The sequence below is a fragment of the Lissotriton helveticus genome, chromosome 6 (assembly GCF_964261635.1).
Source record: "Lissotriton helveticus chromosome 6, aLisHel1.1, whole genome shotgun sequence".
NCBI lineage: Eukaryota > Metazoa > Chordata > Amphibia > Caudata > Salamandridae > Lissotriton > Lissotriton helveticus.
Genome location: NC_136067.1, coordinates 1735236259 through 1735308347, shown reverse-complemented (window position 1 = coordinate 1735308347; position 72089 = coordinate 1735236259).

Genomic DNA, 72089 nt, shown 5'->3' with positions numbered 1-72089 from the left:
AGTGGAGCTTCAGAGTGCAGAGTGGAGCTTCAGAGTGCAGAGTGGAGCTTCAGAGTGGAGCTTCAGAGTGGAGCTTCAGAGTGGAGCTTCAGAGTGGAGCTTCAGAGTGGAGCTTCAGAGTGTCAAGAGCAATGCCAATAGCTCTAACTTTAACAAAGGCAAAACCATTGCATTGTAAATGCTTGTTATCCAAGATCCTGGGGATTCCAAAGGTATCCCGGGTTTGCGGGTTCCCCTGGAGGGGACCAAGAAAATAAGCAAAATATAGCAAAATGTAGATTTTTGGAGAAAAATTGGAAAAAAGTGCTCCTCTAAAACGTGTCCGTTTTTTCTTTAAAATGGCATCAAAGAAATATTTGCTGTGCAAAACTCATAATCTCTGGTGAACCTGAGCATTGAACAAAAATACTACAAACGGTTCTGTCGGACAGCACAATTTCTTAACATGACACAATTAATATGAAGTATACCAAACATCTGCGTTCCTATTTAGATTTTTGTTGAATATTGAAGCAGCCTTAAATAACAAGACAATCACCTTAGAATTGATATTCCAATCCGGACGATGGAATCTTCCAATCCATTAAACTGCCTTGCTGAGTCCCCAGGCACTTAGAGACTCGCCTCCAGCACAAGTTTCATTACTTCTAAGAGTTGAACCTGGATGGTGGATTCCCCAATTCATGACGATTTTCGCTGATAAATGTCCATTACTGGAATACTACAGTACCTCGCTGTCCCTCTTCACCTCACTGTACTGAAGATGACACGCTGTGACGTTCGTCCAATAATGCCCTTTCCTGGGTCAAAATGTCGATGCTCCACACCAATCCATGACCTACAGTTTCGTCATGCCAAAATCTAAATAAGACTCGTGCCAGGGTGTTTGAAAAGACATGGAAAATAATTTATTTAGGACTGTTCCCTTGTTGTACATATTTTTACGCACAATAAAACGTGTTCACTTTATTCACTTAGGGCCATATGTATCAACATATTTCCCCATAGACACAGAATGGGCAAAACCCTTTGATACATCTTATACTAAAATGTCACTCACTTATGATTGCAATTTGTTGAAATGCTCATGTGACAAGCATACATAACAAAAAAAATAGGAGTTCAACTGTTTGAATCATTCAATAACTGTTTTTGTGTGTTTCTTTCTTTATGCATATTAATTATGTCATTCTATGAAATTGGCTATCCGACAGAACAGTTTGTAGTATTTTTGTTCTAGAAGAATGGAGAGCTGAAGTTAAAAAAAATATTTTTACCACATTTTTGGCATTTTTCTTTTTTTGTGCTTTCAACCTCATTCTAGTTTGTGCTGGAAACCGGTGTGAAACACAATCATGATGTAGAAAAGCTATAGATTCTGAAAAGTTGATAAACTATTTAATTTAACAGGGGGCAATATGTGTAGATTCTTTAAGAGTTTCCAAAAGAAACTAACTGTTGAATTAAAGAAATATTGAAAATGAGTATAAAAAAACTGTCATTTGTGACAACGTTTCCATCTGTATCTTTTTGACAGAATGGTTGATTTACACAAGCAATGCACCATTACGTCTGCATAACTCTATATATCCTGGTTGCAGGATATATAGAGTTTGTAGGTTACCCTAGAACATGGGGTAACCAGAGCCAACAACTGAGTTGCACCTTACACAATTGTTTTTCATTGTGTACTGAGTATAGACCCATTCATATGTCAAAATATGTAGACTGAAAAATGGCTATCAAGGAAACCTATGTATTTCTGAAAAGGGGACGAGAACTGGAGTTTAGAAGCTGTCATTATTTGAACATCTATTAATTTGTGAGTACACATACTAGTATGTGATTCAGATGGCATTTTTCAAAATGTCTTCTTTCTTACACTCTATCTTACATTTGGACGGCACAAATATAGTGACATTTAATTGGTAATAACAAATGTTCTACTATTCTATGTTCTCATATGTCATCCACTATAAATGGTACCTCACTTGTATGGGGAGGACTAGTGGGTCTGATAGAAAGTTGGCCTCAGCGCAACATGGACACATCTCATTTTCCCACTGAAAACAATCCCTTTTTTCCGATGTCGGTAGCTTTGGATTTTGGGCCCTTGTTCAGCCGGCACCTAGAAAAACCTAAAACTGTACATTTTGGAAAGCAAGATATTTAAGGAAATCTAAGATGTGTGACCTGTATGATGATTAAAACACTTTTGGATCACAAAACAAAGGAAGATAAGACACCTACATCTTTCATAATGGATTTTGCAGCATTGGCAATGAAGAATAACTTTTTCCAATACCAGGAGTCCCTATTTTGGCAAACATCAGGGACTTCCATGGGAAGCACATTTGCTCCCAGCATGACTAATATTTACATGTACGAATTTGAATCCAAGCACATCTACCCTTCTAAGCATCCATATGCCAGAAGTGTAAGAACTTGAAAGGGGTATATAGATGACATTTTGGTCATCTGGTAAGGCAATTTGGATTTCCTTTTGAGTTTTTATAGATGGCTGAACACAAGAGACAGGTTCCTCAAATTCATCTATGATTACAGTAAGACATCACTACCTTTCCTGGACCTTTTACTGTACCCAAAAGATGGAGGGTTGTGTTCTGAACTCTATAGAAAAGCCATGGCACTGAATCCTCAAGCCTTGAGAAACAATATACCGTGGGTCAATTTCTCAGGATAAGGAGAAATTGTACAGAGCTGAAAAAATTCAAAAACCATGCCACTACACTAAGCAAATGTTTAGTACAGAGATCATACCCTACCAATTTGGTCAGAAAAGCTGTAAACAGAGCAAGGAACAATAACAATAAGTTTTGCTTGAGTCATACACTAAACCATTCCAGGAGAGACTTGTATGTTTAACTACTCACAGCAATCTCACGGACACTGTAAGGAAGGTGATTGAGAGAAACTGGGCAATTCTGAATGTAGGAAATGGGAACACACCCTAAACCGCTTCTTACATTCCAAAGGAGCAAGAACATTAAAGACATGGTTGTTCACACTAGACCATGGGTAAAGACAAATAAGTTAGGCCCCATGACCCTTTGGTCCTTACCTCCAATCGTAGGACCCTTTCCTTGTGGGTCCTGTGCAGTTTATCCTTACACAAGACCAACACATGAGGTTGATCTGAGTCTCAGGACACCGTGGTGTGAGCGGGACCATGAAGATTCTCCCGAAGTTGCTCGACAATTGGAACATTTTCCCCCTTACCTCTCTCCCTACCCCCTTTTTTATTTACAGACAGCCACAGGAGACCACTGTACCTTTAAGCCCATAAGGCTTCCAGGTCATGTGACAGGTTCATCTGACTGGCAGGGGCTTCATACGGAAGACGCCGAGGATTCTCCGTGTTCGACTGGACCCTGGGAGCTGTCAGAGACAACGTCGGAGTAGCCGCGGGTAAAGACCTTTTCAGTTCAGCCACGGAGTAGCTGCAACTATTGCGGAGAAGACGAGGAGCCTGCAAAGAGCGGCGGAGAGTCCCGGGAAGCTGAAGCAAGCGGAGAAGGAAACGGGCAGCCAGACCCTACCTGGCAACACGAGGAAGCCCGCCATGGCCCGTGAGGGTCATGGCTTTACAAGGTACGGGGCGTTTCGGGCAGGTCTGGGGACGCATGACTGACGGCCACAAGGAAGGGGGTGTGCGAGAGTGATACGCAAACCCGACCAGCGCGACTCCTGAGATAACCTCACTTTTGGATAGGACTCACTAGTGTAGGATATTTGGAGACACTCCTTGGCACTCCCCCTGCTCCTAGCGTCAAACCTAGAAGGGAAATCACCTTCCTGACGACCCCTGTCTTTCTCTGTTTTGTTTTCCCTTTCGCCTTCCGGACATCGTGAGAGGAGAGAAAACCACTCGCCCGATCCTCAAACACAGCCCTACAGAAGGAATCTGGAGGTGAGACCCCGAACTACAACTCCCAGAAATCCCTACTTTTATTAAATAGAAATAGAGATCCTACCCTGTAATTCACTTGGTCTCCTGGTCTGCTTCTCCACCGCGCCACACATGGATACTTAAAAAACATACACATTGTAACAATGAAGGTGTGATCTATCTACTGAGATGTCCCTGTAACCTGATGTATGTGGGGATGATCATTTGGAAAGTAAAAACTAGGATAACTGAGCATCGGAGTGCCATTAGATGCTTGAAAACAAAAACTAAACTATCTAGACACTTTCTAAAACATGGCCATACAGTCAACTAAATCTTTGGGCTAATATTAGACAAACCTTAGTGCACCACTAATATGTGTTCATTAGAGTCAGTACTCTTTTACGGAGAACAACGTTGGGTGTTTGAGTTGAAAAGTCATAGAGTGGGGCTCAATGACGAGATAGAGTGGACCAACTTATCTAGATAACTAGATGAGTCTATACCCCTATCCCCATGTTGTCCTCATAGCGCTGCAACACAGCAGCTCACAAGGAGCTAGATTAAATGATTCATGCTATACTTATCTCCGGGATCATGGACTTTGGTTTGATCTGTGTACATATGATAACATCAGTCCAACCCCTTTAAGTCATGCCATTCTCTTATGCTAATATTGATCAGTACTGTGACCTAGACTTCTCATTAAATTACAGCAAGATGTGAAATATGCAAACCTTAATATCTTCTTCTTAGAGTGACCAATATATCTCATGACACCAAGGAGATTACATTATTGTGACACATTCGCAGGGACACCGCCTTTTTCACAAAATTGAGACTACATGTCCCAGAAATCCTGAACGGGTCCTCTGGTCCACATGACACACGTTACATGCTTGTTGACATGTTTGACCTGGTCTAGGACACTTGCCTTCCTTTTTCACAAAACCAGGACTACAGGTTCCCAGATACCGTAGCGGGCCCACCGACCAACGTGATAAGCGTCACACCTTCGTTGACGTGTTTGACACAGGCTTGTTTTTCTTATTTAGTACGTCCAGGCGGCTGGAGCTTCACTCTCGCTGGGACATCCACATAGTTTGTGCACAACATGAATGAGGTAAGCAGACATGAGCACTACCTCTCGTTACGTCGCAGTATGAGATTTTGGACATCTCGGCTGCTATTATTTATGTGCTCTCACTTGATTCAGTCTTAAACAGACGAGTGCAGTACTTTCCGCAATGTTGCAGTACACGTCTTGCTTTTCCTTCTGATACAAAGTTGGGTGCCCTGACTTCATTTCATTTGTGTAAATGCTGTAACTGAAGCATGACAGTTTATGATAATACGATGTACTGATAGGTTTCCTCACTAACAAATTTGGCAGCTGATACAAGGTTGGGTGCCCTGACTGCAATTATTTTCAAACCGCTGTAACTGAAGCATAACTTTGTATGATAATACAGGGTACTGATAGGTTTTCACAGTAACTAATTTAGCCACTGTATCCACACAAGCAATCTCTACTGCTGTGTGAAAGATACTGTGGTGTGCTGAATACAGGTCAATTGATGTCTGTAGACCTCACACTAGATTGTGCTTTCCTGGTATGATGAAATAGATATATGCTCTTTCCAATTGGTTCTAGATGTTATACATGAGTACAGCATGTATATGGATGTAAGTGTACATGGAATAGACACTGTGATCTGTTTGTTATAGTTGGGCACAATGAGGTATACCTAGGGCTTGGAGAGTTCGTTTGGTATATCATTTTATAGGCAAGCGAAACCAACACTAATTATGTCAAGCTTCTTTTTGGTAATGGCAGAATATGAAGTCATGATTGTTTTTCATTTGGCTTTCAGAAGAGAGGAACCCCTTTGAAGTTACTTGGGTCGTTGATCATCTGTCTGCCCTGTTCCTGTGGTGGCCAGTATATATTTTTTTTTAGCAAATATGCAGAGTAACTACTAAACGGAGGTCCTGATGAATGCCACTGGATCTCTTCAGGAGACCAATTTATGGCAGAAACATGTTGACCTATATTTAGGGATATATTGGTTTAATCCCTAGTCCTCTCTCGCTTTTTTAACCTTGTCAGTGAGCCTACCCAGTAAAGATTTAGTGGGACCATAGAGACAAATTTAAATCACTTCTCTTTTTTTGCACTCTATCCCTCACTCACCTCTTTCCAAACACTCATCTTGAGAAAACATCTCAGCTGCTCCCTTTGGGGAGTTGTAGCCCACACCTTGGTGTGAGGAGGGAACCCATATGATGAAGCATGTCACCTAACAGTGAGTGAGGGTTCTTGTCTTGTAGGGAAGTTCTCTTTTTTTCCTCAGTGCTCTTCTGACATTTCACAACTTCTAGTTTTCTCTTCTGTTTCTTCACATATAGCCGGGCGTACTCAGTGTGATATTTAGTCTTTTGTGGGGATTGCTAGTTGCTACCCCCTGGCTATCTTTGATACCTGATTATCCTTTGCTTGTAGAATAATGACTTTTATGACTCTCACCAATGTTTCTCCCCAGAATCCCTTGCAAACCTCAAACCATGACTAAACAAATGTTCCTCCTATTTCTGTGATGGAAAGCTCTAGAATTTGTAGGGAGCCACAACGACCTACCACCTAGCACTTAGGAAAACCTAGCAAACCTGTACATGTTTAAAAACTAGACCCCTAGGGGAATTCATGGTAGGGTGACTTGTATGGCTTTACCCAGGTTTTCTTACCCAGAAGATTTTGGCTAAAAGTCACATTCTACTCACACTTCTGTGCAGAAATGTTCTAGAAACTGTGGGTATCCACAAATTGCATACCACCCAGAGTTCCCATACACCTTTCAATAACAACAGTAGCCCACTTGTGTAGGTGGGCCAAGAGAACGCCACACAAAAGGCCCAAAATGCTACGTGGAGAGATCAGCTATAGGGGTAGGTGCTGAGTTTGGGGCTGTGCTGGGTCACATCCCATGGAAACCTACCAAATACAGACATTTATAAAAACTAGACAACCATAGAATTCCATGGTGGTGTCCCTTGCATGAATCTCAAGAGGATTTTTAACCAACAATGCCTTGCAAACCTCAAACCTTGGCTAATATCACGCATTTTCCATACATTTCTGTGATGGAAACTTCCGGAATAAGGTGTTATCCACTGACTTCCTTGCCACCCAGTGTTTCCCCACTTGCCCTGATAAAAACACTGGCCCCTTTGTGTGTCTGGACCTAGTGCTTCGACAAGAGTGGATCAAACCTAGGTCAGTGGGAGTTCAATGCAGGACTCCCATTGGCCCTGGTTTGATCCATCCTTTCCTGTCGCAGTCCATAGGCCCTTCACCACAAGTGAGGTAGTGTGTTTATCGGGACAAGGGGGGGCACTATGTGGTAGGAATTGAAGGCGGATTCAGGTTCTCCCTGCATATGCCTGCAAGTGCATCTTTCTCACCTCTTCAAAGTGCAGGTGGCATATCCCCTGCACTGTGAAATATGGGATGGCTTTGACTCAGCCTCTCCATATTTCACATGAATGCACTGCCTTACTGCAGCGCAATTTTGCAGCTGCCCTGGGGGCAATATATTCTTTGTAATAAGGCTCACTGTCCCGGTTTGTGTCCGGCGCACCTTTTTAAAAGTGTGCCAGGCACCAACAGGGAAAGTGTGCTATATGCATAATAGGACATTTGATGCCTAGTGGACTTCTACCTCCTAGGGCACAGATTTGGGGCAACGTCTCCATTTGGGACAAGTATCCTATCTGCACCTTGGGGGGCAGAAAGTCACTATTGCCCCTACTGGGCATGGGTAGGGCTTGATGCCAGTGTAAACTGCTCATCCTATTGATTATTTTATAAACATTTTTAAATCCATGTAGTCTTTTGGGCTTACTACTCCATAGGCCCCATAGGGCAAATTGGGGACAACCCCTCTATCTGCCCCTAGGGAGGGTAGAAAGACTGGTCTGTTCCTTTGAGGGCATGGGTATTGCCAATGTCAGAGTGCAATGCCTGCACCATTTTCTTTTTTCCCAAGTCCAAAATTCCTAATGCCTAGTGGGCTTGCAACCCTCTTCCCCAGAAGCAGGTTTGGGTTAACCCTGCAAATGGGACATGTCTCCTATCTGACCCCTGGGGGCAGAAAGACACTTTTGCCCCTACTAGTGCAGGGGTATTGCTCAATACCAGGGCAGGTTGCCCCATCTTTTTGTTTGTTTTGGTACCTTTTTAGAGATCCCTGCTGTTAAGTGGACATTCTATCCCCCATGGGGCAGATCAGAGCCCTATCCACCCCCTGTGGATAACAAATTCTATTGTGCCCTGGGTGAAGAAGAGCATGACCCATGCCTGGGGGTTGCTAACCCCCAAAAATACTGCATGAATGCAGTCCCTTGTGTCTAGTAGCTTTCCTGCCCCCCCCCCAGAGAGGAATTTGGGGGTAAATGCCCCATGTACCCCTGAGGGAGAAGAAATACTTTTTACCCCTTTTTTTGGTGGGGGCTGCGCCCACTAACATAAACAAAAATCATTTCAGCCTACAGAGTGTCAGCCATGAAGATCTCAGCATTGTTGTGTGTGCTCTAATGACTTCACACTTTCTAATAAAGCCAAAGAAATCTGAAAGCAAGCACGGAATGAAAACAGACTAATGGAGTGAGCACTGCGACCGTGTTCATGACCCTGGAAGAGGCTAGAGAATCCCATGCAGGCGCTGCAGATATGTTTGTGATGTAAAATGTTGCTTCAAATGTATACAAGCGATGCAACCCCAAAGTAAGTACTACAGCGCTTCACTTGGGAGCTTGGTAGTACCCAGGACTTTGTTTACTTTACAATCAACTGATTGAAGCACTGACACTATGCTAGCTTGCCTGGTCAATGCGCTACATGTGTGTAGTCTAGGCTATCCGTACACTTAGGGACATATTCTCAAGGACTTATTGCCAAGCTAACAGCACTTTATCATAGCAAAAGTGGCAATACATTTATCGCACCATTCACAAGCTGGTGTAAACAGCCCATATCACCAGTTTACCTGTGATAGCAGCCGCAAAAAACATCACCACTAATAACCCCGGCAACTATCGCTAATGAGATGCAGGGTAGGCGTTGCCATGCCAAAAGCCGCAACAACACCACTCCGCAACATTCTCAACGACCAGCCTAGGATGTATGATGTTACAACACACACTTTTACAACGCATACCTTTACAACACATTTTTTACAACGCAACATCCATTACGACGCATTCCATTACAACGTATACCATTACAACAAAATTTTAAAAGCTACATTTACAACGCATTCCATTACAACGCATAATACCTTTACAACGCATACCGTTACAACACATAACATTACATTGCATGTTTGGTAAGTATTGAATAGTGTAGGGGTAAAAATTACTATTCTAACTCCAGGGGGTGCAACATTAGGGTAAGTGTTGGATAGTGTAGGGGTAAAAATTACTATTCTAACTCCAGGGGGTGCAACAGTAGGGTAAGTGTTGGATGGTAATGTTATGCGTTGTAATGATATGCGTTGTAATGACTGAGTTGTAATGACATGCGTTGTAGTGGTGTGCATTGTAGTGTCATGCGTTGTAATGGTTGCGTTGTAATTGCATGCATTGTAATGGATGTTGTGTTGTAAAAGTTGCGTTGTAATGGTTGTTTCCCCCAGCCAGATCGGTGATGAGAACTCAAAACAGGTGATAAGCAGCAGGAAACTAACACCTGATCTGACCTGGTGCAAAGTCAGAAGACAGCCTGCACCACAAAAGGGAGCCCAGGGCACAGCCATACCAGACGAACAACAGATGCCATGGAGCCAACCAACATACAGCACAGAGCGCCAACAGGGCCACAACACTCCCCCCTGACTCCCCTAGCCCCACGGACCACCACAGAGGCAGTGCAGACAAAGACAGTGACCCTCAGAAAATGCACCAACCTTACAGACCCAACACCAGAGAATGTCAATGCCCAGTACAGGCACTAAGAGACAACCATCTTCCGCATCCTGACCACCATTGTCCACAGGCTGACGGTACCAACACAATGAACAACCAACATCCCACCTCAGACAAAGCTGCTGGCCGTGCTGCACATGTTGGCCTCTGGTACCCTCAAACCAACAACCGCCTGAGTCCGAGGAGACATGCAGCCAGCCCAATCCAAGTCTCTCACAACGGTCATGATGATACCATCAGCTTGGTATCCTACTTTCTATACTTCCCCCACACTGCGCAGGAACAGCCGGAGACCAAGCAATGTATCTACACCACAGCTGGCTTCCCGTACGTGTGAGGGTATAATTGACTGCACACATGTCCTACGTGTTCCCCCTTGCAACATTGCACACAATAACCACAACAGAAAGCCCATGTATCCCATCAATGTGCAGAAGATAGCGGACCACTGGGGAATCTACACCAACATCGACTTCAACCACCCAGGCAGTGTGCATGATCCCTACATCTTCCGACAGTCCATTATCAACCAGCGCCATCAGGATGGCACCAACGGAAATGCACTGATCGCTGGCAAATACCACATGAACACTCCACACACCTCAACTCCACAAACATTGAACACACAACACCGGGAATGCACATGTCACAAGCTCACATACAACATGCCAGACAACATGCACACCCACCAAACCAACAACACAACTTACTGTGGGAATCTGGGCCAGCCATGTACATTAGCCATACACGGCATGGCACCTCAGCCAAACAATAGCAGAATATGAGAAGAGGTGGGGACCAGGCATGTGCGAAGGAGGCAAGTGACCCATGTGACCCATGAATGAGAATGTACACAATGGTTCGGATGTGAGAGCCAGACTGCAGTATGCAGACCACACACATATCCATGTCGACACACACCACTGGAGTGTAGTGCACAGTGGACGCAACCATGTCACATCAGCCATTGTGGAAGATCGCCACAATGTAGCTTGTTACGTCCCCCCATAAATGTGAGCAGAGTGGGCTGGCCCGGTGTATGCCAGGCCAGCGTAGGGGTGTGACTAAAAAGCACGTAACTCTGGGCGTGGTTCTCTTCCAGAATGCCCAACGTCTCTGCCAGGGCGGCGCCTCTCACCCTGCCATGAGGCCGACGCCATTGCCGTGAGCAGTGTTGCTAGTGATCCTGTGTGCCTGCTTCACCCCGGGCCACTGGTCCCTGAACCAGTCTTGCCCGCCCCTGCGCACACAGGCCTCAATGCCAACCTGCCAACACCAGCGTGTCTCGAAGAGGGCCCACCACGTGCCTGTGCAAGCTCCAAGCTTGAGGGCCGCAACCCAGGCAGCCTCGACAGACCATCACGTGCTCCGGGACATAGGGCCGCAGTACTCCTTTCTCATCAATGTACTCCACCGGCATACCAACCGGACAAGTAGGTCATACATTTGAAACTGAGTCATGATTACCCAATGGCAGAGAACATTATTCATGGCAGAGGTTATATCAGTATACTCTCTTCGATGTGGTATCACCAAGTCTATGCATAGCATTACAACCACACATTTCTGTGGGCCCACGCAGACTACTGCCCTCGGCTTACGCTGCGCTCGAGTAGGTCACACAATTTGAAATGAGTATCAATATTTCAATGGAAGAGTACATATAATTGTACGCAAGGAGAGGTGTAAGAGGATGACATGTTGCAGTCAGGAGGAAAAAAGGATCATCATTACGGAGGTGATCAAACACTACTGACAACTTCCCTGGTGTCACTGACTCTGTGTATTGCGACCCATTGGCACATGGCTGTGGGCCACTGTTGAACGCTGCATCCGGCCTACACTGCGGTCGAGTAGGTCACACATTTGGAACTGAGTCTTGATTACACCATGATAGGGAACATACAGCCAGATTCATGAAAGAAAATTCGTCTCGCAAAGGGCCAGATTCTGTGAATCTGGCCCTTTGCGAGCGCAATTTTTGCATTTGGGATTCATCATCCCAAATGCAAAAATCGCTATTAGCGAAATCGCATATTTGCGAGGAATTGCATTTAAGGAATCTCTATTTGAGATTCCTTAAATGCAATTCAGTAACCATTTTTAAATTGCAAATTCGCAATTTTTGGTCGCTATTTACCACGAAGTCTGACTTCGTGGTAAATAGCGAAAAAATAGAAAAAAGCACTTTAGTGCATTTTTCTCAATTGCATGTTACACACACACATGTCCTTTGGACATGTGTGTGCGCAACACCTGTGTAAATTTGTATTTCAGGGGTGCTACAGGGTGTCCTTTGGACACCCCTGGCACCCTTGAATTTGCATCCTTATTTGCGATTAGCTAATTGCTAATCGCAAATAAGGAAAACCTCCCCATTCATTCCTATGGGCCTGTAGGCCCATAGGACTGAATGGGAAGTTATTCCTTATTTGCGATTAGCAATTAGCTAATCGCAAATAAGGAAGCTGTAGGAATCGCAATAAATATTGCGATTCCTACATGAATCCCGTTTTGCGAGTCTGTAATAGCGAATCCTTATGAATCGCTATTATAGACTCGCAAAACGGGTCTTTGATGAATCTAGCTGATAGTTTATGGTAGATTTAATGTTCTATTCTCCCTTCGATGTGGTGCCACCAAGCCTGTGTATGGGACTCTAAACAAACGTGTCTGTGGGCCCATGCTGACAACTGCCTGAAGGCCACACTGCACTGGAGTAGGACACACATTTGGAACCGAGTCTTGATTTTGCAATGGCCGAGTTCATATCATTGTCCTGGCAGCATCACAGACTGTATCCCCTCTCAGCCTCGGTGCCACTAAGTCTGTTTCCCAACATTCATGGACACACTCTGGTTGAACTTTGGTGCCGCCTGAGTCCATGGGCTAGGGGGTTGTCTTCATGCTCATGTAGCTGGTACGAATTGGTGGTGAAAACGAGGCTGTAGCATTCCACTCATCAATTTGCTGCTTCTGGACGACTTCTGCCCTCTGCATCATGCCCTGGAGGACACCTTCCACTGTCCCCCGCAACCCTCTGACACATTCACCTCTGACATCGATGAGAACCCGCTCAGTGCGCGTGGCCCTACCTCAGCGCACTACAAGTCACCGTCCTGTGGCGGTGTACCTGTGCCGGCCGCAGTGCATCCGGGGCCACTAACTCTGTGCTGGTCAAGTCAGGGCCCTTTTTTCTGAGATATTGGATGTCCTCTGAGGCAATGGCCTTAGGGTCATCAACGCCATGTGTATGTGGCCCTGCGCTGTCCGCTGCCTCCAGCCTCAACTGCTGTCCACCAGGGATCACACATCAAATCGAGTCCTGTCCTGCCCGGATGTCGCATCACTGCAGGAGGCACACAATGCCACCGCCAGGACCACCTCCAACCGCCATCTGCCAGAGTGGAAACAGTGGTCCTGACAGACTAACGGAGTTGCTCACACCTGTTGTGGATGCCATCATCGACCTGATACCCTGCTCAGAACTCTAGGTGCCACTAACTCAGTGCAGCGCAAGCCATCATCGATTACTGATTGAGTTTTGTGCTGTGGAGAAGTTAAGCAGCAATGTCACCTTAGGCAGTGTGGGAGACCTGGGACAACGATGAGGAAGATGATGCAGGTATAACCCATCCTACTGCAGCTGCATCAGGACCATCCCGAAGGGACGCAATGCGAGACAATCCATTCACATGTGCACGCTCAGCTTTAGTGCCCCAACTCAGTGCACTGAAGATCACAGACACTTATTTTTGCATTTTGGGTGACCTCTGTACTTGCTCCGGTTATTCATGTTATACTGGTGTTTTCTGTTTCTGTTTTAATGGTGATCCCTGTACAAGTTGTTGCAAGCATCCAACCACTCCGTGTGGGCTGGCTTACACTCACCCCACAGCCACCGCACAGCCACAGGTGTCACTGTGCATGTGGCCCTGCCAATAAATGGGCCAGGCGCAAATGCCTGTAGCCAGTTCCAAATACTATTTGTGTGTGTCCGTGTGGTCATGATGTATGCATGAGGGCTCCGGGCCCTTCAACATTACTATGTGCTGTGTACAGCGGATGCAACCATGTCACCGCAGGCAGCGGGTTGGGCTTGGACATGTAGCTTTGTCGTCACCCACGCAAAATGTGTTGGGAGCCAGCCGTGCTTGCAGGTGTTTCCTGCTGTGTGGTCTGTGCAGGGGGTGGGCTCTCCTCTATGTAGCTTGGCTTCCCTGCTACTGGAAATGGGTTGCCTAGGATGTCCATGAGTTGTTGCAGGGCGTCAGTGTCAAAGGTGTGGTGGCCCTCTCCAGCATCACTGATGAGTGGTCTGGTCTGTTCTGCTGGTTGTGTGGTGTGTCCCACTGCAATGTGAAGGGGAGATGCATGTTGGCATTGTGTTGACATGTATGTTGGCGCATTGTTCTTGTTTACATGCAGACTGTATGACAATGTATACAATATACAATAGGTAGATAGTAGTGTTCCCTAAAAGGGAAATAACCACACATCAAACAAATAGTGTATCTATAAATAACAGTAATCAGCAGGGATAGTTATTATTAGTGGCTGTCAGTACAATGGGGTGCTTATGTAACCTCAAACACCTACTACCTAAAGGTGCTATCAATAAGTTATAAACTAACATGCATACAAATACACAAGAAAAGAGGATTGTTGCAGCATACCCATTACCATGTAAATCAGTCCAAATTAATTTTGGACAATTATTAGTTCCATATTATGTCAAAATTGTACTAGACATATGAGGATAATACAATGAGATTAGAAATATGAAGAGCATTCAGATGGTCCACACACGCCATTAGTAAAGAATTATCTTATCAATTCTTAAGAGTTCCCAGCACATGATTCAGCCGATGTGTTTCGTTTTTACTCAGACTTTTTCAAGGCAATGTTGGGAATGAGGAACAACAAACTCCAATGTGAGACTGTTCATGAGGCACATCTGGAAGCGTGTTCTCCAGCCCAAGCAAGGTTACGCAATGTAAGTGGTGGTCAGAAAAAAGCAGAAGAATGCATTGTAGTGCATGATGCAAAGCTAATTTGGATTGATTTACATGGTAATGGGTGTGCTGCAACAAGCCTCTTTTCTTGTGTATTTGCATGACAATGTACATTGTGACTGTTTGGGAGGTGCTGGATTCAGATGCGGGACAGTGGACGTTTGGACTACTTTACTGATGTGAGGTTGTACGCGTACATTTCCATTTGACATTCTTCAGCTCTGTCACATGTAGTTGGCCTGTTTCTGCGCATGTACGGAGCCAGTTGTGTCCTCTGTTCTGCAGTGTCATGGTTGCACATTGTACCACATTGTCATCAATGTGGATGTGCTGTTACTGCTATGTGTGTGTGCTGCAGTGTGCCACGGTGAACAGGGACATGATCCTGTGTCATTGTGGGTGTGCAGTGTGCTACATATTGTTGTGCATGTGTGCCATTGTGCCCATCTCCCCCTGTCCCCCCAGTCCCTGGTCGTTACTCACCCTGTTGATGTTGTGTCAGGTCCTCTCGAGCTGTGTCCGGACTCCCGACTCCTTGCACCATCTTCACACTGATGACTGTGGCCTCGGTTTCCTCCAGCTCCTCCTGTGGCGCAGGACTCCCATCTTCTGTCGCCGTTGTTGCCTTCCTCTTGGCAGCAGCTTTGTTCCTGGTTTAGATTTTACATCATGCCTCTGGATTTTACATCATGCATCAGGCCAATGGAGGAGGCCTCTTGGCCTCCTCCATTGGCCTCCTCGACACTCCGACTCCATTCAGGGTGGTCTAATTGTGGGTCAGTTGATGGTAGTGTTCTGTCAACTCCGTGACGCTGATCTGAATTTGCTGCCGACTGCACCCCGTCTCCCTCTCCTTTTTCTGCTTGGCCTTCCCCGACCCCGTTTTTCCTGGCTGATAGTCTGTGGGGCTTGTGGGGTTCTCTTTGGCCTATGCACTTGGTCATAGTGCACCCATGTTGATACGCACTTTGGATTGTTTTTGGTGTTTTATTTTTGTTGCTTTTATAGTGCATTTTACCAACAGACAAAATGAAATGAAATGAAAAATTATATTTATATAGCGCGTACATACCCAGAGGCCTCACAGCGCTATGACTGATTACTGTGGCGAGGGCATGGGTAGTTAACACGCTTTAACAAACAGGTGGGTTTTTAGCGCCTTCCTAAAGGCCATCCGGTTGTTGATCTCCCGGAGGTTCGACTGGAGGGAGTTCCACATCTTCCCCGCCATATGTGAGAAAGCCCTGCCTCCCCATCGAGCTTTATTGATTTTAGTAATGGTGGCAAGATGCAAGACGCTGGAGCGGAGGGTTCTAGATGGAGTGTAGGGTACAACAAAAGGGAGCAAAATGGCAGGGCCTGTTTGGTGAAAGGCTTTGTGCACAATGCACATGGCCTTGAACTGTGTTCTAGCAGCAATTGGAAGCTAATGGAGTTCTTTTAGGGCCTTCCTTGCTGACTGCCAACGAGGGATGTTAAACAAAAGTCGGGCAGCACAGTTCTGTGTGACTTGGAGTCTGTTGATCACTGCTGCCGAGGCTCCTAGGTATAACACGTTTCCATAATCCAGGCGGGAGAGAATCAAGGCCTGAACCATGATTCTCCTCGCCTGGAAAGGAAGCAGCGGGAGTATCTTCCGGAGCATTCTCATTAGTCCGACACAGATGGAGGCTGTTTTGGTGGCCTGCACAGAGAAGTCTAGTGCTTTGTCAAGCCAGACTCCAAGGCTCTTGATATGGGGTTTAGGAGATGGAGGGGGGCCAAGACAGGCGGGCCAGATGGAAACCAGAGTGGTCGGTGCGAGATTGCCCAGCAACATAATCTCAGTCTTCTCCCCGTTGAGCCTGAGACACGAAGAATGCATCCACTTGGCTACAGCCTCTAGACAGGGCCCCAGGGTGTTGGATGATCCCTCCTTGTGATCCAAGGAGACCACAAGTTGGGTATCATCCGCGTAGGTGACAATACGCACACCGAAGGGACGGACTATCCCTGCTAGAGGGCTCATGTAGACATTAAAGAGCGTGGGGCTCAGGGCCGAGCCCTGAGGAACCCCACAGCTCAGTGGTTGTTTCGAGGATACTACTTCGCCCTCAAACACCTGGAAGAAGCACTCGTCCAGGAAGGAGGTCAGCCATTCCAGGGCCGCGACCGACACGCTCATGCCCGCTAGACGATGTAATAATGTGGCATGGTTAACCATGTCGAACGCAGCGCTGAGGTCTAATAGTATTATGGCTGCTTTCCCCCCCCGGTCCAGCACAGATCTTGTTTCTTCCGTTACTGCTAATAAAGCAGTTTCGGTTCCATGTTGGGGACGGAATCCCGTCTGGGAGGCACTTAGCAGATTATTAGATTCCAAATAATCCACTAGAATGTTGTTAATGTGCCTCTCCAACAGCTTGCTCATCCAGGGGAGAAGGGAGATGGGACGAAAATTGGCCAAGTTGTTCCGGTCTAAGGTGGGCTTCTTCAAAAGGGCCTTGACCATCGCACATTTCCACTGGGCTGGGACCGAGCTAGAGATGATGGAGGAGTTAAGGACATCCAAGATGACAGGACGAATGGCCTCGATGACTTTGAGAAGGGTTAGCGGGGGTGCAGGGTCATTGGGGGATCCTGAGGTGACTTTAAAAAGTATTTTATCCAATGAGCTAAGATCTAAAAGAGAAAACTCATCGAGCGAGCAGGAAGCAGGAGAGTCCGGCTTGATGCCTGTATCGATATCCAGATCATTAGCACCCGAGGGAAAAGAGGAATAGATAGCCTGGATCTTCTGAGAGAAATAGGTTGCTAAGTTGTTGCATCGGGCAAGCGCGCCGACCAAAGATGAACACTCAGGAGGGGGAGAGGTTAGTGACTTGGCAATCTTAAAGATTTCCTTGGGTGAGTTTGCAGCTAAGGTAATTTTGGAGTCATAGAATTGGACTTGTGCGGCCTTCAATTCATTCTTATATGACTTGATGGCAGCTCTGTACTCAGCTTTCTTGGACTGCGAGTAATCTCACCTCCAGGCTCTCTCCAATTTACGGCATGACTGTTTCATGGTTCTCAGGGCAGAGGAGTACCATGGGGCTACTTTGGATCTTTTTATGGAATGCAAAGATTCTTTCGGGAGAACTTGATCCAGGGTGTTGGTGATCCAGTTATCGTAATTGGAGGTGGCTGTACTAGGGTTCATCGACTTCGAGGATAAATGATTGATGAGAGCCAATTCCCACTTGAGAAGGTGCAGCGAAGCCCATTTCCTACCCAAGTGCCTCATATTATTTTGTGAAATAGGGGGGGGTTCAGTAGACCATATAAAGGGTACTAAATTATCTGTTACTGATGATCTCCACGCCTACCAGGACAAGGGCTTCTCAGTCATCTTGGTTCTATTAGATCTATCGGCAGCGTTCGACACCGTGTCTCATCCCATCTTGACGCAACGGTTGTCGAACGCTGGCATTAAGAACAAAGCCCTTGACTGGCTAAAGAGTTTTCTAGCTGATCGCATCCAGAGAGTCACCATGGGTGCATATCGCTCTGTGGAAATAGAGATTTTTAAGGGGGTGCCACAGGGCTCATGTTTGAGCCCCACTCTTTTTAATATCTATGTGGCACTCCTGGCAGGAGTACTGCGTAGATACGGTTTTATCCCCGTATCGTACGCAGATGATTCGCAGCTCCTTTTCCCCTTTAAAACTCTTTCCACGGAGGTTAGAAACTCTTTTTCGTCAGGCATGAAAGAAGTGGCAAAATGGATGGCTACCAACTATCTCCAATGTAATGTCACCAAAACGGAGATCATGCTATTTGGGGAGGCTAAAATACTATGGACTCCAGAATGGTGGCCGTCAGAACTTGGAGCAGTCCCTGAACCTAAACAGGTTGTGAAGAATTTGGGAATTCGGTTTGATCACGACCTGTCATTAAAACAACATACCAGCTATATTTCAGGGATAAAAAAAACAAAAAAACACACTACGGTAGGGGGGGACCTAGGGGAAGTTTACAGACCTCGCTCTGGGTACAATCCCCAACAGGCATATCAACAACAAAAGGTACCAGAGGGTCTCGAGGAGTGTGCCCACAAGAAACAGAGAGCCAACCTATCCCTGCAGACCAAAGTGATACAACACAGAAGATTCTCAACAGGATGAGGAGAATACCCATCAGTCACCATACGGATCCACCCTTCATCATTTTGGATTTTATCCGTACCACCCGTCTGAGAAGCTCGGTGCCACACTGAGAGGTCAACCCGGTGGTAAGGGGGTTCCTCAAAGGAGAATGGCAGTGACAGTGTGGTAGACCACTCGATGTTGGTAAGTGGCCCTAGATATGGGACTGGGGTGTGCAGTGCTAGAGATAGTGATAAAGTGAAAGAAACCCATAAACTGTGTGTTTAAAATTGGTTTGAATAGGCACTTGAAAAGAAGTTTATTCCGTGTTTGCCTAACATACCAAAGTATAAAAACAATATAACCTAAGGCCTTCTCATAAGGTAGACTGCTCTAGGTCAGAGTAGGTCGACTAGTTTCTGCAATACTGGGACTATAGTTCCCTTGCATTCTTCAGGACCAATATAAATAAAAATCAAAACTACTGCACCAAGTGAATTAAAAATAGTAAGTAAAAGATGACACCAGGATAACAGTGCAAGTGCTAATAAGTCACCTGAACGCTCCCGGTGCCCTTACAGTCTGTGTTGATCACTAAGGAGAAAGAAAGTGGGTTAGGTATGGTTAACAGTATTAAATGGGCTGACCAGAAAGTCCATTTTATGTGGATCAAACTTTGCATCACACTAACTATGTTGACATATAGGCAATAAATACTCATATGGCCTGAATTTTTATTTATTCGGAAAGACAATTTCATAAGCCGAATATATCGTCGTCCTTACCTAGATCTGTAAGGATGACTGGCCTCACCCCACCTGGCAGCGGCTCAGGGGAAAGATGAAGCACCGCTCTATAAAACATGCAAAGAACACGTAAAAAACACAACACACACAACAGGAATAAAGCACTTCCTCTGAACGGTTGCCGACAAGAAGTGGTATCTGTATCTCTACATGATGGATATTTGTGGTATCCATCACTCGCGGAGCCAGGACTGTGTCTAAAGGCTGCTGTCGTTTTTTAGAAAAACGCGGCTCGGCGTGAGTAAGGGCAGCAAGCGCGAGGTCTGAGCTCAGTTTCAGAGTTAAGTAACATGAGTAAAAAAGGGGAAGAACGCGGAAGAGCGCGTGGGACAGCGACATGCTTCTCCTACCTCTCCGTCGGTACTCCGTGCCGGCGTCCTGGCCGACTGGGGAGGTGACGAGAGGCGGAGTGGCAGAAGTATATAAGCCGCGCTCCTATCGGTCGCCAGGTCACATGGGATATGCTTCCACAATATTGGTCTCCTTCGCAAGGTTTTTCCACTTCTACCTGACTCAGTAAGGAAAACCCTTCTTCAAGCACTGATCCTCAGTCAGATTGATTATTGTAACGGTTTGTTACTATCGGCCAATGAAGGAGTGCTAGATAAGCTACAAGTCATCCAGAACACGGCAGCTCGCCTCGTTCTGAATGCTCCTCCTAGAACTGCTTCCAAGCCTCTCCTAAAACAACTACATTGGCTTCCAATCCGACAAAGGGCAAAATTCAAAATATGCTGCCTGATCCATAAGTGCTTGAATGGACAGGGACCGATCTATCTAGAGCGGAAATTTGTTCCTTATGTTCCAGCACGATCTCTTAGATCAAGTAACAATCTCCTCCTCGTGGTCCCTCATGTCAAAAAGGTCAGACACGGAGGTAGAGCCTTGTCTACCACTGGTCCTAAGCTGTGGAACAAATTACCTCTGGCTTTAAGACAATGCAAAGAGCACTTAACATTCCGTAAACTTTTAAAAACCATTCTTTTCAAAAATGAAGTCTAATTTCATCCCCACATCATGCTGCTGATTTTCCGGTCAAAAAGCGCAGAGATACTCCTGTCGGAGTGATTCAAGCGCTATATAAACCTACAAATAAATAAATAAATAAATAAATGGTGATCAGTCCAAGGCAGAGGTATCGGAGTCCCAGCTCTTAGACTGTCAAGATTGCTGAAAATATGGTCTAAGAGATGGCCCTTAGTGTGCGTCGAATGAAAGCCTTTTTGGAGCAGATCAATGGCTTGTAGATTGAGTCGATGACCATTGACTGCTGCATCCAGGGAGTCATCCAGATGCAGATTCATGTCACCCAACAGCGTAAAATTCGCTGACGTAAGCACTTGATTAGCAACGACATCCGTCACCTCGGTGACAAAGTCCCTGAGGGGGCCCGGTGGTCGATAGACTAAAATGCCTGAAAAAGTGGTTGTAGGGGAGAGCTCGAGAGTAAAATGCAGACTCTCGCAGACTGGTGTAGTAAGGGGGGTAATGCGGCATCTGAAGGTGTCTCTATATATGATGCCCAACCCTCCGCCTCTACGTAGCTTACGATCCAGTCGCTTTAAGGTGTAGCCCTGGGGGGTGGCCCAAACTATAGTAGGATCGGTTTTCAACGGGAGCCATGTCTCAGTTAAAAAGAGGGCGTCAGGATTGAGCTCCTCTATCAATAAGGCTAGCTCAACACAATGTTTTGGTAATGACCGACAGTTGAGAAGGAACATCTTCCAGTTATATGTAGGAGGATCATTCTCTATCATCGGGGTGGACGGATCCCAATTACATGTTTTGCAGCGGGCCGTCGGCTTTATAGGAAGGACCGAGTGTCGACATAGAGGGTTAATAGTGGGTCTTAATGCGAATAGAGAGGAGGCGCTGTATGTGATGCAAGTTCCTACCATAGTACCAGGCAGTGACAGGGATCTGGGAGCGTCTGGACGCAGACTGGCTTCTCTTTGGCGCCTCTTCGGCGCCTCTATGGCGCTCCCGCTGCGCGTCACCGCTGCGCGAGTGGACTGGGGATTAAGTAGATTGGGAGGTGAGGGGAGACTAGACCGTCACCCTCGAAAGATGGCCGCCCGTCGAGGAACAACCAGGAAGTGGAAGCGCTATTCCTCCCTCCACAACAAACAGCATGAATTTGCTGCGGTGGACCGGGGAGTCAGCGCGCCAAGTAGCAGGGGTAACAACAATATAAAAGTAACAGTTTTAAAAAAGTCAGGTTAAAAAACCCTTGCAGCAATGTTATTTCAATCCACACACTAGCGCTACGATGTTAGCAATCAATCTGATCGAGCGCGTGAGTGCAGAGCCCTTATGTAGTCAGGGAGGGAGGGGAGACTAGACCGTCACCCTCGAAAGATGGCCGCCCGCCGAGGAACAAGCAGGAAGTGAAAGCGCTATTCCTCCCTCCACAATAAACAGCATGAATTTGCTGCGGTGGACCGGGGAGACATGTGGGATTTGCAGGCCTGTCGCTGGTTTTTGCTGCTTTTCGTATCGCGATTGGCCTCATCGCAAGTTTCCTTGCGTTCGTGTTTCACCTTTTTGTGGTGTGGCTTTGTTTTAACGCGATCATTTGAGGCGTAATCTGGACACTATCGCATGGTACTGCCGTTTTGTGAATACTTATTTAACATTGTGTAACTTTCCCGCAATAGACTGCGATGTCGAAGGTTGCGTTAAGTTACTTTTGCGGTGGTTTTTTTTGCATATTTTATATAGCGCAAACTCGACCCGAAGGTATTGGAGCGCTTTACATGAGCACCGTATTTACATTACACATTCAGGCACGGGCAGATTAAGTGATTTGGCCAGAATCACAGGATGTGGACGCGACCTTGAGGCTCGAACACTGGTTTCAAGCACCAGCGTCGGGCGTTTATGCTGACGTATCACACGTTCTTGAGAATATGTCCCCAAAGGACTTAGGCAGGATTTTGATGGCAGGCACACTCAGTAATTGACCAATGTTACCTTTAAAAGAGCTTTATTCATGTAGTTATGAGAGACCTGCACATAAAAGAGAACCAGCTCTCAATTTTGCATGGAATAAAGAAAAACAAGGTCATCATGCAGAAAAGTTTCAACTTTGCTTCTGATGGTTTAAAAGGTCAACAACTGAAAACATGTGTGCTGGCTTTGGAGCATATGCTAACAAAGCGAAACACATAAAGTGAATTGTTTCATGGATGGAAGTATAGCAGCTAGAAGAGACTATGAACAGAGCTTTAGAAAGACAGGTGCTACACACATATAGTTGTTTTATAGTATCAATATTGATTCTAGTGTGTGTTTTAGTGTGAAGTTCCATGAATAATACCACAATAAAAGGTATTTGAAGTTCACAAATCTTCTATATGTTATGTTGAGTCTAAAGCTGAACCAGAAAGACAACTGTGTTATTGTCTCCCAATCCGCTTGGCTGAGATCCTTTATATATGTAGGGAATTGGATATATCTAATTGAGTACTAATTAAAATCATTACACCAGTGCTCAGCAGAAAGGGAAACACCAAGGGGAATATTTACTCGTGTTTAGCGAAATGCAGCGAGACAACTTGCTGCGCTGTGCTGCTTCAAAAGGAGAGGGCAGGAATGAACCATATCTTCTATGATATGGCGCGTTCCTGTCCTCTCTCTCAACTGGCCCCAGGGCTTAAAGTGGGCTCGGTCTCACCTGGTTTGAGCACCGGCAGTTTTTTAAAAGGGGCCACGAAAGGGATCTCTATCGGGCTCTGTTTTGTGCCCTGTCTACACAAGCCATAGTTGCTGCTTATTTATCTTTTGCAACTAACAACCATTGACAAAAACAATAGTCCTGACTTGTTATAGGTATGATGTTACTTGTATTATATATCTAGATGCAATGACAGAAACAGCAAAATACAAGTCGGGTGACACACTATGCTAAGCACAGATTTTTTAAGCTTAAGTGTTTTTAAGCCACGCCCTTAATTGCATTGGCCACGCCCCTTTGAGAGACCCTCCAGGTTTTTATCCCACTTAAAGCCCTGACTGGCACACTCGTATCTGCAGAGTGCGAACACAGGCACCCTTGCACCACATGCCAGCGTTACGGCCAGGATAGCTTTTGCATAGGAAGGGGGACCTTCCTGTGCAAAAACAATCTTCTGCATCTTTTTCCTTTTTCCCTGTGTGCTGTTAAATGCAGCACACATAGAAAGAGGAAAAGCGAAGAGAAATTAACGTATTTCTCCTAGTTACTCCTCCTCTGGGAAGGAGTACCATTTTGACGCATTCCCAGGTTTACTAGTGTTAGTAAATCTGTGAATGCACCAAAAACCATGAGTGAATGCATGGGAACACCCACGCTCCATTTATGGAAAACCGCTTTCCCAGGGCAGAGTTAGGCAGATTGACAATGAAACGCAGAGCTCACTTAAGGCCTGACTTGCCCTTGCGTATCTGACCCCTAGTGCTTCCCTGAGACACTTTACCCACTCATAACATGAGGGTTCTCCTTCTGTTCTTTACTAATCCACATCACCCTTAAGCATTATTATTACTCTATTCACCTGTGATGCCACTGTGCTCATCACTTGATTCCCCTGCTCAAAATGGTAACGGTGTGCTACTGTTCTGTGTGGAGGGTATGCCATTTGGGTCGTCTGCAGTGGGTATCGTCAGAGGAGCTCGGTCTATATTCGATGAACTTTCAGTTTCGGTTTTAACCTGATTTTGGCAGCTGATCAAAACTATTTTATTTTTAGCCAATCACTTTATCTCGTTGTGTCTCCTCATGCTGTAATGTAAATATATGTAATTGCATAAGTCCCCACAAGAAGTACACGCACAACATTTTGGGCAGTAGCTAGAAGTGTTTTTAAGAGCTCTGGTACCATACCCACTGTGCCCAATGGACCTAAAGCGTTTTGTACTATTCGGCCAATTTAAGGGCGGTAGTAATCACATAATCAATTTGAAGATGCATTTCACAATGCATGACCAAGTCTACTCCCCCCACCCGCCATTTAGTATACTCCATATCAATGCACAGCGACATTAAGCGCGTTGCACTTCCACCGCTTCATGCACCTCATTCAACAAGTCCAGTGAGGGCCAATCTACAAATAAGACACATTCAACCATACAGCCCGAAGGGTGCCTAGAAATCAGGCACGAGGTGGAGCACTCCATGACCTTCTCAGGGGTATGAAGAAATCAGACCATCCAAAAAAGGGCATTAGGCTTCGCAAAGGGTATTGAAAGAGCTCTATAGCTACCGATATGGTATAGTTATCTTGAAGCAAGAAATAATGGCTCGAGCAGTAATACTGGTAATCATTTATTTGTGTTTTTGGTGACTAATATGTTGAATGTGTTTAATGTGCTATAAAACAACACAACCCATGACGTACTATTTCCCACGTCATATTCTGATCATACCGAAGTGTGAACAATAAGAAATAAGGACCAAAATTAAAATAAATAACTTTATTAAAGTTAGAATTTCCTGCAGAGTATAGTAAGGCCTCGTATTATTATCAAAACTCTTATATTTAGTGGGTAAGAGCATCTCTCATCCATATATTTTTTTTAATTTCCGTTATCCTGCCCGTGTTTTAAAGCTGTCCCTTTCGGTCGAATATCTTCAGTAAATCACAATCAAACAAAATTCCACGAGTTGCGCGCGTGACGATGTTTTCTGCTTATGTCAAGGAGAAGTTTGATTTTGCACAACTTTCAACCAGCTGTCGGTCACTCAGCAGAAATTATGTCGGAAGAAACGGCCAGGAGCTTTCTTCTTTTTGTAAAGGCTGTTTCAGTATAATGTTGGTATTTTCGATTATTTTTGTGTTGCTTCATCACCAAGACTTTGTGGTTTCTTTCGATGTTCTAAACAAACAAGGCTGCATTTAATCAATGCTAAAGCCGGGGCTGGTTGCTAGGAAACGCCAAGCTCCTGGCAGGAAGCGGTGCAGTGCCGGCGGGGAGGAGGCCGAGGGAGCGCCATGCTCAGCTCACATCTTAGGCGTTGAGGAAAAACTGCTTGAAAATGCATATCGATCTCTTTAGATACTCTCTCACCAGAGAGAAGAACGAGGCTGATTGCGCGAACAAGCGCAGATGTAGGTTTATGAATCTAGCTTACATTTCACCCTGCAACTACAGCAAGGTTAAAAGGATATTTAGACTCATAGGCTCATGAGGGATCTTTGGCCTCACATGCCTTTTTTTGTATTGGTCATTTTCTTTTACCCTCTCAATATTGACAACTAAAATATCTGAGTGTCATCTCGATTTTACTTGTTAAGAATAGTAGGCAGCATGTAGGAATAGGATAGACTAGGGCCACTACTTTGAGATGCATAGCCAATCACATTCACCAACATGGGCCTCGACTGGAGGCAGGGCTGGCTTTCACGCTGGTGGCGCCTCTCCCCATGACCTCCTTCTCGGATTCCCTCACTACCATCTGGCAAAAGTGCCCCACATCTCTCTATAGCCCCTCTCTCACAGACATTTCATTTCTTTGAAAGCGCTGGTAAAGCTGGCTTTACTAATCCACTCAGCTTTCCCCATAAAATACATATCTGATGTTTGCAGCAGGCATATTTCGCTACTTTAAGGTCAAAACTGCAACTACACAAAACTACGCACTCTCTCTCTAGCAGGAACATTAATCACACGAGATATGTTGACATTTGTATTGCTGCCTGAAAACTGGACACACAAGGAAATCTGCAGTAGGCAGCTTTTAAATCTTGTTATTGCTAAACACAGTGCCCCTCCCCCTGAGGTCAGGGCCCCCTGTTCCAGGTCAGTGCACAGTAGAACTGCACCACTGGCACTGCCCTAAAGCCGGCCCTGCCTGGAGGGCTGTACGTTGTCACGATGAAGGTTGTTGTTAGTGCTTCTTCACCAAATGTCTTCTGCTGCTGATGCATAGCTGTCAGGTTTCCTGATTACTTAAAAGTGTTATTTCTGTGTATTCACCATCTTTATGTTTGACGTTTGATTGTTTTATGTGTGACACTTTGAGTGGCATGATAGACAGTGGTTGAAGTGCATTAAAACAATTGGAAACGGTGATGCTACGCGCAAATGGGGACTGGGTGAGTGAGCGTGGGAGTGGAGTCAAAGGCATGGCTATAAAAATATATTCTGTAATATCATTCGGTCTTTCTCCTTCAGATAACTACATATATAATAATGCACAGCTTAATTTAAAACTAAATGCAAGTTAAGTTAATCATTGAGCAATCAACTTACCTGAGAGACGCCACTATACTCCACAGCTTGCCAGGAGTCTCAGCCCACGCCGCCACCGCCGAGAGTCACCTTACCTGCAGTTTGTTCGCGCCGCCGCTCCGGGACTACGAATCCCGGCAGCCTACGCGGCGGCGCGCGTCAGTGACACCGCGAGGGCGCCAGGGGAGGCGCACATAAGCGCCGCAGGACCGGCGGAGCTCTGGGACACGCATCAACTTACCTGAGAGACGCCACTATACTCCACAGCTTGCCAGGAGTCTCAGCCCACGCCGCCACCGCCGAGAGTCACCTTACCTGCAGTTTGTTCGCGCCGCCGCTCCGGGACTACGAATCCCGGCAGCCTACGCGGCGGCGCGCGTCAGTGACACCGCGAGGGCGCCAGGGGAGGCGCACATAAGCGCCGCAGGACCGGCGGAGCTCTGGGACACGCATCAACTTACCTGAGAGACGCCACTATACTCCACAGCTTGCCAGGAGTCTCAGCCCACGCCGCCACCGCCGAGAGTCACCTTACCTGCAGTTTGTTCGCGCCGCCGCTCCGGGACTACGAATCCCGGCAGCCTACGCGGCGGCGCGCGTCAGTGACACCGCGAGGGCGCCAGGGGAGGCGCACATAAGCGCCGCAGGACCAGCTTCGCGGGACGCGAGCGGGACGCCCGGGGCGAAGCCCGGGCAAAGGGCGGGCCGTCTGAGGCCGTCCGAGGTCGGACAAGGTTGGGTTGGGCCACAAATCCTTCCCAATTATCTACAGACGTTCATAGAGTCGCACATTCATCATCTGCCAGGTAAAACTTTGCTTTTCATTTTAAGCTTTACGCCTTGTTACTACCAAGCCATCCGCATACATGCCTGGGAAAAAGCTAACACCTGTAACTAACACCATGGAGAACTATTTAGTCCAGGTAGTGGCGAAAATAAACAGCGATAGAAGGTCCTCATTGGGTTTGGACTCACCCACACAATCTCCATTAGTTGACATAGAACCAGAGGACCCCTTTGACCTGACAAACACTAGCTTTTCTGGAGTGGCTCAAGCTTCTTCACAAGATACTGTCACTATTCATCCCAGTGGCATAGTGGCCAGCACTGAAGATATCGATGACATTGACGTAGTGCCTCTGAGTCCTATGATCTGTGAGCTTATTACCCCGCCCATTGTTCCAATTCCAGCACCAAGGGTTACAGGGGTCAAAAGAAAAGCTATACAAAAACGACCGGGGTTAAGGTCAGCTAAAAATAAAATTGCAACACCGCCAAGGAAAATCTCTTGTGTGGAGGAGGATGATCCCCCGGAGGAAACACATGTAACCTTCTCTAACATTCAATTTCAGAAATTTTGCAGTCTGATGGATATAAAAATCAAAGGAATAGTTAAACCTCTGATAAGCAAAATTGACAAGCTATCTGCTGAAGTGACTAAATTGGAAGGTCTCCTTGGTAAAACGCTGGGAGAAGTGGGGAAACTCCCAGAAGTCATCACATCCAATGTACAACCTCTGGTTAATGACATTCTAGCAATTAAATTGCCACTCACTGTTACTTCCAACCCCCCAGTGGCCCCTCTGATAAACCTATCTGAAACCAGCTCTGGGGTTGCACCCCCCGCCCATTCTATTGGGGAACCTATTACCTCGAAAGGGTCATGTGAGCTGGTGGTGGAAGCCTCGCCATTAGTTCTTGTATTAGCAAATGTGCCCCCTCTGGTTTCTGGTGAAGCTGAATCAACAGCATCGCTTTTAAATAAATCTTTATCTTGGCTAACCAACAACATGGCCATATCTCCGTGGGGGAAACAGCAACTGGCCGAGGAACTGGTAAACGCAAGAAGAGTGGAGTGGATCGGTAACAGCGAAAAAAGGTTTAAGGGCGATTGCGTTGTGCTTAACCTTTCTCACCCTGATGCATTACCAAATATTCTGCCTAACATTTTTCCACCGCAGAGACGCTCCGCTTCTATCGTACCATTGACCCTTGACTTCTTTTACCCCCGAAAAGGCAGAGGTCCCAATCCAAGCACCTTAAGAACAAAATGGAACGTCGTAACCAAAAGGGGTTGCAAGAATTTTTGTTCCGCTGAGTGGGGTCTGGGTTTAGAAAATAGATTCTCTGCTCTTTCCAATCTAGATGCTTGTGATTGACAAATAACTAATTGTATGCCTCAGCTGCCAACACCTTCATCCTTGTGTGCAACAGGGGGGCTTAATCAAGTTATGGGCTCTCCAAATGAGTTATGTACGCCAGATGCTTCAGTGGGATTAACAAATTTAACAGTAGAAGGCAATGTTAATGTGGATGTAAATACGAATAGGCCTGATCCCAGTCCTGAAATATGCAGGGAGCATGACTTTGGGAACCTTCTATCTTGGAATATAGCAGGACTAGGTTCCAAGATGGACTGTGGAGAGTGGTTTGAATTCATTAGCAAGTATGACGTCTGCATTTTCCAAGAAACATGGGCCTGCGATCCTGTTTATGCTTTGGGGTATTTGAATTATTATGTACCGGCAATCAAAGGTCCCAAAGGGAGACCAATGGGAGGTCTCACTATATGGGTCCGACAGTCCCTGAAGATCTTAGTAAAAAATCTAGAGCTAAATCATAAAGACATCCAGCTCATTAGACTTGAGAGGGACTCCTTTACTCCCATTGACATTTATAACTTATATGTTAGAGGGGGAAATGCTGGTAAATCAGTGGTTTTATCGTCTCTGTACAGTTACCTAGACACTTACTCTTCTGGGAATAACATCATACTGGCAGGAGACCTAAACCGTACTTTCGAACCCCTTGATACTGGTGAGGCTTTTTTAGGTGCGGAAGAAGACAATATGTGGGAAATCCCTGCACTTGATTTAACTCCAATAACTCGCTGGACCGAGGATATTCTAAGCCTGAATGCTATGTGCCTTGAATATGGGTTAAGGGCTTTGAATGGTCGTACTAAGTCAGACAGAGTATCAGCCATGACCTTTGATAATGGAAGATCTAAGAGTCGTATTGACTATGTTATATGCTGTATGGCCCTATGGTCATCCATAGTTGATATGGAGGTTAAGGAGAGGCCTGAAAGTGACCACAATCCTCTTTGCGTTCTCCATAAATGGTGGCTGTCTGATGTGATTGCTCCCAGTGCTTCTATTGGTCCCTTACCCCCGTTGATTGTTCCTACAAACGATTTACGCAGGCTTAGGTGGACTAATGTTAAATCTGATCTGCTGGCCATGGAAAAAATAAGCATGGCAACTGACAAGGCTATCACGGCCCTTGAGGGTGAAACTGGGTCTCTTCCTAGTAAAATTAATGCCACTAAGGTCCATGAAGCTCTTTTTGATGAAATTAGTGGCCATTTCCTGAAACCGGCAAATAAAAAGATGCATGCCAATAGACCAGCACGTTGGTATAATCACGAATGTAGGCTGGCAAGAATTTCCTTGGGTGATGCTATTAAAAACAAGAATCTGGAAGTAATTAGATCTGCCAGGAAGCATTACAAACAGTGTATAGTAACAGCGAAAAAAGATTGGGATGAGGCACATTGGAATAACCTAAAAAATGCAAGCGACCGTAAGGACACCAGGTTATTTTGGCATATAGTTAAATGGGGACACGATAGGATAGAAGAAGCAAGCACTAATAATGTCCCCCAGGAGGCTTGGGTTAAGTTTTTTAGCGAGCAGTATGCTTCTAGAGATCAGGCAGCGGATAGACGGTGCACGCATGGTTCACCAACTGGGGATGATATCTTCACTAAGAGCGAAATACTTGCGGCCCTAAAAACTGTCCGAAGTGGGCGGGCTCCTGGCATTGACGGGGTGCCGGCTGATGTTTTCCTGAATGACACTGATAGATGGTGCAGATACATCTATCTGTTGATAAATTTGATCACCAGGGGGGCTGATATCCCAGCGTCCTGGAGGGGCGCTGTAATTATCCCAATATACAAAAAAGGAGACCGGGCTCAGCCCGGTAACTATCGCCCCATTAGTTTAATAGATACTATTCAGAAAATAGTGGGACGAGTAGTTGTCAATAGGTTGCTCGATTGGGCTGAGGAACAAAACATATTATCCCCCTTTCAGGCTGGATTTCGCAGGGCAACCAGCACCATGGATCAAGTCTTCCGTTTCCAACTAATACAGTGGAAGACCGTGGTGCTAGGCGGAGGCAGCCTGTATGCAGCATTTGTTGATTTGCGGGCTGCCTTCGACCTGGTACCGAGGGCGAAACTGTGGGAAGTGCTTGAGACACTAGGTGTCCCAGGGGATCTGTTGATTTTAATTATGCGACTGCATGAGGGCAACTATGCCAAAATAAGATGGGGAGGATATGGGAACAACACTGCCGAATTTCCTGTTGAGCGCGGGGTTCGGCAGGGTTGTTCAATGGCTCCTACTTTGTTTACCCTCTTTGTCAATGGTGTCGTTTCCCGCGTGCAGTCCCGGGCTGTTGATGCCCCTTCTCTTGCTGGGGAGAAAGTCCCCATTTTAATGTTCGCCGATGACACTTTAATTTTATCAAAAACACCCAGTGGCTTACAAAAAGCTTTGGCAATATTTGACGGGTTCTGCACTGACCACGGACTTGAGGTGAACGCGACCAAGACAAAACTCATGGCTTTTAACCCGCATAGAAATTTTAAATCGAATATTACCATGAGTGGCCGCATTCTCGAAGTTGTAAAATCTTTCACCTATTTGGGGATTCTGATCTCCAATGACAATAAGTGGCAGCAACACCTTAATATTGCCACATTAAGGCACAAGCAGCTATCTGGCACTATAATTAAGGAGTATAGGAAGTCAAAGACTAAACCTATTAAACCACCTCTGATAATATACGAGGCAAAAGTATTTGGGTCTGTCATGTATGGTGCAGAGTTATGGGGGTATGAAAACCTCCATGAACTCCAACTATCTGAAAATAAATTTCTGAGGTTGTTGACGGGTACCCCACAGAGTAGCCCACTATTGCCCCTGCGTTACGAATTAGGTAGAAGAGAACTTACGGAAAAGGCCAAACTGCGCCCGATTTTATTCTGGCGCAGACTTTGGACTACACCAGAACTCTCTCATTACGCGGAAGGGTTTTCTGATGTCATCAAAGCCGATCACTATAATAAAATCAGGTGGTTTAAAACACTAAAGACTGTACTGTTTAATCTAGGACTTCATGCCTTATGGACAGATCCTGCTGGGGCTTTATTTCCCTCCAAGACTGTTCTAAAAAACATATTCTGGGAACACGTAGCTAATAGTAGCTTACTCAACACCAACAGTGGGACTATGACCACTGGCTACCTAGAAGCTAAAACGTTCCCCATTTATGAAAAGTATTGGGATTATATAATGAAACCCCTAGACAGGAAACTGTTATTTCAAATGAGAGTAGGTTCGCTCCCCCTCTGTAATTTAACAGCTAAATGGAAATCTGGGGGGGCAGCATTATGTCCAGCCTGTGGGGTGGGAAATGAAACCCAAGGCCATTTTCTGTTTTGTTGCCCAGTATATTCTGCCCCAAGGCAAGCCTGGTTGGCTCCTATGTGTAGGAATTTAGGTACAAAAAGTAGTATGGTGGCACTGCGTATAATAAAATCTACTACTGAAGAATGGATCAATATTGCAATTGCAAAGTACCTGGGATGGGCGTGGGTTTTAAGGATGAGACTGCTGGCAAACTAATTATTGCCATTAAGTCGTCCAGAGACTGCTAGACATCTGTCTATTCTCTGTAATTGCCTTGTGAATAGGCAGAGACTGCTAAACTAATGTTTATTCTCTGTAAATATTTTAACTGTTCAGAGACTGCTAGACATTTGTCTATTCTCTGTTTATGTAATGTGTCATTGGCTTGAACATGATTTTTACCGTAATGAAATCTTTTTTAATGTATGATCTCCTGGGGATATTTACATTGCTATTATGAACTTCACCCCTCTGGTCTCTACTTGTCGACGGTAATGACATTTGCACTTGTATATATGATGTGTCATCGTATTTTTATATTCTTAAAATATGTATGTGCTTGTTTGATTGACTATGTAAATGTAATTGATTTTTTAATTGTATGTTTTGTTTGTCTTGCTTTTATGAGTAATACTCGAATAAAGCACTTTTTGAATTGAATTGCAATGCTCTAGCGTGCTATATTAAGCATGTATTAGTTAGTGCACTACAGAGTTCTGTGACTGTAACCAGAAAGCCACCAAATTGAACTCTGATTGGTGTGGTGGAGAATAGTGACACGTGTATATTTAGTGCTGTGAGGTCCCAGTCTATGACATATTTTAAACTTGCATTACACACAGTATTAGACAGGCTGCTATAAAATGTGTATAAAGGTTTAAGGTAAAAAAAGAAAAGAAAATCAGCGCTTCCTTAAAAGCACACACTTCACAGCTCAGCTGGTAACTCCTTGAAATACGACTCACAAAGAATACATCTGTGTTATCAGGAAGCTTTAAGTAATTCCAACTTTTAAAGACAATACGGCTTCCAAGCACCCTTTACAATTGCAGATTGACAAGTTGCACAGACTTACATTTCTTTCAGGCAAGCAGGCATCTTGGCAAGAACTCTTGTTTAGTTGTCTGCCCCGCCTTTGGTTTCAAAGCACAGGAGACTCCCTGCCTTACACTTCAGCTGAAGCATTTTAACTCTCGCAATTAATCGTCCTGGGATGGTTGCCTTTCCGTAAAAAGTAGGGGATTTTTTTTGTTATAAAAACACGGACACGTTGTGCCCTTCAGATCTTGTCCATTTCAACCACTGATTTTATGGAGAGTGTAGTCAAGCAGTTTAGTCCACTTACTGAGTGTATGTCCCTCTCATCACCCTGTATGTATGCTCACTGAACATAAGCTCAGCTTAGCGATCATTAGCTGTGTAAATGTGTCTATGATGGATCAACATGTCTTGACTGTAGTCTGAGCTGTATGAGCTCCTGCGCATAGGGTGCAATTCACACAGCTGCTTTCAAAATATGTTTATCTTCATTGATATTAAGAAGGACAGTGAACTCATGCAGTGATGACTTCCTAAACCAGCTTTTGTTGTTGGCAGCTGAAAGGGCTTTAGCCTAATAAGGTGAATAGGCAACCAACCAGACTGCAAAATACATTGGGTAATAAGCAGAACTGGCAGAAAATTTCAATCACACAAGTGAAGGCCACTTGGTATCTACTGTCTCCCCTACTCCCCTATAAAAACAAACATTGTAAAACATAAACAGTGATATTTTCCACCCACCGGCAGAGGAATTTCCAATATGCACAGTTTTCTATTACAATTGGACCTTTAAATATCAATGTATTTGATTCATTCCGCCACCCATGCACTAGCAGTATTGCAGTCAGCCTGTGTCATTAGACTGCCAAATTTACTTGGCTCCAGTGGTGAATACACCTGCCAGAAGCGGCAATGTAGGAGGAACACACTCAGAGCGCCTCTTCTCAGGTGCTTGTATAAGCTTGCTCATGTGTCAGCTGTGCACTTAGGATGCTTCAAGCAGTGGAGTGTGAACGTTCTCTGCTATAGTCACAGCTCCCTTAAATATCAAGCACTAGAATGGTCAAGCAGGAGCTATGATGTAGTCGGAGACAGGTCAACCTGTTGATCAACTGACACTGCTTTTCAATATAGATGTTTGCTGATCCATCGGTCCACACTCAGAAACCCCAGACAAACGTTCTGTCTTTCTGCACATAAGCAAACCAGCCACCTCCAAAGCACTTGGGGGCAGATTTATCAATCTTTCACGCACTGTGATGTGTGAAAGGGCAGGAATGTGCACTATTTACCACTATGTAGCATATTTCTGTCCTTTACTAGCACTTTTGGCTGCCTAGCGACAACGCAGGCACCCTGGTGTCATATTGCAAGGGTGCCTGCATCGTTAGCAGGATTATTTTGGGTGCAGGAAGGGGCACTGTCCTGTATAAAAATAATCCTGAGAGGCACTTTCATCTTTCTATGTGTGCTGCAGAATGCAGCACATATTGACACAGGGAAAAACGAGGAGAAATAAAGATATTCTTCTTGTTATGCCTTCTTAGAAATGTGGGTCTCTAGTTGACAGGTATGTACCCTGTCCAAACAGGGACTCTTCCTTCTAGTCAAGATAAGGGAGTTACACTTCTAAAGTAACCCCTGCTCACCCCCTTGGTAGCTCTGTACGATCAGTTAGGCTTATCTCAGAGGCAATGTGTAAAGCATTTGAATATAACACACAGAAATACAGTGAAAACACTTCCAAAGGACACCACACTTGTTTTAGAAAAATAGCCAATATTTATCTGTGTAACACAAGACCAAAACTATAAAAATCCAACATACAGTAATCAAAATAGGAATATTGCAAAATATTGATTTAAAATACAGTTAGTTGAAAGCAATAGCTCAGTTCACGGCTATCACAGTGTTGTGAAAAATAAATCCAACAATTCAGGCTGACCGCAATGTCACGGGCCAACTATGGTGCTGGGTAGATCCGCACACCGTACTTTGGTAATGAAGGGCATTAGGGACCTTGTGAGCTCTTGTCTGTACATCTAAGGTTGCGAATCAAAGCGGGGCGATGCTTCATGCAGTGCCCACAGGTCATGGTGTGAACATCAGCATCAGTTTACAAGGCTGGAATCAATGGCGCTGACGTCGGTGGACCAGGGTTGCAGAGTGGGACAGGGCGATGATTTTTGTACCTCACAAGCAGTGTCCACAGGCCACAGTGTAGGCAGCCGCGTCAATGTCAGCATGGTGCGTCGTCATTGATGATACCAGGGCGGCGATGTGAAGCTCAGTGATGCAAAGTGCATTGCTCACAGGTCATGGTGCAACAGCGGATCAGTGACATCGGGGAGACCAGGGTTGCAGTGCGAAGCAGGGCAAGGCGTACTGTGGTGCCTTCAGGCCAATGAGCTGGCAACGGCATCGTTCACGCTGTCATATTGGTTTTTCTTCTGTTGCAGCACAAAACACACAGTTAACAGTGCTGGTGGCAGATGGACCTGAAGTCTATGATGATCCAAAGACTTCCAAAAGGAAGCAAGCTCTCCTTCAAGCCCTTAGAGAAACTCAGGCAATAAGGTGCAGAAAGTTCAGTCCAGTCCTTTCACTGCCCAAGACAGAAACAGCAATTGCAGACCAACCTAACAAAGCAACACACAGCAAAGAGGCAGTGCTCCTTCTGTCAGCTCTTCTTTTCAACAGGTCCCTTAGTCCAAAAGAGTTATAAAGTTTTAAGGTTTTAGGTCTCATTCTTATACCACTTTTCCCCTTTAAAGTCTTTGTTCAGAAAGTCTCTCTTGCTCAGTAAAACCAGTTCTGTCCTCCCTGGTCCACACTACAGGGGGTATAAACAGAATTGTACAGGGCAGCCATAGCCTATTCAGGTTCTAGTGACAACTTCTCCAACCACTCTAGCCTAGGATGACTCATCAGCATATGGAGGGCACACCTCAGCTCCATTTGTGTGAGTGTCTGGAGTGAATGTACAAACAGCACTTGCCAGTCTAAAACCAGACTGTAAATCCACAAGCAGGCAGAAGCACACAGGATGGTTAACCCCTTATGTGCTGCCGTCGGCCATTGGACGTCGCGAGCACTACCTTCGTAGTGCTGCGCACGTCCAACGGCCAACGAGGCCCCGCCCGTTTTGCGGAAGTGCCACACTGCTGCGAAATCGCGTCCGCGGCAAACGGGTTAAACAAGAAAATGCCCACTTTATAAAAGTAAAAAAACAACAACAGAATTGCCAATACTGATATCTTTTTTAGAGGGCCAATTCAAAAGGTGCAAGGAATTCAATCAGTGTCACCCAAATCGATTTTTATCAAAAATTCTTTTTGATTCAATTTTATCAAAAAGGGACCACATTTATCTTTTTGTTAAAATGTGAATCTCTTGTTAACAACACTCGCATTAACTCATTAATCTAGCACCTGGACAATACAAACAAACAATGGATGAGAGCCTATAGACAAATCAACTGGATGGTACGTTCACTAAGGAAAAGTGATAAACAAACCCATACATATTGACTAGCAAAGGCTTGACAGAAAAGAATTACATTAATGGTGCTCAGTATAGCCTTGAGGTGTGGTAATACTAACGCACAAGAGTTGGGCCCCCTTTCTTACCTCCCTGCGATGAACCTTTTTAGACTGCTTAAGGAATGAAAAAAGTTAGGTTTAGTTTTGATTCACAATTACAGAGCAAACAATTTAGTCACACCGTGAAGCTCGGAGTCATTAAGTAGGATTAAGTATGGATTTATTACAAATTCAATGCCAAAGTAATATAAATCAGTCTCAGAAACTTGGTAGAGCAGTACAGATGAGGACTTCAGTAGCAATCGTGCAAAGTCTAGGGAAAACAGCATGGTGGTGGGATTGAAGGCTTCGGTTCTCCTGGCTATCATGCATGAGAGATTTTAATTTTCTCCAGCTAGCCTACAATGAAGAGTGCTAAATCAAACCCCAATTAGATCCAGAAGTTCTTTAAAGCAAGAGTATTGCATAGCATGAAGCCATGCAAGGATAATAGTGCATAAAGGACTGTACCTCTTCTGGTCTGAAGGGATTCTGAACAAATCTAAAGACTATTCTATAGCTATACCCATAGAAACAACCCTTCTAAAATAGTATCAAAGGTCCAATTAGGGACCATCTTCAGAAAATAATATTTGGCAAATACATTTGTAATTCTTCTTCTTTAATCCACATATTCAAAGCGATCTTGGATTCCATCTCCTTACTCTGCACAGACAGTAATCCTCGCTTCTGTTCTTTAATTTTTATCACCCTCGACTCCCCTCACACACTTCTCTATCTTGTTCACACAATGTGCTTGTCTCCATTCAATAGATCATGCACCAGGCACCAAGCACCACCTCTGATGGCATATCGAGCCATCACAGATAACACTCATCTTATCAAATGGACCATCTAAAACCAGGAAGTCTCGAGCATTTTTCATCTATAATCCTCAAGACATTTCATATTGTTATTGTATCTACTCTGACTCTCCTCTAACTCTATGTCTGCTCTCTTCCTTTTCACCCCAATTTAATTTGAGCATACTTATATCTCTGAAAAATCATGAATAGGAATGTAATGCATAGAGCAATTATCAAAAGGGTCTTCAAAATGGCACCCAGAATGCCACGTCCCAAGATTCCAAACCACTTGTCTAGAGCAGACAATCCATTTCTGATGACTTCTCAATCTCCCGTTGCATATAACCCTTTCAAATCCTTCGACAACCCAGATATATTTGAATATATTTATCTAAGTCCTGACTTTCATCACATATATAAGTACAGCATTGCTGAATTTTGAGCATCCGGCAGACTTCACCCTCTTTTGCGAGTAAAAAGTCTAGCGCAAGCCTATTCTGGCAAGCCATTGACCCAATGGCAATAATTTCAGTATTTTCAAGCAGTAAGGAATTTGAAGTACTAGTAGCTAACTTGACCACTATAGTAGATAGCTTTCTAATCTACAATACTCCAAAATCACTCCTACAGATGGGATGCTGGCACCAAAAATATCTCCCACCACTTCAGCTGCACTAACACCTCATTTTGTCCTATGTTTCTTATTCCACACTGGATCATTAAAATGTACCACATGATAATTCTTTGGGAAAATTATACCAAGATATATCCATGGGGCAATTTATAATACGAATGTTGTCTGCATATAAAATACACTCCAGGAATCACAGGATCCTGTCCCTTCAGATAAAGATCATTCTTTTCTCTCGCCTCACAAACATGCTCACAATCACTCTCTCCTAAAAGTATTGGATCAATAAAACTCAGGTCACCATGAATACATAACTTCCCTTTATGCTGCCAATCTAAAGTTAAAGCGGGTAAATTGCCCTTCAACTGATGTTTAATCTCTTCAGCACTCCATCCAGATTGTCTATGAAGATCTGCATAATTTCAAAATCTAGGGACAGATGTAGGTAAATATCATTTACAAATTCTAACATACCGAATTTTACCAATTCGGTATTTTAGAATCGGTAAATGATATGTAGCTAATGATTCGGTTAATTTGACCGAATCAGTAACATTTGGTAAATACCGATTCAGTATTTACCGAATCGGTATTCCCCGTTCATTCCTATGGGCCTAGAGGCGTGGAAGCTGTATCTGATGATGTCCTCAAAAAGATGGGCATATTTGTTACGAGTTCCTGCTGAAGCCTCCGAGTCCTTGCAAGTCCAAAAATGTTCTAAGTTCCAACTTTTCAGACTGTCTAGGGCAATTCCTCTATGGTCCCTTCTAAATTGGCCAGGACCTCAGGAACAGCAATTAGTGACAGGAGTCAATCCAGTAGAGGCTAATAACAGCATCAATGAAGCACAGTTCACAGTCCTGAGTACAAATAGGAGCAGGGACATCCCCTCAGGTATCTACACAGGCCATTGGTAGCAGGTCCAGCCCACTTCTGTTGTTCCACAGGTCCAGATGTGTTCTGTTGATTTGTGGATGAGGTTCCATAGTTGTATGGTTTCCTAACCAGTGGGTGAGGGTGAATCCTGGATAATCCCTAAGAATTAAGAAAACAGTTACCGAGTGCAAACCTTTCCACTTTTGCATCACATCTTTTGTTCAAATAAAACTTGCAGCATACTTCTGCTTGTGGAGGTGGGTGGTGTACCAGATGTGAATGTATCTAGGGAAATGATCAATCCTCTCTGACTCAACCACAATAAAGAGGTTTCAAAACCCCTCCCACTGAACTGATGCAAAGCTGATTACTGGTGTCCCAAGTGACAAAGGTTTATCTTCACCAAGTCTCCCTTTATACTTACCTAAGAATGGACAGTCCTCACCATGGTCCCATTTAGGTTAATGAACTTCCTAATCTCTAGCTGGCTGCCCTTCCTGTTCTGAGAGGAGTCACAAACCTCACACCCAGGTCTTCCCTCCAAAAAGCCTAACCTGTTGTTTCTGTACTGGAAGCACTTTTTATACTTCACTAAAATAGTGGTTGATGGATTTATGTAGCACGTCCCAAACGTGAGTTAGCAGAATTGTATGTTATCTGAAGTTCAGTTTTCTTATATGAGCAGCTACAGTTACCCTACCTTGTTGTCTGCAAGGCGTACTTATGGTTGACTTATCTAATATTTAGTAGTCAGGCTACACAGGTAGAACTAAAGTCATTTTTTCTTTGCCATTCCAGTGAATGGCACAACATGTTTTGCACGACACAGGTGACATTCAGCATTCCATGCCATTGGTGTATTTCTAGGAGGCATATGCCTTGTACTTAATGAAAAGTTAAATATGCCAAGTAGGAGTTAGTCAATTCTGTCATGTTTGTGGGGCCAGAGCACATATTCTGGGCCCTGAACAGCTGTGACCCTATGTGCAGAGTTTAAAACCAGCAGCATAAGTCCACAAAAAATGACCACCCAAAACGGGTACTTTCTCACAGTGGATATCAGTAATGCGGTCTTGGTTGGGTTGAACATCAGGTAAGCACTGGACATTCAAGTCTGGATGAGGTACAGGCTTTGTTTTAGACACAGTAAGTCTGACTAGTGGAGACTTCCAGGTAGACTTTACACTGTCAGCATATTTGTGAAACGTGATGCTGTTATCCGTGAATTGAGTCCCAAAGGGGTCCATGTAGAAGAACCCTGGAATTGTGATTTCCCATGGACAAAATGGAAATAATAGTCCGAATTTTGTAACATTTTCCTATTTTTCAGAAAATAGGAAAATGTGTTGATCGAGTGTGCTCTTTTCTCTGAAAATTGCATCAATACAAGGTTTGTTTTGCTATTATACTCACCTTTCTAGCTTTCAGAAACAGACTGAAAATTGTTTTTCCCCCAGATTTTAAAATTGTTCCCAATGGTAGTCAACGCTTGCTATTTTTACACTTTTACCTCTTGACAATATGTGGGTAAGGGAGGTGTAAAATCCATAGTTGAGCCCAGAAAGCAACACATTATTGAGTAGAAAAAATTGTAAGTTCATCAAGAGCTCATTTGTACAGCTCACACTTGCTTTTCACAATGAAACTAACATTTTTTTTACCTGAAGTTTATGAATAGGGGTTGTTTGTACCACCCTGAATTTGAAGTTACACATCATATCAAGTGATTCTGAGGGTGCTAAATATAATGTGTACGTTTTGCTATGCAAAATTAAATTTGAAAGAAAATAATTTAAAGAAATTCAATAAATACAAATAAATGTCTTACTATTCTTTATTCCTCCAATAGGAAGAGTGTCCTATATGTGTGAGTGGGCCTGTTTTACAGGACAACTCATGGAAAGGTCAACATTTTTGATTTCTATTACATTGATTCTTGGGATGAAAGGTTCTGTAGTAATTGGGTATGGGGTTACCTGACACCCAAGAGAACCTTACAAGGTAGGCATTTTTGTAAAAGTAGACTCCTGCCAGAGTCCAGAGTGTTGTGACTTGCATGGATATCACTAGTTTTTTTAATCCAGGATAACTAGTAAACATTAAACTTTGGCTCAAATCAGAGAATTTTCCTCACATTTTATGAGGGAGAGTTTAGAAATCTGATGGGAGTGGAAAATGTTCGATCACCAGTGTTTCCACACTTGGTTTGATATCGACTGCCCCACAATTCTCTTGGTGGGCCTATCAAATGTGCCAGGAAACACCCAACAAACACACCATAGAAACATCAAATTGTTTGGTTTGCATTACATAAATTCTTGGAATGGAATAGCTATGGTATTTGGTTGTGGGATCAGCCAGCAAACAATGAAACCTGCCAACCCCAGATATGTTTTAAAAGTTAATGTAAGTGTGGCTTGCATGGATCCCACTACTTTTTTCTTACCCCAAATGCCCTACAAACATTAAACCAAAAGCACAAGACCTATGCACATTTCTGTGAGGAAAAGAGCTGAAATCTTTGGAGACTGAGAAAAATTATACTACCCAGCATTCTCACATTGTCTCAGTAACATTAAGAATAACCCGAGGCTTAAGTGAGATTTATGAAGCCATGCAAGACCGCTTTGCGTAGCTCCATAAATTTAGAGTAAAGCAACCCAACTCACATCACTGGGAAGATATTCAGTGGGTGTTGCGTTGGTGTTTCCAAGCAACACCCATTGATTTTGATGCATTCACAGATTCACCAGCATTGGTAAACCTGTGAATGTACTAAAAAGACACCCCTTCCCAAGAGTGGTGTTATGCAGCACAAATGGAAAGAGAGGGCTTTTTTCTCTCTTGAAGGTGCCCCTTTCTGCACTAAAACTATCCTGCATGTGAGGGAGGCACCATTGTACCATGGTGCAGCAGTGCACCCGTGTTGGCACTAGGCTGCACCTGCACAGGGTAAAAGGCTGAAATGCACCATTTTGAATTAAATATGGTGCATTCCTTCCCTTTTCCTGTCACACACTGCAGCACAGCAAGATGATGCGCTGCACTGCATGACAATTTTGTAAATTTACCCCCAAATGCACAGGGGAGTCAGGGTGGTATGGCTTGTTTGAACCCCAAAATGTCTTGCACATGTTAATAGGTGATATCACATTAGGCTCTCACATTTCTATATGCAAATCTGAGCGGTTTGACTAAAGTCCTACCACACAGCTTTCCCACACATCTCACAATAAAACATCATGCACCAATTGTGGGGTAGGGCATGCTCCCATGAGCGGGTAAAACACTTGAAATCTACTTGGATTTTACTTGCATTTTTGGAATGTGGATATCTGCAATATTTGCCCGTGGGTCTTCCAGGACTCAGGGAAACCTACATGCCCCGGTTATTTTTGAAGCCTACACTCTCAAGGAAGTTTAAGGTGGTGTGGCTTGCCTGGATCCCAACACTTTTTCATACATTTCATACACAGAGGTCATTGTAAGCTTCAAATGTTGAGTGACGTAACTTATTTTTTTCTCTTTTTCATGTGTAAATCTGTGGAGTTTGACAACAGTCCTACCACTCAGCTTCCCATACTAATAAAAAACAGTTCCCTAATTTTTGGGGAGAGCTTGTGTCCCAGATCCCAAAATGGTCAGAAACAAACCTGTGAGATGCCATAATTTTGCTTTGAACTTGGGATGTAGGTAGCCATGGTATTCGGACACAGCCTTGACTGCTATCTAGTTAAACCTATCAATCTCAGAAATTTCTGATAACTTCACACCCAGGAGAGTTCAGGATGGACTATGCCTAAAACACGAACACACTTCTCACTGTCCATAGCGATTTTTAGAGAATTAGGGGTTGGGGATAGACATCCTGTTGGGAACGCAAGCAAACTTGGGCTTTTCTGAACAGTCAAAACCTAGGGCAATCCAAGGAAGTATGGCTTGCATCAATCCTACTCCATTACTTAAAAAAAAGAAATCGCTTGAGTCTAGACTGTTAAGGCACAGGGCGGGAAGATGTTTCAATCACAGAATATTCCAGTCAACCACCCATTCAGTTAAACAAATCCCTGGTGTCTCACAGACTTTGCCCCTATTCCGTCCCCTGAGTAGACAGATTTGAGGAGTCCAGTGGCTTCAGGATGCATTTGCCACTAAAAGTTTGCACCACATGCTGTTTTTCTTTTTTTAATTTCGCCTAATTACATGCAATTTTGCATAGTTTTTCTGATATTTCACGTTAATTACAAAATTGTAAATTACATACATTTTGCACACCCTAGTTGCAATGCAGGGATGTGAGACGAGTTCACACGGCTCACTAGCCATAAAACCCTATTATCATATCTTCCAGTACAGTACTTTCTCTTCATGCCATCCAGTCTCTTACTGTAGTGCTTTGCATTATTCTGGTTCTTCAACAGTTCCTTTACTTATCGATGTTCACTTGAGTAGAAAACATTAGTATTTGGTTCATGGGAGACACCTTAGATTATTTGATCAACTTTTTATACTGTCTTTTAGAAATAAAATAAACTGTTAATTATTTGATTTTGTCAGTTTGAGCTCACATAAGACACTCTTATGCATAATACCTTGTAAATGGAATTCTGATCAACACACGTAGGCTGTGCTACCCTCCAGCACGACAAGGCAAATATTATCATTTAAGGCACCTTGCATTAAGAAAACACTGATACTGTCAACCCATTTGCAACACGCGTCCTATTGCAGACATGTATATACAAGTGCACTTATTAGTAGAGACAATAATTCACGATACAGAAATAAAGCCAGCAGACTCATCTCCATGACCCTTGAATATGCACTGCTTTTTTGCCATTCGAGATCTCCACAGATGCCTGCGAATGTAGTTATTTTTTGCAGTTTTGTATAGGCCGAACTTGGCCAACTGGCATTGCTAACTCTTTACATGAGCACCAGATTACACTACACAAGGTCGATACACATTGCAGTATCATGGGCAGCGCAATGGACTACACAAGCATAGCAATGGACACTTAACCCTCAGAAAGAGCCGGGTCCCTATCTCCCATGTATTTAAAAAAAAGCTTTTCAGGCCAGCCTCATAGGCTATGTCATTTATCTCAGAGCTCATATGGACCAACACTCAACAAACCTGTGTCTGTGCAGTTTAAAAAACAAAGGTTAAAGTGATGTTATGGCTACGTGAAAGTCTTAGTTTTAAAAGAACAATTTCAAACAAAATAAACTGAAAATCACCATTTATAGTTATTTCAAGTAACTATAACTTGCACCCCTGCCATGCACAGTGTTGTCATCAATGAAATTATTTCAGATGTCATCAGCAATCTTATCATACAACATGACATGAGTAATGAGATATGTGAGATCATAAGCATGGAATGGCATGTTTAAATTGCCATTTTCACCTAACTATAATGTCAAATTAACCTTTAGATTTTTCCGCGAATTTTGAGTTTTTTTAACGTAATTTAAAAATGTATCGCCATAGGTAACTATGCATCCCCCCAATGGCGAAGGTCCTTTGGTTGTGTGCAGCATGGAGTTGGCCACAAGGCCTGGCCTATGGCCAGGTTCAGTACCCAACCCTTCACCGGTGGCTACCCATAGCTGCACATGGTCTTTGGCCATGCATGGCAAGAGGTTGGCCACAGCAGGTGCAAACCCCCTGCTGTGTATGACCTTAGACCATGCACTGAGTGTGGCTGACTACAGGCCTCGCTTCTGGCCTGCCCTGCACACATACTCCATGGGCGCCCACCCCCACCACACACAGCATTTGGCTGTGTGCAGTGTGGTGCTAGCTGCAGGGCCAACTGCCCATACACGGCCATTCCACCATAGACACTCATGCCCTTCTTTTAAAAAAAAGTTTTTATGATCCCATAGGAATTGTACGGTAGCCAGTGCTGCACCTTTGCTCTTGTGGAACTCTCACAGAAGCTGGGGAGTCTACTAGTTCCCACAATAGCACCATGGGATCTCAGCACCCCAAAACTATTTCTTTTTAATTTGATCCCAAGGAGGGTCTCTCTGGGTCCCTCCCACACAAGTTTCAGGGGATTTGCCGGGAGTCTTTTAGAAATAAAATAAACTGTTAATATTTGATTTTATCAGTTTGAGCTCACATGTGACACTCTGATACATTATACCTTGTAAATGGAATTCTGATCAACGCACGTAGGCTGTGCTACCCTCCAGCAGGACAAGGCAAATATTATCATTTACGGCACCTTGCATTAAGAAAACACTGATACTGTCAACCCATTTGCAACACGCGTACTATTCCTTCCCAACAGAATGGAGGTGGTCAATGTGAAAAAAAGCCCTCTTGACCAATCAGATTGCTCTACTATTTGAAGTTGTTTGCCCGCTGGACTCTTGCAAACCCAACCATCCTACAATTCATTCAATTTGAACCTTAATTTCTCAAAAACTACTGAATGGGTATGCACAAAATCACAAAAACCATGCTTTCTATGTAACGGTCTAGTGTCTGACAAATTTGGTGAATTGCTTTTAGCTATGGAAATTGCATGGGTATTTGAATTTTGGAGCCTCAATTTGTTTCTCTGCCCCTGCTTGACATAATGCCTGAAACCTTTCAAGGGATCTGTGGTTGATAAACTTTAGATAAACTTATTTTTTGTAACATTATTGAAGATTTGTTAAACTGCGCCCAAGTTATTAGCAGACCAAGATACTAGGTCCTAACTATAAATACAGTGTGGTGTCTGCCACTGTGTAATTTTGAAAATATTTTTGCACTCCCTGCAGACCCCCACAACATTAACAAAAAAACACAAAAAATACTTGCTTGTGCTTTTGCCCTTTCTAAGGACCTCACTCACTAACAAAATAACGTGTAAATATCCCCCACAGTGCATTATTGGGTCCTCCTTTGAGGGGCAGTGAGTTTCAAAAGAGTGGCTCCTGCCGCCGATTCATTATTCAATTTTTTTGTATTTTCTGAATATTTTGGTGAGTGTTCTGGTGCTTACCCAGGACACCCATATGTTAGATTTTAGTTAGGGGACCCTGAATCCCCAATGGGCTCATACTGTGTAGGCTGCAGGGAGCTGGCAGATTTATTATTAATTGGGTGCACCAGTGCCCACCTAGGGTACTCAGACCTTTATTTTTAGTTGGGGGCTGCAAGGGCAAGCCCCCGGTCACCCACAGCCACAGCTGGCTCTCCTTGCATGAGACAGCCACCTTCCTAACGGTAGGTGGGTGTCCAGGTGCCCATCTGTGGCACACACAATGCATAGGTTGTTGGGGCAGTGGGAGGAACCCAAAGGCCCCCACGGCCCTTGATGGATCCCCAGCCAGCACCATACAGGATGCTGCCGGGAGCTGGTACTTTCCTTATTCTCCTGCCCAGTAGGGAAAAGCATTTTGTAACGGCCCCTACCAGGGAGGAGCAAAATTGAGTATCATACCAGGGAGAGTGTGGACAGTGAATACCCATACTCTTCTGGGCAGAGAATCACAGTGTCCTGGTGGTGGACTCCCTGAGATACTGTCTACTATTGGGCCCTGATCATGGGGTTCCCAGGGCCCAAGGGTGGCTCTCTGAGCCACCCTTGGGCCCTGCGGACGGGTCCCCAAGACCCAGGAATGGGTTGGGGACCAAGAGTGACTCCCAGAGGGGGGCCACAGGCCCCTCTCCACTTTATTTACTATTTTGCTTCAGGGTATGGAGTCCTTGGGGCCTAAGTGAGGCATGGGGAGGGGGGGCTCATGCTCTTCCCTCTTTCTTTGCTATGGGGCCCCAGTCGATGGGGTCCCCTGGACCTGGTAGAGGATTGGAGACGGAGGCCACATGCCCACCTTCCCTCTTATTATTATAGGAGGGAAGGTGGGCAATGGACACCAGGGGATGGAAGCCGCAGAGCCATATTCGGCTCAGGGAATGGGGCTCCACGCATGTCCTCCTCTCCAAACAATTATATATATAGATCCCTGGGACCTGGTCCACCCCAGGGGTCATACTATTGTTTTTAAACAGCAGCCACCATCGCTGAAGTGCCTCAAGATTGTGGCAAAAAAAAGATTTGTCTTTTTTTTACCCCTAGGGTGGGTCCTCTGGGATTACCCCCACCGGGGTTAGGGGGGCAGGGTATCCATATCTTTGCTAACTCTTATCAGAACAGATGACTTAGGGCCTTATTACAAGTTTGGCAGTTTTCCTGTCGGCCCACCACCGCCTTGCCAACTGGAAGACAGCCAAACCCGTTGTGCACCCACCCGCCAGATTATGAGTGTAATCTAGGGCAGGCGGGCGGTGGTATTATGGTGGCAGCTGTATAAGGCTCACAGGAGAGCCTTAACAGCAGACCGCGGCCATGACAGCACCTGCAGCAAATTTCTGCAGGGTGTGGCATGCATGCCACACCGTGCAGGAATGGGGTGCAATTGCAGGGGGCACAACATGTGCCCCCCGCATGCACCCCCAGGCCCAGAAGCAGCAGGGGGCCGTGTAAGGGCTCCCTTTGTTGCCTCTTTGCCACCCTTTTCATGGTGGACTAACTGCCATGAAATGGACAGTGGAAGGCCAAATCGTAATATGCTCAATGGTGCCTGCATCGGCAAAGTCAGCAAATTGAGGCCGATTTCAGACAGCTGGTGCAGTGGGATCCTTGATTCCGGCAGAGCCGGCGGTCTTGTAATGGGCCTACTGCCACAATCAGAATACTGCTGGTGGACACGCAGTGGTGGGCCCGCCACCGAGAGTACGGCGTTCCTGAGGACCGCTGTACTCATAATAAGGTCCAGTCTCCAGAGTCCTATAATGGCTGCCATAACATTTTTGTTCATGTTGAGGTCAACCAATAAGGGAGCTCGCTCTCATGGGTGGGCCAAGGATAGAAAAGGCATATACGCCAATTAGAATGCTCTATTTTTTTTTAAGTTGAGGTTGCGGGGCTCTTGCGAGATTCCCATGAACACAACTGTCCAGATATATAATTATTTATGTACCTTAATTTGTCAAAAACTACAAAACAGATTTACACCAAATCACAAAAAATACTCTTAAGATCTAGCTTCCTGCCAAAAATGTAAAGCTGTGTTGGCTTTAGCCCATCCCAAAAAGGTCTCTGTAAAATTCTCAGGGAAATGTAGTTAGATGGATGAGCATTTTTTGTTTGATAGTTCTGTGAAGATTTGTCAAACTGCACCAAACTTAATAGCAAACCAAAAATACAAAAAATATCTTGACGCATACCATGCTATATTAATATATATATATATTTACAAAAAAAAACATAGGTTTCAGGGACGTTATAGTTAGTTGAACATTTGACTCATATAAAACTAGAGAAATTTGCTTATTATAGTTAGTTGAGCTAACTATAACTTGCTTGCCCGCAATGCACTGCTGATGATGTCACATATTACATCACTCATGACATGGTCAGTGACATCACTGATGACATCACTGATGACATCTCAAATGACATCGCTGATGACATCACTCATGACATCATCCAGTGAATGTGTGTTTCTGTAAAGGTTAAATATGTTTTATATATATATGGCAAGGTGTTTTGAAGAATGAATGCATTTACAAGTGCCTGTAGGTAATATATATATATTACCTACTGGCGGTCGCCAGTAGGTATATATAGTTAGGATTTTTTCTCTATGGGTTTTTTGAAAATTCTATGTCTAATAACTTTGGCGTTTGTGGACGGAATTGGCTGAAATCTTCAGGAAAATGGCACATTTTGTTTCTGAGCAGCCCCTGAAAATTTTGGGGGGGTTCGTCAAGGGGGGGCCGAGAAAAAAGGGGGGTCCCAAAACGCGTTTTTCCCATGTTAATTTCCATAGGGCGGTTGGCCTCACTTTTAGCCCGAACGGCTGAATGGATTTGCACGAAACTTGGCAAAATTGTAGGGACTGGTAGCCCGATGTGCCTTTTGTAGGTCTCAATATATGTGCTCCAGTGGATTTTGAGAAATTAATGTTTAAAACAAGATATATATCTGTAACAGCGGACTGGGCAGCGGCCCAGGACGCGTACTTTTCGCGCAACGGAGCTTTGTGAAGCGAAGCTGATTGGTTCTCCGGCGTCTGTCAACATTCCAAACAGTCCGTAGCGGCCGCCATCTTGTCTCTCGGTAGGATCGAGAGACAAGAGGAGATCAAAACAAAGGGGGAAATAACTATAAGGGGGCATAGTAGATCCTCGCTGACCCCCTAGGTTTGATGTGGAGGTTTTAAAAGGGCCCCGCGGGGCAAAAAAAAATAATAATAATAATAATCGAACGGCTGAATGGATTTGCACGAAACTTGGCAAAATATTAGGGACTGGTAGCCCGATGTGCCTTTGCTAGGTCTCAATATATGTGCTCCAGTGGATTTTGAGAAATTAACGTTCAAAAAAAGATATATATCTGTAACAGCGCTCCGCTTCGCGTAACGGAGGTTTGCGAAGCTGATTGGTCATTCTGTCACTGGGCTATAGTTGGGCTACATCTGGCTGATATTTGGGCTACATTTGTTTTTTTTGTGTGTCTGGCGGCCATCTTTGGGCTACATTGGGCTACATTGGGCTACATTTGGGCTCCAACATATATATAGGCCAATGTAGCCCAATATATATTTTTCAAAGTTAATTTTCGTAAAAACCACTGGAGCATATATCTTGAGACATAGCAAAGGCACATCGGGCTACCAGTCCCTACAATTTTGCCAAGTTTCGTGGAAATCCATTCAGCCGTTCGAGCTAAAAGTGAGTCCAACCGCCCTATGGAAATGAAGGAAATGAATGGGTAATTTGTAATTAGCAGATAGCTCATCGCAAACTAGGAATGGTAAAGAATCGCTATTTATTCCTTAAAGTTCGCTATTTAGGAAATGCAAAAAACTTTGATGATACATATGGCGGTTCATCTCTAACAAGATAAGAAGCATAGGGATACATTTATGATGACTGGCGCATCACCAGGGATGTGTTAGTCATTCTGTGCCGCTGTTCCGTCACCTATGGTGTGCTGCATTTACAATGCGGCGCATCATGGGGCAAAAACAGCACAGATGCGTGATGTATCTGTGCCGTAAAGGTGGCGCATTGCTGGAGTTGTATCGCAAGTGTGATGAAGCTCCAGCAAGGGTCGGGGGTGCCCCTGTCGCAGGGTTTCTGTTCTCACACAGAACTGTGGACAGAGGATTGGAACCTCGGCGAATTAGGGTGTCCCAAAACTCACGTTAGTAATCAAAAACTCCTTAGCAAGCTAGGTACAGTGTCACATTGGATATAACAAACTCTCAATGTTTAGACAATCCAGAATATGAACTTATAGTACCTCAGGATACGTGGAACTCATGAACAGTCGGTCGTTATATATTTCTTAGAAACCAGAACATGGAGTTAAGAAGAACACATGTGTATTTGAAATGTTTATTTACTAATGCCGTCTTCACAGGCGTAGTATCTTAGATAATACAAGTACACATATTATCAGTAGCAAAATTACCAGCATAGTTACTAGTACATAAAAAGCGAATGGTGATAGTATGTTAACATGCTGTAAATGAATAAGAGTTAGCAACACTTATAAGCAGCCGCGGGCCGTGGAGGGAGTTACGGTGGGGCAGGGAGGCGGGGAGGGGGAGGGGCAAGGTAGAGAGGGCTCCACCCTGCTTCTCCCCGCCTCCCTGCCTCACCGTAACTCCCTCCACGGCCCGCGGCTGCTTATATCTCACCCTCCCTAATACACATAGTATATTATTTGCTAAGAAGGTCTCTTTGTGTTGGTTTAGGGCGTGCCCATACTTTAGTGTCTTAGATTTGAAGGAATCACATCAGCATACACCAGCTCTCTCTTCATGTGAGCCGCATCAACTGTTGTGTATGTGTGTTCGGCAAAGCAATATAAAACCCGCCTCATGCCCAGAATTGGCAGAAGTTGCACTTATGTTATGAGTATGAAGTCGTGGAGATCAGACCTCATAACAATTCTGTATCGTGTTGTTCTTGAAACTTTAGCACTCGCTGTACAGATATAGTTTGACAAGCAAAGCAGATAGTAGAGCAATAACATATTATTCTCATGTAAACCACGATGAACTACTAGGTTGAAAGCTAAAGCAACAACTAAGTGTCGTGTGCAGAAGTTGCAAAAAAGGAAAAATGGCGTTTAAACCGGTAATGAGCCCATGCTAACTTAACACGGTGTAAAGATATCCAGGACCTAGATGACACCTCCCCATGATCCGGAAACGAACTGAATAAGATAATAGAAGTGCCATCTCATGAGAGCAGATTGCAAGTTTATATGTGGACGGTCCGCAAGGTAAAGCATTAAAAACTAGGAAAATGTAATGCTAAAGAAAAATAAAACAGCCAAGTACTTTATCGAGTCTTAAGCCAATAGGCAAGGTAAATAATAAAAACTTGACAAATAAGTCAATGAATTGTCAATGAAATGCTAGTACTCAGCATATCAAACATGAAAAAGGTCTATGACATAACTGTGTATGCAAAATAAGCTGCAACAGCCTCCAATAGGAAGTCACCGTCTTCATCCGAAAACAGTTCAGCCATCCAATTTAAAAGCGGAAAAGAACATACGTGCTCTCCCAGCACCGGATCCTCTATCACCATCAGAGGACAGCTCGGTGGGTTTTCAAGAAAGCTCTGTTCCAAGAAAGACTGTGCTGCCGCCAGTAAATTCCAGGGACCAAGTAGTCCATGCATCAATGCCACAGCCATAATCCTTTCGCCAGGACAAACCAACTCGTGAGTAATGATAGGAGTCATCAGCTGATTAAAGTCGACGTCAGGAGAAACCGGTCCGCAGAGACACAAATCAATGGCCCAATCGAAATCACAGGTCAGGCAGTGAAATACAGGCTGGACACAGGTGAAGTAGGAGAATCGAAAAGATAATCCATATGCCGTGCTTAATATCGCCAACGGCATTGTGCCATAATATTCTAGCATGCGATTGCGGAACAGTGTCAGCAGCTGCAGGGTGGGAGGTTGCATAGGAGGGACATCCATATTTAAAAATGTAAAAAAGCACAAGAGCGTCCGCTGGTAATGCAAGTAAAAATGCCAATCCACGAACCAGAGTGGAGAAAATAGAATGAAAGGAAGCAGGGATGACTCCAAAGATTTTCTCAAATGAAGTCACGAGACCACTGGTAACAACTTTAAAAAAGTGCGCCAGGGTCTTTGTGGAGGATGCGTTAAAGATAGTCGGAACCATCTTGCTGAAATTGAAAGGCAAATCTGAATTAAAAGTATTCCTTTTATCGTAACAGTAAGTGAACGGGTTATTTGCTGCAGAAATGTTCTATTTCCTCCCACACATGAACATAGGGAGTTTTCAATCTGGCCACAAATACCAACCTTGGGACAGATTTCAACGGCATGGCAAGAATAAGAGCTCTTTTGTCTCAGAGAGAGGTGGCCTTGAGTTCGGCCCGTGAAACTTTCGTGCTTCACATAGTGAACACCCGTACAGAGGTGCAGACCCTTTTCAATTAACTCAGAACAATCTTCATTATTGAGCATCAAATAACTACCATTTTCCAACAACTTGAACGTGGGGATGATAGCAGGAACTGGCGTGCCTTGCAACACGCAAGCCATATTTGGTCGGTGTTTGTTGCATGAACCGTGTAACTGTATGTGCCTACACATTAGTGAATGATCTGGCGTCTCAGTGCATTCCTCTCCATTCAGATAAACTTCTTGATCATCTTTGAAACATCTGTATGTGTATGGAAGCGACCAGACCTCATGAAGAAAAGCACTACCTAAAGGTTCATAACGACCTATTGGTATATATTCCATACAATTTGAAAACTTATATAAAGCAAAAGGCAGCGTTATTAAACCGTGGATAAGGCACGTTGCCAAAAAACCCGCAATCCTCTGCTGATGATGTCACTGAGCATGTCATGAATGATGTAATATGTGACATCATCAGCAGTGGATTACGGGTAATAGTATCTCTAGTTTACTCCCCTATAGCTGTCTTTCTTTTAACATAAGTGTCTGTTTCCTTCCCTTATACTTACTGTTTTTGGTTCGCTTCTAGTTCGCGTACCGGCGAGCGAACTGGGAAGCGAACTAAGAGAAATAGAGGTTGGCACAGTTCCAAATATTGTACCAATTTTTTAATAACGGGGAGGTAGTTCTGAAAAGAACTTTTTTTTTTATTGTTTTTGTTGTTTTATATTTTTTTTATTATTTTTCGGAACATTTTTTTACTTTTTTTGAATTTTTCTGAGGTTTTATATTTTTTGGGGTTTTTCTTGGAGGGGGCAATGAAAACGATTCATTGTAAAGGGCTCAACAGGAGCAACAAAACAAAAAAAGAAGTATTTATTATTTTGGGCGTTTCGTACAAACTTGCATATGATAGTCAATAGCTCTGTTGATCAGAGTGATGCTTTTTTCTCCGTAGGAAATTAATCCATCGCAAAATACGCAGGTGTGTTTTACTTCACCAAATTTCATTTGTATATTTGGCACCATCTCCCTGCCCTCTGGTCCCGTTACTTCCGGTACAACAGATCTTCTGGCCATAATAGGGAGATTATCTTGGTCGTTCCGAAACTGTGCAGCACTGTAGTTGTTAGGATGCCACCTAGTCATATGGCGATGCATTGTGTAGTTTCCGAAACTGTATTTTTTCTCGGTTCCTCTGGACAGTCTATCTTGACATATAAGGCAAGTTACGTATCTTGCATTTACTTTTTTCTGACCTTTGGGAATTTTAAAAAATTGCCAAATGAAGTTTTCTTTCCGGTGAGACGTCTTGGGCTGCTCAGGCAAAAACTGCCTCTCTTCGTGCTCGTCGTCCTGTTCCTCTTCTTCCTCTTCTTGTTGAATTATAACTTGAGCAGGTGGTCCACTCTTCCTTGGATGTGGTGGAGGTGGTGGGGAAGCACCAGCTGAAGCTACTAAAGAAGCCATTGCTCAGTGATCACAAAGGGTCTTTCTCTCACAATGATGAAAGTCAGAGTGAGGAAAGAAGGAGGGATTTTCATCATTTGGGAAAAACAAGAGTTCTCAACCAATCAAAAGTGTTCATTTTAGATTATATGACCTAGTCTTACATCATTAGGAAACCAAAAGTGAAATGAACCAATGAAAAGTGTTATTACCAAGTCACATGACTTGCTGTGTTTACGTTAAGCGCTTTGCAGGGCCTCACGGTTTGCTTCCAGAAACCTGCGCTTTGCGACTCGCTTCGCGTACCAGTTCGCTAACGTAGCACGTCATATGACGTATCACGCGACAACGTGAAACGTCATGCGGACGGGAGGCGTCACGATGTTGTTTTCTAACGCGGCACTTGCGGTAAAGAAACGTTTACCGGCTCGCGGTCTATTTCGCGGCATCAAGGTCAGCTAACGGGAAGCTTCCCGATTCGCGAAGCGGGAACGTAGAAAAAAAAATAGTTAAAAAAAAAATTATTCATAAACATATAAAATATATTTTTGGATTTAAAGAAGAATACATTTTACAGCTACAGATATTAGCTGTTAAAAAACCAATGAAATTCACAGAAAAAACCATAGGTTATAGACCATATATAGTTAGGAATTAGCATTTACAAAACCTTGAAAATTCACTGAAAAAACCATAGGTTATAGACCATATATAGTTAGGAATTAGCATTTAGAAAACCTTATTTTACTCACACAAAACCATTGAAATTCCATATATAGTTAGTTGCACTAACTATATATCGCGCACCCGCAATCCACTGCTGATGATGTCACATATTACATCATTCATGACATGGTCAGTGACATCACTGATGACATCACTGATGACATCTCAAATGACATCACTGATGATATCTCATTTGACATCAATGGTCACATCAATGATGATATCATTAATGTGACAATACAATGCATCTCCTCACACTTTAATATAACCTCTGTTACACCCAGTGTTAAATACAGAGTATAATTTTTGAAACCATTGACACACCAATACTAGTTACTACATACGCACTCACTGATTCCTACGTCTACACACACATTCACTCATTCACCCATACAATCATTCATACATACAATCACTCATCTTTACAACACTATCATATGCACTCATACACCTATACAGACACTCACACTCTGCCACTCATCCATGGAGTTACTCACACACCTAGTCAGTGCTGTAAAGAATCAATCACAGTTCCATTTTCTAATCTACACAGTTAAACATAGAGTACCTTACATTTTCAAACATATACTAACACATACTTACTCTCTTATAGAATCACTGATACAAGTACACATTGATCTGCACAGAGTCACACACCTCCCAGCCAGCCATACACACACTCAGTCTCCCATACAAATACTTGTGCAACCAATCAATAACCCATATAGCTACTTATATAGCTACTGATCAACACATGCAGCAGCTTGCACAACAACAGACATGCTGATGCACACTTTCAGACAGTTTAGTCACTAACCCGTGCATTTAGTAAGACGCATTTAATCACTCACTCATACAGTCAATCACGCACCTACTAAAACCTTCATTCAGACACTTATACATCCACTCATTCTTCAATATGTAAAACATATTTAAACTTTACAGAAACACATAATCACTGGATGTTGTCATCAGTGATGTCATTTGAGATGTCATCAGTGATGTCATCAGTGATGTCATCAGTGATGTCACTGACCATGTCATGAATGATGTAATATGTGACATCATCAGCAGTGGATTGCGGGTGCGCGATATATAGTTAGTGCAACTAACTATATATGGAATTTCAATGGTTTTGTGTGAGTAAAATAAGGTTTTCTAAATGCTAATTCCTAACTATATATGGTCTATAACCTATGGTTTTTTCAGTGAATATATATATATATATCTTAGTCAGCAACCTGGTACAACCAAGGATGATGACGCCGCGTAAAGAGACAACATTCTTTATTCGCCCGCCACTATCGGCAGATGAATAAAGAATTTTGGATCTTAACACGGCATCGTTATCCTTGTTTGTACGAGGTTGCTGATTAATACGGAAAGGACCGTGCTTGGGAGGTCCCAATGGACGACGCGCCCTTTGGTCAGGAGCAGCGGCGGGAATCCCCTAGCAGTTGTCCCTAAAATATATGTAAAAAGAAAAGAAGTGTTCAACCGCCTTTTATTCACACATGTATTACAAGGAGAAACTGTGGATGGCCAGAGCACTAAAGAACATGTTCTAATGAATACTGAAATGCAACCTCAAGTGCTGTATAACAAGTTAGAAAAGCTACATCGGAAAGAGATGTTGAGGTGGTGGGAGGCGGAGTCTCTCCAGAAATACATTGATGTAGGGCGGGTGCCCAGAGGTCTAAGGATTTATACCATCCAGACATATGAGCACCATGACCCAGAAATGCTAGATGAATGGGTTGGCAATTCAAAAGAGTGCTCCATAATAATGATGCAGATTCTAATTACATATGCCCTTAAAGATCGGGCAAAGTTACTGGAGGAGATAGAGGGACTACTATCGTAGTTATCCAAAAAAAAATAGATGAGTATATTGATAAATTATATATACGCCTGGTGAAAATTGAAGAAGATATAACCAACAAAAAACAAAGGATATTTATCCAGGATTTTAAGGTTTACCAGTCAGGAAGAACATTGACTTTCCATAAAAAATATGATCATTTATTTTCTGATGATAACGAACAACAGAATAAGAAACAGAGCACAGCTACAACGGAGGTTGAAGAAAGAAACATCGTGGCTGAGGAAAGAGATGTCTCAGATAGTAATATCTAAGATGTATCATTGGAACGATTAAGCCAACAACCTTCTACAAACAATCAAAGTAGAAGCAATGTTCTTAAACAATTGCAGATGCTAAATAAAGCTAAACAGAATCCACAAAACACCACGGAGCAGGATTTTCGGCGAGGACACGGGCTTTGCGGCAGAACCGCAGGGCCAAGAGGAACAAATAAGCAAAGCGGAGACGGGAGGGAAGATTCCAGCAAGTCAACGCCGATGGTTGCCAGGGCAAAGAGAGGAATGAAATGATTGTGGTGAATCTTTAGAAACAAGTGTTAACTACAACTGATATAAATGTATTGACTCTGGGCCTCTCTTTGTGCCATACTATGAAGATGGATTATGTACAGACTCATATGAATATATTTTGTTTTTTGCGTAAATTGAAACTCAAGAAATGGTTTCACTTGCAAGTCAGAGAACAGTATTACACCAATTGATAACTTGTGTATTTCGGATGTAGAATTGCTACATACTGTAGCGCAATTGGATGACCTTGTTGAGCATCATTAGGATCCTTTAGTAAACTTGGACAACTTATATATTAGAGTTGATGATGCATGTTTTAGTGGGTATAACCAAAATCCACATTTGTGCTGATGGTGCATTGTGATGCAATAGAGGTATTTGAGAGGAGTGTGGTTAAAGATTTGAAAAAACTCAGATACTGCAGAAAAAAACAGGCCGACAGAACCGCAGCCAGAGACGGGAACTGACGACGACGATACAGACAAATGCTCGCTACTGGATAACAGGATTACTAGAGGCTGGTTTAACACAGGAGGCACTTTCCCTGTCACGTACCATTGGATAGAGTGGCACACACCATGTTTATTTATTGAGAATATAAGACACTGTCAATACAAACACAGTACGAAGGTTGATGCGATTCTGTCAAGACAATTACAAGTTGAGCCCTGAAGAAGTCACGGATGTGACGAAACGCGTTGGCAACAGGCAATTCTGTAATTTTTAATGGAATATTGAATAAAATTTTTTTGAAACCTTCAATCAAGATTTGGAAATTGTTTATCTGTGGGAAGTTTCCACATGTATTTCAATTAATATTGTGAATTATAGAATTATGTTAATACAATTTTTATACATGTACCTTGGTGCGGGTCACTTTTTTGTCAAATGTTTAAGTGATTTTTTAATCACGATTAGGGGGTGTATATGGGTCACATCCCTGACTTTGTCGCACAAGGAATCAAACATTAGATAGGCGTCACAAATAGTGGAAATTCATGCTGGTCTAGCATAGCTCTGACCCTTGAGAGTGTATTGTCATTGTGATGCAATAGAGGTATTTGAGGGGAGTGTGGTTAAAGATTTGAAAAAACTCAGATACTGCAGAAAAAAACAGGCCAAATGGAATCTCACAGTAACCGAAACCACAGCATTAGAGAGTCTTAAAAATGATCCATCTATTGTGATCAGGCAATCTGATAAAGGGGGAATGTTGTGGTCTGGGCTAAAAGTGATTATTTGCAAGAAAGTAAACGACAATTCAATGATGTAACTTGTTACCAACTATCAACTAAATTCGAGGTACTGGTATCTAATGTAAAATATAATGAAATATAATGAAATATTGTGCGAATGGAAGGACAAAGGATTATTGGAGTGGGAGGAGTTTTGCAGTCTAAGTTGTAAACATGCAAAAACTCCTATTTTATACCTTCTCCCTAAACTGCACAAAAATCCATTCTTTCCCCCTGACAGGCCGATAGTGTCTTCCATTGGCTCACAACTGAAAATGACATCTAAATATATTGATTATTTTGTGAGACCTTTTGTTATTGCCTTACCTGCTTATTTGAAGGACACCATGCATTTTCTAAGTATAATCAATAGACGGGGGCGTGGCCGAGCGAGCTGCGAGATGGCCGCCTAAAAAGCGAGCTCCGCCGGCTGCTTTGTTAATCCTTAATTAATCCTGCTATTTCCTAACGTACTCACTCCTTACCGGCGCGCAAAGACTGCTGAGGGGCTGCGACGGACCCGACTGAAAAATCGGCATTGCAAGCCACTGGCAACGTCCCGAGAACATCTCCGCCGTCCCCGCCGCGAGGTACACCCGTCGGACCTGGAGGTCAGAGTGGGGGACGGAGCTCAAATCGAGGGCACGGCGCGAGAGGCCTGACACACAGACGATTGCTGCGGTCGGCGAGACTCTCCTGCCGTCCGCATCCCCGCCGGAGCGGAGGAGCCCTGGTGCGTCCTGTGCCTCGTCACCGGGTGCGCTGCTCGGTGGGTGCCTGCGGGGCCTCCGGTGCGGGAGTGGCCCTGGCGGGCCGTTGCATCGGCGCTGGCGGCCGCCATTGTGTGCGAGACTGGCACGTCCCTGCTGGGGCCGCTGCCGGCCGGACCCGCATGAACACAGCCCCTTGGGTGTGCTGCGGGCGCTCATCTCCCCCTTGTGTCCTGCATATCGAGGGATCCTGGGCCGTGTAAGCGTCCCAGATAGGATACCACTTACCGGTGAACGAGGCCATCACGTGAAGGTACGCTCCTCCCGACCTGCTGGGGTGCTTCGGGCAGCTATTGTGGTGACGGACTCTGTCCGCCTGGGCCCGCACGTGGCTACACACCCACACATCGCCGGGTGCCGGACGCCCTCCAGGCTGGGGGGTTGAGACCTGCGCCGCCTACGCAAGGAATTACGAGCAGCTAGCTCTGTCCCCAACAGCCCAGATACCGTGGCCCTGAGGCTCTGTGCCCTCATTTGAACTTATAATCCTAGAAGGAGCTGGTGATATTTGGATTGAACTTCCCCGCCTGCCACCCGTGCGCACTGGTCAGCTGCACGTCGATCATGGGGAAAGGGGACCCTCGCCAACCCAGGCTCACGTTTGAGCAGCAGAAAAAATCAGCCAAGCAGGCGGAACATGAGGCTACTGCGTCCGGAGGCCATGATGCAGGCCCCCAGCAGGACATAGATGTGCCTGCCCTGCTTCTGGAGGTACGGACCAGCTTAAAGGGCATTGACGCAAAACTCGACAGCATGGCCGCTCAGCTAGACGGAGTGAGGACGCAGGTGGCCACCCATGAGACGCGCATTGATGTGCTTGAGAATCGGCACACGGAGTGTTGTGAATTTCAACAGGAAACCAAGACGCACATCAGCAATCTGGAGAAAAGACTGGACGCCCTCAGCGCCAAAGCAGATGATCTTGAGGCGAGGTCCAGGAGATGCAACGTCTGGATCACGGGCGTTCCGGAGACGACTGCAATGGGTAAAATGGAAACCTTTGTGTCTGACTTGTTGCATGAACTCTTTGATCCCAATCTGTCTCCTGTCTTTACTGTGGAAAGGGCTCATAGGACACTGGGGAAGAAACCACCTCTGGGGGCCCCACCGAGACCGATATTGGCCAAGCTGTTGAATTACCAGGACAGGGACACTGTGTTAAGATTGGCCAGAGAAAAGGGGAAAATATCGCACAAGGGAAACGCCATATCCTTCTACCCCGACTTCACGCCCCTGGTCCAGGCGGCGCGCAAAGAGTTCCTGCCCGCTAAAAAGATTCTGCTCCAAGCACAGATCCCCTACTCTCTTATGTATCCGGCGAAGCTCAAGGTGGTACATGAGGGCACATCACATCATTTCCTGGATGCAGGATCTGCTTTGAAGTTTGCAAAACACATATGCAAGCCCAGGTCAGGAAAAAGGTCGGACACTGGGACTGAATCTGCGAACCAGCTAAGTGACAACGACTAAAAAGCGGTCCTATGATGCCATGTGGCAGTGGTTAGTTCTAGACCATCTGCCTGTCTGTGTCATTTTGGGAACACATGCTCCACTATGATCTCAGTTTGTGTTATCTACATAGCAGAGGGCGACTGGGAGGGTAGATGCGTATTTTTCTCTTCTTCTGTTTTGTCATTTGCTGAAATAGCTTAATTAATGCAGCCACCCTGTGCAAACAGGGGTGTATGCTCGGGATGCCATGCCTCCGAGGGGTGTCTCCCACTACACTGTTGATCTACTGTTTTTGCGCCTTTTTGGTGTTTAGACCTGGCGCGTTAGGGGGGTTATTGACGCAACCTGATTGGGGGGTTGATGTGGGTGGAGGGTGGGGTTGGGTTGGGAGTTTCTGGGTGTACTATTGGGCGCATTGCAGTGTATACGTGCTGTTAATTTTCGGAATGCATGTTGCAGGTCAGGTGGGAAGTGTATGTCAACTGACTCAACATTTTCAATGGAAGTAACCCGGCTCCTAACATGGAATATTAGAGGCCTGGGAGATCATAGAAAATCAAGACTCATGCACAGCTACCTCACTAGACACAAAATAGACATCTGTTTTCTACAAGAAACGCATCTTAATTCCTCCTGTTCCCCCAGACTTAAGCACTCCAGGTGGGGCTTGTCGTACTCAGCCATTTACTCTAACTATGCCAGGGGGGTAGCTATCCTGCTGCGCCGAGGCGTGGATTGGAGGACAACGTCAGCAGTGCTGGATGATGCTGGGAGATATGTAGTTTTACATGGGGTCCTGCTGGGCAGGGAGGTGGTATTAGTTGCCGTGTATGGCCCGAATGTGGATGACCCGGAATTTTTCAGGGAGGTCTGGGCAAAGATTGATATTACTGGCTGTTCCACTGTAATTTGGGGAGGTGACTTCAATGTTGTGCTGAACGGGACACTGTATAGACAGGGCGCATCTAGACCCATGCACCCAAATGCACGCCAGGCCTTGTCGGATATCATGTGTGATGGTTTGTTGCTGGATGTGAGGAGAACTAGAAATGTTGATGCTCGGGTAGGCACATGCGTATCTGCGCACCATGCGGCCTGGTCTAGACTGGACTTTTGGTTAGTCTCGGCGGATGTAGCCACTTGGACCACGCGAGTGGACATACTGGCCATGTCCCTGTCTGATCATTCCCCATGCCTACTAGAATTGACAATCCCAGGTAATTTGCGAGGTGCCTTTTCCTGGCGCCTCCCGCCGGATGCCTTCCTTGATGCGGCGTTCACTGCAGAAATCCGGCAGGACATTGTAGAGTATTTTGACACTAACACTGGTACGGTCACGACAGATGCTGTGCTGTGGGATGCTTTTAAGGTGGTCATACGAGGGCAGTGCATTGCACGCAGGGCGGGGGTCCTGAAGGCAATCAGAGGCACACTGGCGAGGCTTGAGGGTGAATTGCGGCTCCTTGACCGGAACTTTTGTGCGTCTCCTACACCCACACTAGCGGGCCAGATTAAAGACAAACTACTAGTATTCAATGAAGAAGCGCAGCGTGAGCTCAAATTTCTGGGGAAGCAAGCCGAAGCCCGCAGATATGGGGAGGGGGATAGACCAAGCCGCACACTTGCCAGGTTGATTCGCCCAATCCCCACACCGACGAGGGTACACACTATCACAGATCACACAGGGAGGGCACTGACAGACCAGGGGGAGATAATGCAAACTTTCACTGAGTACTACGCCACACTGTACAAATCTACCCTCACTACCTCAGACGAAACGCTTGAGGCCTTTTTGGAATCCATAGCGCTGGTATGGTTCAACAATGCGCACAGACAGTACATGGATCAACCAGTAACGGTGAAGGAGATTGCTGACACCATTAAAGCGCTGCCCCAAAACAAGGCGCCTGGTCCGGATGGACTTACAGCCTCCTTCTATAAAACGTACGCGGAGGAACTGGCCCCCCGCTTACACGCCGTCTTTGTGGAGGCACAGGAGGTGGGGATCCTGCCTGATTCGATGAGGGAGGCATTGATTGTCACGCTCCTCAAACCTGACAAGGATGATAAATATGTGGATTCGTACCGCCCCTTGTCCCTCATCAATGTGGATGTTAAGATCTACGCTAAGATCATAGCTGATCGCTTGCAACCTCTGTTGCCCTATGTGGCTCTACCTGATCAGTCGGGCTTTATACCAGGACGCTCCACCACACACAATCTGAGAACGGTCTTCTCTGCGTTACACTATCTTCATCCCGACACCCAGGCTGCCGTGGTGTTCCTGGACGCTACAAAAGCCTTTGACTCTTTGGAGTGGTCCTTCCTCTTCACCATTTTAACAAGAATGGGATTCAGCCCTCTTTTTATAAACCTCATTCGCTTATTGTATACCGCCCCCAGAGCCAGATTACGACTGAATGGTATGATCTCGGAGTCCTTTCCGATATCCAGGGGCACCAGGCAGGGATGTCCATTATCCCCCCTCTTATTTGCCATCGCTATGGAGCCGCTGGCTGCTCGACTTCGCCAACACCACACGACAAGGGGTATTGCCTTCAGCTCCCGTAGCCTCCTGGTCTCCATGTACGCTGACGATGTGACTCTATATGTACGTGAACCGACTGAAAACTTAAACCCATTACTCCGCGAATTCATTAAGTTTGGTGGCCTGTCCGGAGTCTCCATCAACTGGTCTAAATCAGTCATATTCCCGCTCACCGATAACACCACGGAGGTGCATTCGGACTACCCCCTCAGATGGGAAGCGGAGGAAGTAAAATACTTGGGAGTCTGGGTGAGCAGAAACCTGCAAGAGCTCTGGAACTTGAACTTTGGCAGGGCTATCATGTGGCTAGAGGGCAGGGTGGCGATCTGGTCCAAGCTTCCTCTCTCCTTGGCAGGCAGAATTGCATTGGCGAAAATGATTGTATTGCCCAAATTCCTCTATCTTTTTGCTAATGTGCCAATCCCCTTGACGCAACACTTCTTCTCACGCTTGCGATCCAGCCTGCTGGCTCTTGCTTGGGCAGGGGGCCAGGCTAGGGTCTCTTGGGCGCTGTTGATGCTTCCGCTGCGACAGGGAGGGCTAGGCACTCCGGACATGCATTTGTATGCACTCTGCGCGCAGGCCCAATACTTGCACTTTTGGATCTACCCCACACCTTACCAGCCGCACGTGGCGGTAGAGGCGGACATGATCTCTCCGCTCCCTCTCACTGTGGCACTCTATCACAAAGCACCGAGGCCTACACAGGATGTAAACACGGCGGACATGCTTCGATGGTCCTGGAGGGAGTTGCTGAAACGGTCCTCCATCCCCATGTTCTATGCACCTGCGATACCTCTTAAACGTAACCCAATGATCCATTGATTGGAGTCCAACAGTGGTGATGTATCCCTTGCTGGTACCGTCCTGCGCACGTTTTCAGACATATACCCAGACGGCAGGTTCTTGGAGATGCCCCCGGAGACACCGGAGCGCCCCATAACATTCGCTGATAAATTCACATACCACAAGCTCAGAGCTGCATGCAGGGCGCTGGGAAGCTCTTTTCCGGAAGAGCCACCGCAATTAGCTGCGCTGCAGAACATACTCGCCAGGGCGTCCCGTAAAAAACTTGTAACTAGGCTCTATAACTCAATGCAGGAGCAATCCCCCTTGATGATACCCAAATCGCAGCAATTGTGGGGAGATGACCTCGGGGAACCGCTAACGGATGAGCAATGGGCATTCTGTTGTGGGCAGTTGTCAGCGTTATCCCCTAACTATAAACTCAGGCTAGTGCACTTTAAATTCCTGCACAGATTTTACCGCACTCCCATTTCCCTACATCGTATGGGCCTCAGAGACGATGATGGATGCTGGAAGTGTGGGGCGGAGGGGGCTTCCTTCTTACATGTAGCTTGGCAATGCCCCGCGCTCTCTGAGTATTGGATCGAAATATTCGGAGCAATCAACCAAATTCTTGGGAGGGATGACGCCCCATCGCCATTACTGGGCATCCTGGGCTGGGTTGCGGACACAGCGCCTGCGCACCGTAAGCTCCATGCGCTTCTACTGCTATACGCAAAGAGGCGAGGGGCTATCACATGGGGGCAAAAATCCAAACCAAGACTGAAAGACTGGTTATCTGATGTGACATATGGCCATGGTCAACTGGGGTCCTATTGGGAATTGATGCCTGCTGCTGCGCGCCCGAGGGATATCTGGGAACCCTTTCTGCAATGGCCACGAAGCGAACAGTCTCCACTCGTGTCACCTCCTGGCAGCCCGATTTGACACACATGACTTGCTGGGTGGTTGCCATGCTTGTTCGGATCTGTCTGTTTGTCCCGCCCATGAACACTATAGCTTGTACCACTGCCGAATACACTGGTGCTGATTGCCTGGCCTCCGACAATTGCTTTGCAAATTGCATCCGTGCCTCTGCCCATATTGTCGCCATTGCTGGGGGTACTGTATGCTTGCTATACCGACCATGCTCTGGAATAATGTTGTATTTATCTGCCTCTATACATGCATTCTGTTGAAACTGTATTTCTCACTGTATGTCCTGATGTACACCTAAGTTGCTGTTGTCATTCGTTTTTACCCAAAAAAAGAAAAAATGAAAGATGGAATCTCCTCTTATGTTTTATCGCTAGAGAGCATTGTAACCTCTGACTATATTTGACTGCACCTGATTTGTGTTTTTCAAGATGTAAATGCGGCTTTCTTGCTCTGTTAATATTCAATAAAAAAAAATATAAAAAGTATAATCAATAGACTGACATGGGAGCAAGACTTTTTACTTGTCACATTAGATGTGACAAGTTTATACACATCAATCAAACATGACTATGGGATCCAAACAGTTCGTCATTTCTTACGAGCAAGATCCATTACTAAATTGCTCCATACAGAGATGCTTATTGAAATGGTACAATATTGTTTAACTAACAATGCTTTTTACTTTGATGGCAAGCTGTACAAACAGACACAGGGTACGGAAATGGGCACCTGCTTCGCTCCCAGCAATACAAATTTGTTCATGGGCTGGTGGGAGGAGGAGGTGTCCAATTGCGTTGACATGTATGGGGAACAAATTGTATTATGGACCAGATTCATTGACATTTTTTTTTTTTTTTTGGAAGGGAGATGAATTGTGATCAGGCAATCTGATAAAGGGGGCAATGTTGTGGTCTGTGCTAAAAGTGATTATTTGCAAGAAAGTAAACGACAATTCAATGCTGTAACTTGTTACCAATTATCAACTAAATTCGAGGTACTGGTATCTAATGCAAAATATAATAAAATATAATGAAATATTGTGCGAATGGAAGGACAAAGGATTTTTGGAGTGGGAGGAGTTTTGCAGTCTAAGTTGTAAACATGCAAAAACTCCTATTTTATACCTTCTCCCTAAACTGCACAAAAATCCATTCTTTCCCCCTGACAGGCCGATAGTGTCTTCCATTGGCTGACAACTGAAAATGACATCTAAATATATTGATTATTTTCTGAGATCTTTTGTTATTGCTTTACCTGCTTATTTGAAAGGCACCAGGCATTTTCTAAGTGTAATCAATAGACTGACATGGGAGACTTTTTACTTGTCACATTAGATGTGACAAGTTTATACACATCAATCAAACATGACTTGGGATCCAAACAATTCGTCATTTCTTACGAGCAAGATCCATTACTAAATTGCTCCATACAGAGATGCTTATTGAAATGGTACAATATTGTTTAACTAACAATGTTTTTTACTTTGATGGCAAGCTGTACAAACAGACACAGGGTACGGCAATGGGTACCTGCTTTGCCCCAGCTATACAAATTTGTTCATGGGATGGTGGGAGGAGGAGGTGTCCAATTGCGTTGACATGTATGGGGAACAAATTGTATTATGGACCACATTCATTCACAATTTTTTTTTAATTTGGAAGGGAGATGAATTGAGCATCACTGAATTCATATTGTCTCTAACAACATCTGGAACCTCGCACTCACATTGCACATAAGTAGAAACAGGATTGTTTTTCTAGATGTTGAGGTAGAAGTACAAGGCAAACAACTGGTAACGATACTTCTCAGAAAAGAAACAGCTGGTAATAGTATTTTATGCACACCCATATTTATTTATTTATTGACACTTATAAAGCGCATCGTTTACCCGAAGGTGTCTTGGCGCTGAATAATTTGCCAGCTGCAGATGATACTAAGCTTAAATGCTCTACCCCAGAGCCCCATACAGTGAGACTTATTTGGTGAACAACCATGTTTTCAGTTTTTTGCGAAATTGGAGCAATGTGGGACATGCTCTTATGTCCTGAGGCAGGGTGTTCCAGAGTTTGGAAGCTGCTACCACAAAACGCCGATCTCCCCAGGCGACTGTCCTGGTGCGAGGCACCATCAGTTGGTTGCTGTTGGAGGATCGAAGATGACGAGTTGGTTGGTAAGGGCACAGATGATGTATTAAGAAATACGGACCCTGTCTATTTAGTGCCTTATAGACTATACACTGTGACTTGAATCTGGCTCTATTCTGAATCGTCAACCAGTGCAGTTTTGTTATTGCGTCTGATATGGGTGCAAACTTTGGAATTCCAAGGAGCAGACGGGCTGCAGCGTTTTGTATAGTCTGCATTTTTTTTATGACTCTAACTTGGGAGTTTAGGAAGAGCCCATTACAGTAGTCCAGTGAAGTAAGGACCAGAGAACTCACCAATGTTTTAATAGCAGTTGTTGGGAGGTAAGGGCTTATTTTCCGAATCATGCGCAGTTTGTGGTGGGCTGTGGAAGCAACTTTATTGGCATGATCCATAAAATTTAGGCGGTCGTCAAAAATGACTCCCAGGTTTCTTACCTTAGTCACAGGTTTAGGAGGGGCACCAAACGTTTGGGGCCACCAAAAGGAGGGCCAGTCCGGTGAAAGTTGTCCAAAGATCATAACCTCAGTTTTTTCTGAGTTGAGTTTCAGGCAATTTACAGCCATCCACTCACCTATCTCTATCAGTCCTTTTTGGAAACGTTGGGCAACCTTCCCTCCGTCACCCCTTATGGCCATAACCAGTTGTGTGTCATCCGCGTAAGAGGTTAGGCTCATCCCATGTGCCTTGATGACATTGGCCAGGTCCGACACATAGATATTAAACAGTGTCGGACTCAGGGATGAGCCTTGAGGTACCCCACACGGCTGTGTCAACTTGGCAGATTGGTAGGGGCCAAGAGTGACGGCTTGCATTCTCTCAGTAAGAAAGGAAGCGAGGAGATCTCTTGCCGTGTAGGAGATGCCCATCTTCCCGACACGGTCGACCAGGATATTATGGTCGACCGTGTCGAAGGCCGCCGAAAGGTCCAGCAATACCAAGACTGCTGTCCCGCCCTGATCTCTTGTTAAGCTGACATCATCAGATGCTTTAATGAGGGCGGTTTCGGTCCCATGATATTTCCGAAAACCGTACTGAGTGTCATCTAGTAATCTGTGTGTCTCTATATACTCGGATAACTGTATATTCATGGCCTTTTCCACCACTTTGGCCATGAACGGAAGGCTGGCAATTGGCCGGTAGTTTTTTAACTCGGACTTATCGGCGCCAGGTTTTTTTAAAAGTGGTTTGAGCAGTGTAGTTTTTAAGTTATGGGGGTATGTCCCTGAGAGCAGGATGGAATTGCATACTTGCGTCAAAACAGGTATAATCGAATCCATCACAGGTAAAAGGGCCGACAGCGGACAAGGATCCAGCATGGATCCAGTTTTAACTGTCGAAACGATGTTTAATATCTGGTCTTCGGTTAGTGGAGTGAAGCCAGTGAAAGATGGTGCTAAGAGGGATTTTGGAACCTCAGGAATGATGATAGTGGCCTTGGTGTGGGTAGTTTTAGCAGTGAAGGCTTGATAAATATCATCAACCTTAGAAAAGAAAAAATTGGCCAGAGCGTCGCACATGTCTTGGGAAGGGGATGGAGTCAGGTCAGGGGTGTTGCCTGAAAGAGATTTAGCAATGTCATATAGTTTTTTGCTGGAGTTTTTTGCCTGCTCAATTTGCGTCAAATAGAAAGATTTTTTCGCCTTTATGATCATGGTTTTGTATACCGCCAAGGCGTCTTTATATCGAGTCTTGCTCGCTGGGTTGTAAGTCTTTCTCCATTGTCTTTCCCAATGTCTGTTCTGTTGTTTTTGTTGTTTTAGTTCTTCCGTATACCACGGTGCAGTTGGGATGGATCTATTCTTAGATATTGTCTTAATGGGCGCCAAAAGATTCATGGCATGTCCCAGCCAATCATAGAATAGTTGTGTGGCCCTATTCGCGTTTGAAGTGATTAGCGGGCGAGTGTTGTCCAGCTGGTTTTTTAAGTCTGACTGGTTGATATTATGCCATGCTTTAAAAGAAACTGACTGAAGGGGGGTGGAGGTTTTTACTGGGATTTTGTTTATGGCCAAGGTACAGAAAACCGCATAGTGATCTGTCCATGGCATAGATAAAATATCTGATACCTGGAGCCCCTGGACACTGGAAAATATGCCATCTAGAATGTGACCCGCTCGATGAGTGGCTGATGTGACCAGCTGTTGGAGCCCCAGGGTTTCCATATCAGAGATGAGGGCCTGCGTCTCTTTATGGTTATTATCCTCTAAATGAAAATTCGTATCACCTAATACTGTGATAGAATCCTCTAAGGCCAGAGATTCTAAAAGTGTACTAAAACTCGTTAAGAAGCCAGTCTTGGCTCCTGGGGGCCGATATAGAAGTACCCCTTTGAAATTAAAATGCGGGCTCAGTTTAATAGCAAACATCAGGGCCTCGCACGAGATATCCGGTGTTTGAGTAACTGTAACCTCAAGGTTTTCTCTGGCTATATTGGCAATCCAACCACCTTTCTTTCTGGGTCTATCTTGTCTGTAAGCTTTATAACCCCTAGGTGTGGCAATGACGACATCCGGGTCGGACGATTCGTCTGTCCATGTCTCTGTGATAAAGAGTATGTCTAGGTGAAAATCAGTTATTAAGTCGGCAATTTTCTGGCTATGTTTACAGAGGGATCGTGCGTTGATGAGGGCCATGGCAACATTCTTGACTTTGGTATGTCGTTTTGTGAGGTTCCTCTCACCATTATTTAATGTCGTGAACTGGCAGTGCGAACATCACCTTTCAACTTTATTTACAGTGTTACAGAAGTCAAATAAGGTACAAGCCTGGTTCACCGGCAGTCTGAGATTGTGCAGAGCAGCATCTGAGTAGACCTTGTGGGGATCTTTAGGACTTGGGCCAGGGGTCATGGCCCTCGGCCCGGTCCCGGCGCGGACGGGCTGCGCGGACGGGATGGTCCCATAGCTTTAGTCGTGGTTGGGCGGAGGAGGGTGGGAGGGTTCTAGCAACTGCAGCGCTGACCTTCCCTCTCCAAGATGGCGACTACGGAGGGTCAGGTGAGGTCAGGGCGCCTCGATGCAGCGCGCTGTGCCGGGCAACTAAGCGTAAAACCTCTGGGCGAAGCAGTCTCACCCACGAGGTAACATCCGTTAAAAACAACCTATTAAAATATGATACAGTTTTTAAAAATACGTCGCTCTTAAATCAACGACGTGCAGTGGCTTCAGAAATGTGGCAGGTAGAGAAAGATTCCCCGGGCTTTCCGCCTCAGGGGAGAGAACAAAAGCAAATTACTTGCGCACACTTTTACCCTGCCTTAAGTATCCTGGGAGGGCGGGAGGGTTCTAGCAACTGCAGTGCTGACCTTCTCTCTCCCTCTCCATACAGTCTAATTTAAAGTATACCGTATGGTGAACTCATACGAGTGAAAAGGAACAGCAGTACTGATGAAGAGTTCAAGAAAGAGAAATCATTAATGTGTAAAAGATTTATGGCTCTGAGGTACGCACAAAAAGTAATTTTGCAAGCTTGTTAAAAAGTGGAGAAACTTGTAAGATCAGAATTACTTAATCCATAACCAAAAGAAAAACATGAGGTAGAAAATCCAATCAGATTTATAACTAACTACTCCAACAAAGCATATAAAGTAAGGAAGATATTGAACCAAAATTGGCACATTTTAAAAACTGATGCTATTTTGAACACATGCCTTAACGATACTCCAAATATAACTTTTAGAAAACTGAGATCCATGAAAGATGTATTAAGTCAGAATGTTGTAACATCCACAACATTGAGTGACCCACGTCAGAGTAGAAGTGGATATCCATGTTTTATGTGCTGCAAAGCCTGTATATATAAATCGTGGGGTTTGTCCGTCAGAACCAGGCTGGACCTATAAATACTAGTAATACACAAATGCCTGGTCTCAAGTTCAATGCTGTCTTTTAATTATCAGCAAAAATAAGAGCCTGCATTTATTTACACAGCTCCTGTGTTATTACACTCATTTTAGATTAGATACATATAAGTCATTACTTCATTTCTTATATGAGACAACAAACTTAAATTCACATTCAAGACATTAAAACATTTTGTGCAGAAAATACAAAACATGGATGTGCGATTTCATACATTAGTCCATAGAAAATTAATCAATAAAAAACATCTTTTGGAGGTACACCAGATCAATTGTACTTCAGTCCTGTCTGTGTTATTTCTAAATGTCTTTTTGGGGACTGAATGTCACCATGGGGGTAATTTCTGACTGATGTGTCCTGCTTGGACACCCTATTTTTGTTTACTACCCTTGGCGACCAGAGCGATGAATCTGCTCAGGAAAGCCGACGCGTTTCCAAACCCGATCCAATTATCCGGGTTTTTCCTCAGGGCGGCATTCAGTCCCCAAAAAGACATTTAGAAATAACACAGACAGGACTGAAGTGGACTAATGTATGAAATCGCACATCCATGTTTTGTATTTTCTGCACAAAATATTTTTGCTGATAATTTTCATAAACATTGTCTGTACAGGCGCTGGCCTGTGAGGTTATGCTACCTCCCTTGTGGAGGTTCTCCGTGTTTTCTAAAATTCTGAATTTTTTTGTTAATAATCATTTGCTTAAGTTTATATGATTTACCAACATGGTAGATAAGGAAATACTTACCTACACAGAAGATTATATTGATCAACTATTACATGATCCGGCAAATAATTTTTTGTCAGTTGGTACACCTATCATTGACATTACCCTAAATGATAAAATCTCTCAGTTAGAAAGAT